We start from the raw sequence: 55,625 nt of genomic DNA, 5'->3' as shown, positions 1-55,625 counted from the left end.
CTTTCCTTTCCTTTCCTTTCCTTTCCTTTCCTTTCCTTTCCTTTCCTTCCCTTACCTTCCCTTCCCTTTCCTTTCCTTTCCTAACCTTTCCTTTCCTTTCCTTTCCTTTCCTTTCCTTTCCTTTCCTTTCCTTTACTTTACTTTACTTTACTTTACTTTACTTTACTTTACTTTACTTTACTTACCTTACCTTACCTTACCCCCAATTATTAATGATATTATTGTGTTTGCAGGTTCCTTCCGACCGGAGCATTTTCTGTGCTGTGCGAGGTGAGCGGTGATGCGCTGCTTTCTCGGGGTGGGTGCGAGCAGCTCGCTCTCTGCTGTCCCGGGAAACTTGTACGGGCCCGAAGCCAGCCGGAGTCCCGCTCTCCTGTTATTCTGAAAGTCAAGAAATGTAAGAACAACTAGCACAGACGAATTCTTAATTAACGTCATATCAATTAAACAACTCTATTCTAAAACAATACTCCTTTACACATTTACATAAATACAAACCACATTAAATAACAACCGACACGCACGTGTATCGGTGTACAATATGTACATTTTAACGCAGCGTCACGTTCATTGTACACTATAGTTTCATATAGTGCAAACTTCTAGACGTGATTTGTTATATTAGATTGCCTTGTTGGCAATAAGAAAGAGAATTAAATTTTATATACATATATCCTGGAGGTGATTTAATCATTAGTAAAAATCATTTAATAAATAATTATTGCAGAGTGCTATTATATCGTATTCATCTCGGTTTAAAAATATTGACGTCTGATAATGTTATAACAAAATAATATCATCGCTTCAAGCGTTGTTCAATTCATTTACGAGCGGAGAATTATTATTAATATGATGATCAAAACCTGTCGGTTCCGGTTCATATAGTGCAAACTTCTAGACGTGATTTGTTATAATAGATTGCCTTGTTGGCAATAAGAAAGAGAATTAAATTTTATATACATATATCCTGGAGGTGATTTAATCATTAGTAAAAATCATTTAATAAATAATTATTGCAGAGTGCTATTATATCGTATTCATCTCGGTTTAAAAATATTGACGTCTGATAATGTTATAACAAAATAATATCATCGCTTCAAGCGTTGTTCAATTCATTTACGAGCGGAGAATTATTATTAATATGATGATCAAAACCTGTCGGTTCCGGTTCCATGATATTTCATCAAAATGACAATTCAACACACCTCCAAAAAGTGATATAGCGTCATGAAAAGTGATGAAACAAAAAATACGTTTAATAGTTACCTACGTAACCTACTTAGCCTAGTTTTTGTTTCATCACTTTTCATGACTTCATATCACTTTTTGGAGGTGTGTTGAATTGTCATTTTGACGAAATACCCGGTCACTCACAGTCAAAACGATCAAGTTATTTATTATTAGATCACGCACAAGTATTTAATTAAAAATAATATAAATTACATATTTAAAAATACATCTTTAGCCATCGTACATCTTTCTTTCTTTCGAAAAGTTCAATAATAAAATTCTTATAGTTAGTTAAAAGTGTAGAGTGTATAGTCTGGCCTCAAACCATTTTTTGTCTGTCTGTTGGTACGATATCATTTTCCTTTATCGGCATTAGAGGTCAGCAGTCTGTGTAGAGCTTTTATACTTATTACATAAATTTCCTCTACCGAATAAGATGAAGGTGATATATAATTGTTAATTTCCTTCTCTCATCTCATATCTGTGAATAAATTGTGTAATGAATGAATTTAAATCTATCTATTCAAATACTGCCGCCGCAGAGTTTGGTTCGCGGATTTGCCACCAGAGACAGGGATCTACACTTTCATTCGGGGATCTACGCTTCGCTAGTGGTTCGCGTCTAGGTCGAAATACAAACTTACTGGTTTTGAACTTGGATAATATTCATGTTCAGAGTTCATGAAACAATTTATTATGATTTGTATTGTTTTTATTTTAAATATATTATTAGTTTAATGACTTTGACGTAATTGTGATATGAAATTATCATTTATTGATACTTGACTTGATTTTTTTTGTTTGTTTTAGATATTAATCAATTGTGGGGTTCTCGTAGAATTTCTCCGCTTGTGCGGCGATAATTAGCTTCTTTATCAGAGGAATTTTTGCGTCATTATGAAGCCTGATTGATCCACTAGGGTGCGCGCATTCAACGCTATTAACTTACCGCTTATTATAATATATTTCGCTTGTTTATTATTCTGGATTGACATGATATACGTTCTGTTAAAATGTATATTTATGATAATGCTATATGTGGAGGTAAAACATTGTATGTATTATATCGACTTTTGCTTTATGACAATAATGAAAATATTGGCGGCCCTAATAAGGGCCTTTTGTTTGACTCGGACGACGGTGATGATGATGATGAGTCGTTTGTTTGTTCTCGGTGTTGCTGGGTGTCGTGTCGGTCAAGTTGGTCGGTAGTCTGTCCATCTGTTGGCTCCTCACTTGGAGCTGGTGTACTTGGTGACGGCCTTGGTGCCCTCGGACACGGCGTGCTTGGCCAGCTCGCCGGGAAAGAGCAGCCTGACGGCGGTCTGGATCTCCCTGCTGGTGATCGTGGACCTCTTGTTGTAGTGGGCCAGGCGGGAGGCCTCGGCGGCGATGCGCTCGAAGATGTCGTTCACGAAGCTGTTCATGATGCTCATCGCCTTGGAGGAGATACCGGTGTCGGGGTGCACCTGCTTCAGCACTTTGTAGATGTAGATTGCGTAGCTCTCCTTCCTCCTGCGCTTAGACTTCTTCTTGTCCCCCTTGGAGATGTTCTTCTGGGCCTTGCCCGACTTCTTGGCTGCTTTTCCGCTTGTCTTGGGTGGCATCTTGCTTGCTGCTCGTCGATTTTGACTTTGAAAAAATGCCATCTTTTTGAGTAGTTTACTTTACTTTCACGACGCTGTGGCGGCGATCGACTAGGGCGGCTCTCTTTCGCCTCGAGCTAGCTAGCTAGCACCCGTGCGGCCCCGTCTGCTATAGCATCGCCCGTAGCGGGGGGGAGCCGAGAGCGGCCATTGTTAGCGAGCTCGCCGAGAACGTAAATACACCGGTCCCGTGAACGAAAAAGCCACAAGCAAAGCACAACACAACACATTCAAAAAGCAACTTTCAGACTCGCCTAACCGCTAGTCTGCTATTCCGCTATCGAAGCACAACACACCAAAACTCAAGCAACAACCAACAAACAACAAAAACACACCACAACTCAATAAAATGGAAGAGACAATGGCCGACTTGAAAAAACTAAACCCATCAAGAGAAAGTCTCATCGAATACCTAAACTCTATGCCAAATACAAGGGTTACAAAAACAACTTACTCTCAACAAGATCCCCGCTCCACCTCCAACTCGTCAATCTACCAACAAAATGCAGACGACTTCAACATCGGGGACGTAGCTTCCCTATTCCCGTCCCAGGCCTCGCCCGTCACCACCCAGGAGGACTACGAAGATGACCCAAATTTCCCGCCGCCACCCTGGATCACTCCCTACGGGAAAGCTACCAACAAAAGGAGGAAGGCAAATTCTCCTCCCCCCACCTCACCCGTCGCATCCTGTACTCATAACCGTTTTGAAGTCCTCGCGCCCCCAGCCTCAACGACAAGTGACACAATCTCGTCAGCAGGAACAAAAACAACAGAGTCGGACCCCACCGCCGCTCCGAAAACCTTTAAGCCGAAAATCCCCCCTATTATAATCCGTACCACGACCAATTGGAACGCGATGCGCCAAAAATTACAGGCAGCCGGTGTCAAAGTGACAAACTCAAAGGCAATCCCGACAGGCTATGTCCTAAACACGGAAGACTCTGACAGCTTCCGTACAGCCACCCGTCTCCTCGACGAATCTCAAGTGCCCTTTCACACCTTTCAACTATACGAGGATAAGACGACGAAAGCAGTCCTGCGCGGGATACCCCCGTCTACCTCCACGGAGGAAATACAAGAGGAGCTAGAAGAGCTCAACCTCCCTGTCATCAGCGTCACCCGCATGCGCTCAGGACCCAACAGAGTGGCGGCCCCCTTGGTTCTCGTCCAATTAAACCACGGCGAAGCCGGAAGAAAAATTTTTGAGCTGGAAACCCTCTTCCAGCTGCGAATCAAGGTGGAATATTTAAATCCGAAAACCGCCCCCTCCCAGTGCCACCGCTGCCAGCTTTTCGGGCACTCCTCGAGGGGCTGTCACCTGCCCCCCCGCTGCGTTAAGTGCCCCGAAAACCACCTCACAGCCACCTGCCCCCACAAGCGCGAGGATGGAGACGCAACATGCACGAACTGCGGCGGACCCCACCCCGCCAACTACCAGGGCTGCCCAAAGCGCCCCGCACCTTCCACCCGCTACGCTCGCCGACCTGAGGTAAACCCACAAGTCACCTTCACATCCAACCCCACAAACCCCTCCATCTCCTACGCCCAGTCCATGAACCCGCCCCCCACCCGCAACCCCTCAGGTTCTTCAAACACCCCCCCCCCAATAAACTCAGCACCCTTTTCATTCACAGATTTCATGAAAAAACTTAACATCCAAAAAATCGGCGAACTCATCGCCGACATCATACCGAAATTTCTTTCAGCCCAAACCCCCACAGATTACATTAACATACTGCTCTCTGCAGTCCCCCAGATCATTGCCCTTTTTTAAAATTAAATTATGGCTAACACCACCACCCCGCCCCACGCGCTCCGTTTGGCATTCTGGAATGCCAATGGTTTCCACAAAAACCTGCTCGAAGCTCGCCTATTCACCAACACACACAAATTAGACATACTACTCATAAACGAAACACACTTCACAGCCGCACAAGCACCAAAAATCGCCAACTTCACACTGTACAAAAATGACCGGTTACACTCACGAGGTGGTGGCACAGCCATCTACGTGAACAATAAAATCACACACCAACACAATATTACACCTACCCTCTCTACACTAGAGAGCACCTCCATTACCATCTTCACAAAATCTTCCGGGCCATTAAGAATCAACTCAATATACAACCCCCCACAAAAAGAAATTGATCCTAAAGACCTTGAGCTGCTTCTTGATGGCCCCACCCCTACTATTCTAGCCGGAGACTTCAACTCGAAGCACTCCGCCTGGAATAGTAGGCGCACCAACAAAAACGGAAGAATCCTTCACAAATTCGCCGCTTCCCATCCCGATCTAGTAGTCGCCGGCCCCGTGACTCCCACACATTTCCCGTCACGTGGCCACACCCCAGACGTACTAGATATCGCCCTCATACACAAATCATCTTGGGCGTACAGCATACAAACCATTAACGAACTCTCCTCCGACCACAACCCCGTGCTGCTAACCCTACATAAATTCACCAACCCCCCCCCCTCAAAAGCCAAACAAAAAACTGATTGGACGGCCTTTATGCAGAAAGTGGACGAAAACATCACGATAAAATCAAACATAAATAGCACAAACGAACTTGACTCTGCGGTTGACAATCTCGCCCTCACAATACGCACCGCCATTAATGACGCATCCAAACCTTTACCCGTACGCCTCCCCTACAACCCGACCGACGACTTACCAAAAGACATAGCCGACCTCATCTCCAACAAAAACTTTCTAAAACGACGCTTCACTAGAACTCCAGACCCCAGAATAAAGACTGCCATTAATAGACTACAAAAACAAATTAGACAAAGACTATCCGAAAACACAAACTTATCCTGGAACAAAAAAATACAAGAAATTAACCCAAAGGACGGCTCCCTCTGGCGCTTATCAAGACAACTAAAATCTACACCGACCCCAAACCACCCAATACACAGTGAAAACGGACTAGTATTTGACGCACTCGACAAAGCCGAATCTTTCGCAGACAGCCTTGAAAAACAGTTTAGCCCCAGTTACAAACACGCAGATCCCGACCACATCGCCGACGTCAACCGCAACGTAAACCACATTTTTGACACCCTCCCCCCTGACAACATCCACTTCACTACCCCGGCCGAGGTACGCAGCGCCATAAAAGGCCGCAAAAACAAAAAAGCCCCCGGCCCGGATGAAATCACAAACTTCGCTCTTAAAGCCCTCCCCCAAAAAGGCATCTTAGCCATAGTCAACCTTATTAATACAGCTTTCAGACTGCGCTATTTCCCCAAAAGTTGGAAACACGCGCACGTCATAGTACTCCCCAAACCGGGCAAAGATCCACTTTTCTGCGAAAACCACCGTCCAATCAGCCTCCTCTCCAACATTGGGAAAATTTATGAAAAAATCCTCCTCACTAGGCTCATCAAGCACATAAATGAAAAATCCACACTACCCGACGAACAGCACGGGTTCAGAGCCCAGCACTCAACCCTCCACCAACTACTACGGGTCACCGAGCAAGTCATCGGTGGCTTCAACTCCAATAGATCTACAGGCGCCATTTTCCTGGATATAGCCAAAGCCTTCGATAAAGTATGGATAAACGGCCTACTTCTCAAACTCCACCAAACAGACATAGATCCCCAACTGCTTGGTGTATTAAAATCATTTCTTCGGCGCCGCACTTTTCAAGTGCGATACCGTGATGCAATCTCATCCCCACGTTTCATGACAGCAGGAGTACCCCAAGGCTCCCTGCTGTCCCCCACCCTCTTCAACATTTACACTCATGATATCCCCCTCCCAGACAACCCTAACTCCAAAGTAATGCTCTACGCCGACGACTCAACCCTCATGGTCACCCACGGTTCGCCCAGGATGGTTACACATCGCCTTCAGCAAGACGTAAACAGACTCCAAGAGTGGTATGACCGCTGGCGCATAGACGTCAATCCCTCAAAGAGCGTAGCCGTCTATTTCTCCAGAAATGGACGAACTACCGCTCAGCGAGGGACCATCACGATGTACGGCCAAGTCATACCATGGCAAAAGACCGCCAAATATCTTGGAGTCACACTAGACAGGAGATTAACTTGGTCACCCCACATTAAAAACACTTTAACAAAAGCCCGGCAAACCGCCGGCGCTTTATCACCACTATTACACAAAAACTCAAAAACATCAATATCCAATAAACTCCTCATATACAAATCCCAAATCCGCCCCATCATTACCTACGCTAGCCCTATATGGGCCAGCGGAAACACAAAGCGACTCGAGCAATTCCAGAATGCCTCACTCAGACGGTACACCAAAAGCCCTTGGTTCGTACGAAACAGTATAATCAATAAAGGCTCGAACATCCCCCCACTCCGCAAACACATGGTGGATTTAGCCATACCATTTTATAAAAAATTAACTTCACACCCGAACCCTAGCATTTCGTGCCTAGGTAAACCTAGCCCCTACGAGAACCCTTCCTACCCCCACCCAGTATCCATCATCTACCCACCCTAATGCTGGCTCTAAAAAAAGAATATTCAAAGTACAACCGATACAAAAAAGATAGTATTCGATTAGTTAAATCCTAAACTAATACCGACAAAAAATTCAGTCTCAAATACAAAAAATATAGTATAAAATACAAAAAAGCATAGTATTTTAAGCCCCCAAGTTGTCAAGGCAGCCCAAGCATTAGGGCAGAAAAAAACCATCCCCCAGGTGACTTACCCTCAGGTCGCGAGAAATAGTCCTTAGATGGACTGCACCTCGCAGAATGAAACAATATGATATAGTAGCATTTTTTCAAAGTCAAAATCGACGAGCAGCAAGCAAGATGCCACCCAAGACAAGCGGAAAAGCAGCCAAGAAGTCGGGCAAGGCCCAGAAGAACATCTCCAAGGGGGACAAGAAGAAGTCTAAGCGCAGGAGGAAGGAGAGCTACGCAATCTACATCTACAAAGTGCTGAAGCAGGTGCACCCCGACACCGGTATCTCCTCCAAGGCGATGAGCATCATGAACAGCTTCGTGAACGACATCTTCGAGCGCATCGCCGCCGAGGCCTCCCGCCTGGCCCACTACAACAAGAGGTCCACGATCACCAGCAGGGAGATCCAGACCGCCGTCAGGCTGCTCCTTCCCGGCGAGCTGGCCAAGCACGCCGTGTCCGAGGGCACCAAGGCCGTCACCAAGTACACCAGCTCCAAGTGAGGAGCCAACAGATGGACAGACTACCGACCAACTTGACCGACACGACACCCAGCAACACCGAGAACAAACAAACGACTCATCATCATCATCACCGTCGTCCGAGTCAAACAAAAGGCCCTTATTAGGGCCGCCAATATTTTCATTATTGTCATAAAGCAAAAGTCGATATAATACATACAATGTTTTACCTCCACATATAGCATTATCATAAATATACATTTTAACAGAACGTATATCATGTCAATCCAGAATAATAAACAAGCGAAATATATTATAATAAGCGGTAAGTTAATAGCGTTGAATGCGCGCACCCTAGTGGATCAATCAGGCTTCATAATGACGCAAAAATTCCTCTGATAAAGAAGCTAATTATCGCCGCACAAGCGGAGAAATTCTACGAGAACCCCACAATTGATTAATATCTAAAACAAACAAAAAAAATCAAGTCAAGTATCAATAAATGATAATTTCATATCACAATTACGTCAAAGTCATTAAACTAATAATATATTTAAAATAAAAACAATACAAATCATAATAAATTGTTTCATGAACTCTGAACATGAATATTATCCAAGTTCAAAACCAGTAAGTTTGTATTTCGACCTAGACGCGAACCACTAGCGAAGCGTAGATCCCCGAATGAAAGTGTAGATCCCTGTCTCTGGTGGCAAATCCGCGAACCAAACTCTGCGGCGGCAGTATTTGAATAGATAGATTTAAATTCATTCATTACACAATTTATTCACAGATATGAGATGAGAGAAGGAAATTAACAATTATATATCACCTTCATCTTATTCGGTAGAGGAAATTTATGTAATAAGTATAAAAGCTCTACACAGACTGCTGACCTCTAATGCCGATAAAGGAAAATGATATCGTACCAACAGACAGACAAAAAATGGTTTGAGGCCAGACTATACACTCTACACTTTTAACTAACTATAAGAATTTTATTATTGAACTTTTCGAAAGAAAGAAAGATGTACGATGGCTAAAGATGTATTTTTAAATATGTAATTTATATTATTTTTAATTAAATACTTGTGCGTGATCTAATAATAAATAACTTGATCGTTTTGACTGTGAGTGACCGGGTATTTCGTCAAAATGACAATTCAACACACCTCCAAAAAGTGATATGAAGTCATGAAAAGTGATGAAACAAAAACTAGGCTAAGTAGGTTACGTAGGTAACTATTAAACGTATTTTTTGTTTCATCACTTTTCATGACGCTATATCACTTTTTGGAGGTGTGTTGAATTGTCATTTTGATGAAATATCATGGAACCGGAACCGACAGGTTTTGATCATCATATTAATAATAATTCTCCGCTCGTAAATGAATTGAACAACGCTTGAAGCGATGATATTATTTTGTTATAACATTATCAGACGTCAATATTTTTAAACCGAGATGAATACGATATAATAGCACTCTGCAATAATTATTTATTAAATGATTTTTACTAATGATTAAATCACCTCCAGGATATATGTATATAAAATTTAATTCTCTTTCTTATTGCCAACAAGGCAATCTATTATAACAAATCACGTCTAGAAGTTTGCACTATATGAACCGGAACCGACAGGTTTTGATCATCATATTAATAATAATTCTCCGCTCGTAAATGAATTGAACAACGCTTGAAGCGATGATATTATTTTGTTATAACATTATCAGACGTCAATATTTTTAAACCGAGATGAATACGATATAATAGCACTCTGCAATAATTATTTATTAAATGATTTTTTGATTAAATCACCTCCAGGATATATGTATATAAAATTTAATTCTCTTTCTTATTGCCAACAAGGCAATCTAATATAACAAATCACGTCTAGAAGTTTGCACTATATGAAACTATAGTGTACAATGAACGTGACGCTGCGTTAAAATGTACATATTGTACACCGATACACGTGCGTGTCGGTTGTTATTTAATGTGGTTTGTATTTATGTAAATGTGTAAAGGAGTATTGTTTTAGAATAGAGTTGTTTAATTGATATGACGTTAATTAAGAATTCGTCTGTGCTAGTTGTTCTTACATTTCTTGACTTTCAGAATAACAGGAGAGCGGGACTCCGGCTGGCTTCGGGCCCGTACAAGTTTCCCGGGACAGCAGAGAGCGAGCTGCTCGCACCCACCCCGAGAAAGCAGCGCATCACCGCTCACCTCGCACAGCACAGAAAATGCTCCGGTCGGAAGGAACCTGCAAACACAATAATATCATTAATAATTGGGGGTAAGGTAAGGTAAGGTAAGTAAAGTAAAGTAAAGTAAAGTAAAGTAAAGTAAAGTAAAGTAAAGTAAAGGAAAGGAAAGGAAAGGAAAGGAAAGGAAAGGAAAGGAAAGGAAAGGTTAGGAAAGGAAAGGAAAGGGAAGGGAAGGTAAGGGAAGGAAAGGAAAGGAAAGGAAAGGAAAGGAAAGGAAAGGAAAGGAAAGGAAAGGAAAGGAAAGGAAAGGAAAGGAAAGGAAAGGAAAGGAAAGGAAAGGAAAGGAAAGGAAAGGAAAGGAAAGGAAAGGAAAGGAAAGGAAAGGAAAGGAAAGGAAAGGAAAGGAAAGGAAAGGAAAGGAAAGGAAAGGAAAGGAAAGGAAAGGAAAGGAAAGGAAAGGAAAGGAAAGGAAAGGAAAGGAAAGGAAAGGAAAGGAAAGGAAAGGAAAGGAAAGGAAAGGAAAGGAAAGGAAAGGAAAGGAAAGGAAAGGAAAGGAAAGGAAAGGAAAGGAAAGGAAAGGAAAGGAAAGGAAAGGAAAGGAAAGGAAAGGAAAGGAAAGGAAAGGTAAGGTAAGGTAAGGGAAGGAAAGGAAAGGAAAGGAAAGGAAAGGAAAGGAAAGGAAAGGAAAGGAAAGGAAAGGAAAGGAAAGGAAAGGAAAGGAAAGGAAAGGAATGGGAAGGGAAGGAAAGGAATGGGAAGGGAAGGGAAGGGAAGGGAAGGGAAGGAGGAGGAGGAGGAGGAGGAGGAGGAGGGGGGGGGGGGAAGAAAGAGGTATTTAAAAAAAAATAGTACACAAAAAGGACTCCTCGCACCACACAAACAACGCTGGTAGGTTGGGTCGGATTAGCTTAGGTTAGGTCAGGAGAGGGAGTGGTGGAGTGAGAGGGGTGAGGGAGGAGGGGGGGGGTTAAAACAGGGGATTTAGAAAAAAAAATTCCACCCAAAAGGGACTCCTGGCACCACACAAACAACGCTGTTAGGTTGGGTTGGGTTGTATGTTAGGTTATAGATTAGGTTGGGTTAGTTTAGGTTGGGTTAGGTTAGTTTAGATTGGATTAGTTTAGGTTGGGTTAGGTTAGGTTGGGTTAGGTTGGATTAGGTTAGGTTGGGTTAAGTTAGGTTAGGTTGGGTTGGGTTAAGTTAGGTTGGGTTAGGTTAGGTTGGGTTAGGTTAGGTTGGGTTGGGTTAGGTTGGGTTAGGTTGGGTTGGGTTAGGTTGGGTTAGGTTGGGTTAGGTTAGGTTGGGTTAGGTTAGGTTGGGTTAGGTTGGGTTAGGTTAGGTTGGGTTAGGTTGGGTTAGGTTAGGTTAGGTTAGGTTGGGTTAGGTTAGGTTAGGTTAGGTTGGGTTAGGTTGGGTTAGGTTAGGTTAGGTTGGGTTGAGTTGGGTTAGGTTGGGTTAGGTTAGGTTGGGTTAGGTTGGGTTAAGTTAGGTTAGGTTGGGTTAAGTTAGGTTAGGTTGGGTTAGGTTGGGTTGGGTTAGGTTGGGTTAGGTTAGGTTATTCTTACTTTTCATTATTATCTAAGTCATACCAACTGTTGTCCCACCATTCTGTACATAGTCTCATTGGCTCCAGGTGGTTAGCAGCAGTTGGGACATTTACATAATTACACAAATGATACGGACGCCTTGTAATAACAATAATTCGATAATTTGTATAGCGCCCTTTTGTGAAAACAGAAAAACATGTCCAAACCTGGCCAGTCACCTCAGATAAACACACTGTAGTAGAAAAACACTGGACATTGATTTCACATTTGCTATTCTTTTAACATACATTACTGTTGAATATTGTATGGTTTATTAGAAGATTGGGGGCAAAAGTAGAATTGATATTTATTTTTAAAGGCTCGAGAGAATATAGGACTCTTTAGGACTGGTGAACTTTGATGAAATTAACTTAAAAAGCTTACAAATTCTTCTACTATACACCGCATTATGAAGTTCCACGATGTACACAACGTCTGAACATCCACGCGCCATTTTGTTTTTGTGATCGTTTTATATTCGTTTGTTTGCGATATAATATTATTATGACGACGATGATGACTATGACGGATGGGAGAAGACGATGGACGGCATGGGGACGAATGAACTACCCGATCCGGTGGATATCTACCCGAAAAGCGGGATTTATTCACGTCATGTCAAAACAAACAACTCGCATTATTGCCCGATATAAAATCAGATACGTAGATATTTCACGCACATCATATCAATTGATTAAAGTTTATCCACTGTAAAAACACTAATATCACAATGATCTCTGTCATGACAGAGGCTAGATCAAAAATATGATTTCAAACAAAACGGTAAAACAATAAACGACATTTGACGTAAGGAAAACGACTTTATGGCGCAGTGTTGCCATCGCAAATATATGTTCTTTCACCGGAGATTTTTGATTAAATAATTGCATCAAGTACTTACCGATAAACATTTATTATTTCACAACATTTTTTTTTTAATTCATCACTTTTTAATATTAATACTAGATCGGTGTGAGTCCATGCAGCGCCATGTCAGGAAAGAAACGTGCATACTTTTGGAATTAATTTGTTTACTATTTTTGTGTGAATATCGGTTACGCAAACTTTCATAGAACATACGTGAACATACTATCGAATTGTGGTTTTGCCTGCACAGAAATCTTCCTCCTGGCTTACGGAATGTGTATTACAAATATGTTATATTGAATACAAATATGAGACAGAATAATCATTATTTTTTATAAATCGTTATTTGATAATTAATATTTTTAAACGAGATTTGCCGATATTAATTAAAATTACATATTTGATAATTAATATTTTTAAACGAGATTTGCCGATATTAATTAAAATTACATTAATTAATTAATTAATTTTTAATCATTAAAAGTTATTTTGATTAATTGCCTTTTTTTATGATTATACTAACCCAAAAAGCCATGGACATAGGGGGGAGTATTCAAACAGAGGGGACTCTCTTTATTTTTACGTTTCTTTAACTTTTGTTTTTTTTTTTCTACCAATTTCTTCTTTCTATGGTTTAGACAGTTGTCAATCTTTTTGTTTGTGTTCATCTCGTAACTCTCGTGATCGCTGTTTGATAATAATGTAAATAAACTTTAATCAATCGATTTGATGCCAGTTATACGGATCTGATGTGTTGTGTGTGTTGTGTGTGTTGTGTGTGTGTGTGCGCGTGTGCGCGGGTGTGATGTTTGTTAAATAATCATTAAATAATAATCTCAGTGTTATCTTCGCGCGCGCGAAACGATATGGCGCGTGGAGGTCCGGACCTCCGCTTTCTTTTCATTTCCTCGTATCGTTTCACCTCTTTTCCTCGCCGCTTTTCACCGTCGCCTCCGCGCTCTCTCACCGGACCCCCGAACACCTGAACGGCCGCCCTCTCTGGGGTCGGTCACGCCGGGCGGCCATCATTTTTCATGAACAATGCATCGTGATTGACTTCCGTTTCCGTTTCCGTTTCCAAGTGTCAAGTTCAGTGGGTGGATCGATCAAACGTGCAACTATCTGATGATGCGTGAATAATTATCGACATATATTCCGTTGATATTTTCATTTATTCCATAATTAAATTTAAATCATAAATTTTCCAACATTTAACTTAATTAAAAGTAATAAGTTTTCTTTCGCACACCCACAGCTTCTTTCCACGTGTTTTTTTTTTCTTCTTTTTTTTCAGATTAAATGTAGTGGCAATTTAGTAAATTTAGTAAAAAGGAGAAAAAAAAAACAAAAAGTCAATTGACGATAACGTCAAATTTTATTTGTATTTGTTCTAAATGCAGCTGACAAATTTTCAAATAATTTGCAAACACATCCGATGACTTTTGATTTACTTAATTTTACAGAGTTCCTAAACATGATTTTTTTATTGACTCTAACATAATTATATTTGATTATCTTTAGATTCTTTACAGTTATTTTTATTATTATATTGGTGTTTGTTGAACAAGAGCTTAAAAACTATACTGCGGCTGTAGGCAGGCTATTATTCCTTCCGGAGGACTATATTGGGTCTTTTATATTTAAATTTATCGTTTTCGCTATATTTTGAAAGGGAATTTATTGTAGGATTAGTATGGCTGGGAAGGCCGGCATAAAACTTGGTTGCTTGGGAAACAATTAAGTCCTTTATCAACGGAATGTTGGTGTCATTATGGATAGAAGAAATTCTAATCCATTTAGGTGCGTTTAAAGCAAGTCTAATGGCTTTATTTTGAAAGAGTTGAATCTTTTGTATGAGACTTGGAGCGGCGTGCCCCCAAATGGGGCATCCGTACGTGAAATCTGGTCTTATTGTTGTTTTATAAAGAAGTAATTTATTATCCGACTTTTCTTTCCCATCATTGGATAAAGTGATGCTAGACATTTATTTGCTGCTGTTATTTTTCCAGTTATATGTCATCCGATGATGTTCTGATTAAATATCTTATATTAGTTATGGTTTTTGTTTCTTTGCCTGTCTGTAGTTTTTGTTTTTGGTTTTTTTTTTTTTTTTTTTTTTTCCCACTTTCGTTATTCATCATCATCATCAACATAATTCTTTTTTTTTTAATTAGTTTTTTTTTTAAGCACATAAACAATCGCAAACATTAATAGTTTAACCAGGTTATTATTTTCATGTCTTCGAGGGCTCGTATCTCACGCCGCGCCGCGCCGCCCCCGGCTGTCCTGTAAGAAATCAGATATAATAGCATCATCAGTAGGGCTCGTTTAATTTTTTAAAATTAATTTCGTATAACATTATTAATTTATTTCGCATTATTATCACGCCTAGGTCGGTTTGGCGTACACATAATATTATACAGGCCCGAGCACCGCGAGCCCGATGTATGCTGTGGGCCGGCACGCCGTTCTACGGCGGGGCGGCTCGGGAGCCCTGTCGGCGCTCGCGGGGCCCCCCGACGGCGGGAATGCTGCGGGACCCCCCGGCCGGAGTCCCGCCCTCGCCCACGCCGCCCTCCCGACCCGCCGACTCGAGGGTCTCCCGAGCTGCGGTCTCTTTTGTGGCACTCCGAGTCGCCGCCCTCGCGCATTTCCTCATCCGGAGCCTCACTGCGCCTAGCGCCGCTCCCGGGGAGCGCAGATTCCCCGCCCTCCGCGGGCCCACATCTCTGTCCTACGCCCGCCCGCGCCCTACCGTTAAGGAAAATTTATCCTCGCCGATAAAATCCTATTTTACTCCGAGGACCTAAGCATAAATGATACACGTTTTCATCATCACAATCGACAAGCGAGCTCTCTGCGCCGGCGGCACGGTAGGGACGCCATTCGAATTCCGAAAATTTCCTTTTTTTTGAGGATATATTCAGCATCAGCAAGCAAGCCGAACAGCACCACCAGCACCAATCTACAATGGCAGATACAGCACTAGCAGCGACGGCGGCGTCTCCCGTTCCGGCCACTCCCGCCAAGAAGGCAAAGGCATCCGCCGCGGCGGCCAAGAAGCCCAAGGCGAAGCCCTCTCACCCGAAGACGTCCGAGATGGTCAACAACGCCATCAAGGAGCTGAAGGAGCGCGGCGGCTCGTCCCTGCAGGCCATCAAGAAGTACATCACCGCCAACTACAAGGTCGACGCCGATAAGCTTGCCCCCTTCATCAAGAAGTACCTGAAGGGAGCCGTCGAGTCCGGCGCCCTGGTCCAGACCAAGGGCAAGGGAGCGTCCGGCTCCTTCAAGCTGGAGGCGAAGGCCAAGGGTTCCGCCGGTGGCGCCAAGAAACCGGCCGCCGCCGCGCCCAAGAAGCGCACCTCTGCCGTCTCCGCCGCCAAGAAGCCCAGGAAGGCGGCCGCCGCGCCCGCCAAGGCGAAGAAGGCCGTCGCCCCCGCCAAGGCGAAGAAGGCTCCCGCCGGCTCGCCGGCCAAGAAGGCCGCCGCCGCCAAGAAGCCTGCCGCGAAGCCAAAGAGCCCCACGAAGGCGAAGAAGTCGGCCAAGCCCCCGACCAAGAAGCCCAAAGCGCCCAAGCCGAAGAAGGCTGCCGCAGCTCCCAAGGGCAAGCCCGCAGCGAAGAAGGCCGCACCCAAGAAGTAGGACTTCCACATGACTTCACGTGTGTGTATAGTTATATATTGTCATTATATAATATATCTATCACCACCGCGGATATATCAGCTGGCGGAAAGCGAGCACCCGAGTCGCGGTGCCAAGTTGTTGACGATAAAAAGCCCTTTTCAGGGCTACCAATGATTTCATAAATGCATAATACAAAAATATTCGATGAGATTAGAGAGAGTATCGCAAGAGGTATAATAGTAAAATGCGTCAATTATTATTCATTCCACCGAATTTCATATTATTTATTATTATTATTATCATAACCATTCATTCGCATAACTTATATAATGGCAATAAAGCACGGGTAAGGGTTTTTCCGGAAGCGCCATAGAGAAGCGCATAATAATAGTAAGTCATAGAGTAATTATGTCATAAAGGCTTACGAATTTTTTCACAGAATGACAACATCAATGAAAAGGACGCAGCCCAAAAATGAAATTCTCACAGTCCACACAGTATGAAGGTGAATTTTTAGTAAAAAGTATGAAACTTTTAAATTTATTGTCCTTCCCTGCTGTACAATGAAATCGTGCGTTTTTGTGGGTTATTTTTTTTTTTCCTTTCCTACCAAAAGACAGAAGACCTCCGACTCGATATGTAGCCAGCTAACATTTTTTTAATCCTCATGCCAGGGGCGTGTGACGCCGTTCTGTTTACATAGAGAATATCAACTTTAAATTAAAAACTATTAAATTTTCCTGCTCCGGCGCGGTTATTTTTATGTTTTTTCCTAGATTCTTATTTGCCGTGAAGTGGGAATCGTTTAAAATTTCTGAATTTAACTCTACTTTTTATTTTTACAAATAAAACGGCGTTCCTTGCGCCTCGAAATAATTCTTACCTCGCGTGACTAATCATATTATATTATACTTTGCGGGCAGTCGGTCGGTCCGAGAATTGTGTAAGATGCATTAAACGGCTTGAACATAGTGGTGGCCCTGAGAAGGGCCGTTTTTTTTTTAAGTTTTATCACACTGCCAAGTAGTGTGTTGTCGTAAATAAACAATCGGGTGGATGTGACGGTGACGGTGATGGTGTGGTGGTCGCGCGCAGCCTAGCCGCCGAAGCCGTACAGGGTGCGACCCTGGCGCTTCAGGGCGTACACGACGTCCATGGCGGTGACGGTCTTCCTCTTGGCGTGCTCGGTGTAGGTGACAGCATCCCTGATCACGTTCTCCAGGAACACCTTCAGCACGCCGCGAGTCTCCTCGTAGATCAGGCCGGAGATACGCTTGACGCCTCCCCTGCGAGCCAGACGGCGGATGGCCGGCTTCGTGATGCCCTGGATGTTATCGCGAAGCACCTTCCTGTGACGCTTGGCTCCACCCTTTCCGAGGCCTTTTCCTCCCTTTCCGCGACCGGTCATGGTGTTTTTTGGTTTGTTTTCGGTTGAGACGAACGCGAAGGCAACCGCTCAGTAAGGCGGGTGAAGAACGATTTTTTGAGTTTCCGGATTTCCCCTTCATTATATACTCGACGATGGCCCCCCACTCGCGTAGCCTGACTGACTGCAGGGTTGCCAATTCGTGGTGAATTCCCAAAATTGCGGAGAATTCTTATGAATTGTAAATTTAATGAGAAAAGTTAAAGTGCGGAGATCCCATTAAAAGTGTTTTTTTTTTGATTTTCCGACAATATTGCCAATTATTAAAAGTACTATAATTTCGTTTTCTTTCGCAGGATATATTATATTATAAATGTACTATAAATACTTATTTTTACGAATTATATACGCATATTAATATAGGTACATAAAAAAAAAAAAAAAAAAAACAAAAAAAAAATTATACACATAATTGTGATTTTGAATTTTCCGCTGTGGGTATTTTAGAACATACGCATTGGCAACCCTGATTTACTCACTCCCCAAGACCCGGCGGGCGACCAATGGCATCGCACCGTCGTACTCTCACGGTTCTTTCCTATAAATAGGGTGACGAGATCTTTTTTGGGTCATTGTAATATTTCAAACAGAACATGGCTCGTACAAAGCAGACCGCCCGCAAGTCTACCGGAGGCAAGGCCCCCAGGAAGCAGCTGGCCACGAAGGCGGCGAGGAAGAGCGCGCCCGCCACCGGAGGAGTGAAGAAGCCCCATCGCTACAGGCCCGGCACGGTCGCCCTTCGCGAGATCCGCCGCTACCAGAAGAGCACGGAGCTGCTGATCCGCAAGCTGCCCTTCCAGCGGCTGGTGCGCGAGATCGCCCAGGACTTCAAGACCGACCTGCGCTTCCAGAGCTCAGCCGTGATGGCCCTGCAGGAGGCGAGCGAGGCCTACCTGGTCGGCCTCTTCGAGGACACCAACCTTTGCGCGATCCACGCCAAGCGCGTCACCATCATGCCCAAGGATATCCAGCTGGCGAGACGCATCCGCGGAGAGCGTGCTTAAGCCGCGAGCACGCAACCAACCGACCGACCATCTAATCAAATCAATCGGATCGAAGCGAGACAACAAACAAACAACAGCTCACCATTCCAATTTCGACCCAAAATGGCCCTTATCAGGGCCGCCAAATGTTCATCCGATTGCAAATTACTCTTTCGAAAATACGAAAACCCCACACCCACCCCATATCAATAATTTATTCATGTTTTTTTAAACTTTTTAATCACTTTCTTTGCGAAAGTGTCGGACGCGTCACCCCCATCACTATTGTATTGATTTATCATCTATAATTTATCATTGTCTGTGGTCAGAAATGTCAAATTAAGGGTAAGTGCGTATTGTGAAATATATCTAAATGAATGAATAGTCATAAAACAGTCGAAAATATCATATAATACGACTAGACTCAATAAAATCATCATCGTAAAGGAGAAACAGCTTGTAAATCAAGCTAATTTTACTCCATTTGCCATTATCCATTAATCACAAATTGATTGACACGTTGCTTTAACCTCAAATTGAATGAGATTTAAAATGTCAACTTTTCGCCAATAATAATGCATGAATAGAATATATTTTGCACATACATAGATTTAAGACCATGAAGAATATAATTATTTACATATAGTGTAGGTATATAACGACTTTTGTAATTTTAAAATAGTGAGAAAAATTGGCGGCCCTGAGAAGGGCCTTTTTTAAATAATGAATCAAGTCATCTTGATGGTATGGTGTGGTGGTCGTGGACTTGAGGGACGTTCATTTTTTTTTCTGATGTTAGTATAGTTTGTCGCTGTCAAAATTACGCCTTCTTTTCTGTCTTCTTGGGCAGGAGAACAGCCTGAATGTTGGGCAGAACACCTCCCTGAGCAATGGTCACGCCGGAGAGCAGCTTGTTGAGCTCCTCGTCGTTTCGGATGGCCAACTGCAGATGGCGGGGGATGATCCTGGTCTTCTTGTTGTCCCTGGCGGCGTTGCCGGCCAGCTCGAGAACCTCGGCGGCCAGGTACTCCATGACGGCGGCCAGGTAGACGGGGGCACCGGCGCCCACCCTCTCGGCGTAGTTGCCCTTCCTCAGCAGGCGGTGGATACGTCCGACGGGGAACTGGAGTCCGGCGCGGTTAGAGCGGGACTTTGCCTTTCCCTTCACTTTGCCTCCTTTGCCGCGACCTGACATGATAGGGGTGCTGGGTGCTTGCGAACTGCTTCGATAGCGGAATAGCAGACTAGCGGTTAGGCGAGTCTGGCTGAATTTTTGCTTGTGACTTTGACTTTGATAGAATGGCAAATAGAGTAATTAGCTTGGTTTACAAGCTCTAGCTCCTTTATAATGATGGGCATGATTTTACAAGATAAGTTATTAATTTACAAGTTTGTGGTCGTTAAATTTTGCGGGAGTTGGTTGCAATATAGTTTTAGTCCTTCCTGAGGATTTGTTTGGGCTTTTTATGTATAGTACGGACTCTTTCGTCATACCGGGCGAGTTTATTTATTGAGTTATTTTTATGATTGGGTATTCCGGCGTAAAAACGCTCAGCTTGTTTAATGAAGAATTCTCTCAGCGTGGGAATGCCGGAGTCTTTATGAATTTGTGAATTTCTCATCCAACGGGGGGCGCCGAGGGCTAATCTGATGGCTTTATTTTGGAATATTTGGAGCTTTTTTAAGTGTACGGGAGCAGCGTTTCCCCATATGGGTGCTGCGTAGGTGAGCATGGGTCTGATGATGGCTTTGTATATTAGTAATTTATTTTTCATCGCTAATTTACTGTTTTTACACATCATGGGGTAAAGGGCGTGTAGGGCTCTGGTGGCTGATTTGAGTTTGTCTTGGATATGGAGGCGCCATGTGAGTTTGGAATCTAATGTTAGGCCTAAGTATTTCATGGATTTGCGCCACGGCACATTTTCTCCGAACAAATGTAGGTTCGGCGGACGTCTTGGGATCCTTTTGGTGAATATAGTGGCTACACTTTTGGTGGGATTTACTGAGATTCTCCATTTTTTGAAATATTCTTCTAGTTTTGTAAGGTGGGCTTGTACTCGGCGGGTGCAGTTCATTGAATTTACTGAGCTTGAAACTAAGAGGGTATCGTCGGCAAATTGTGCCATTATGGTGTACCTATCATTGGGGACAGGTACGTCGCATGTGTATATTTTATAAAGGACAGGAGCGGCCCTTGAACCTTGCGGGACTCCGGCATTAATTTTCCTTTCTGTGGAGCGGTGGCCGTCTAATTTGATAGTGAAGGTGCGTTCGCTTAAGTAGCTATGTACGTATTGTATCATCGCGATCGAAAAGCCTTGTTCATACATTTTGAATAAAAGGCCTTCGTGCCAAACTTTGTCGAATGCTTTACCGATGTCGAGGGAGACGGCTGTTGAGTGAACTCGGGTGTTAAAGCCGTCCGTTATGTGTTCGACTACGCGGAGAAGTTGGTGCTGTGTTGAGTGGTTTTCCCGGAAACCATGTTGAATATCAGGGATAAGTTGTTTTTCAATAAGGGTGTCGTTGATTCTGTTGACTATAATTTTTTCCATTATTTTTCCTATCGAGGGAAGTAGGCTAATTGGTCGGTAATTTTCGGCAATTAATAGATCTTTTCCCGGTTTGGGGATTAAGATTACGTCTGCTTTTTTGAACGCTTTAGGAAATTTGCGTAGCCGGAAGGATGCATTTGTAATGGCGGTTATTGCGCAAGCGCCCTTTAGTGGGAGGCATTTAAGGATTTTGTTTGTAATGGCGTCCGGGCCCGGGGCCTTTTTGGGCACAAGTGTTTTTATTATTTTTATGACTTCTTGGGGGGTCGTGAATTTAATTGGGGGGCCTACTGGTGGACAAGTAGTGATTTCAGCTACTTTCTTGTTTACTAAGGAAATAAACGAGGGATCGTCGTATGTTGTGCAGGGGGAAAATTGTTTTTCCAGACTGTCTGCAAAGGCTTCGGCTTTATCGGCCGTCGAGTAAACAGTGCCATTGGGTCCGGTAAGTGGGGATATTTTTATTTTTGGTTTCCGGAGATTTTTTGTGAGTTTCCAAAATCCTCCTTTATCGTCTTCTAGTGAGATAATGAAGTCATGCCAACTTTGATCTCGGTATTTTTTAAGTTCGTTTTTAACTTCGTGTGTGAGTCTATTTAATTTAATTTTGTCGATGGGATGACAGGATCTTTGCCAGTCCTTTTTTGCTCGATTTTTTTGTCTTATTAATTCTTTAAGGTCGTTGGGTAGGTCGGGTCGCGGTTTATCAATCGGGACTTCGGTGGTGGCTTTTATTAGCGCTGATTTAATGTTGTTTGTGAGGTCGTCAACTGCTTTGTTGAGGCTTTCCTCGTCAGGTATGGAGGTAGGAATTGGAAGAGATTCTAGGTTGTAAGTTAGTTTGTTCCATAGTATTTTTTTGCGTGTTGTATTTCTGTTTGGCGTGGGCGGGATGGCGCTATCAGTAAGTGATAGCAGTATGGGTACATGATCCGATGAGAGTTTATTTACGGGTTGTAACAGGTGCCAGAAAGGTAAGTTTTTTGTTATTATTAAGTCGATAACGTCCGGACTGAATCGTTGAGTATATAAGGTGGGAGTTTCGGGTGCGTCTATGCTTATGTTTCTCATAGCTGAGTATTCTGCTAGGACTTTTCCCTTGGCGTTTTCGGTCCGACTGTGCCAAGTGCCGTGTTTGGCGTTGAGGTCGCCAGCTATTACTGTAGGTATGTTAGTTTTAAGGAGATTGTCAAGGTCTAAGTGAGAGAATTTTCTTTTTGGCGGGCTATAAACTGATATAAATTTGATAGGGCCGTGGTTTTTTGTGTTTACTACGACTGAAGTTGCTTCGATAATTTCCGTACAGGGGCATGGGATTAAACAGTGGTCTAATGTGTATTTGACAAGTATTGCCGTCCCACCGCCACGGGTGTGGGTGCGGTCATTACGATAAATTATATAGTTAGGTAGGCTTATAGATTGGCTGGGTTTGAGCCAGGTTTCATTGACAAGTAGGATGTCTAGATTATAATCCAGGAGGAATTGGTGAATTTCTCCCAGACTATTATTAAAACCTCCGTTAGCGTTCCAGAACGCTGCTTGGATGTTTAGTGGTTGGCGAGTTGTTCGAGACATTACAAGCCATTAGTGGGTCTGAGTGACTGTTTAGGACAATGAATGGTGATTTTATTGCATTAGTGAGGTGATTAATGCTTGGGTGTTTGATAGCATGAGGTGAGATTGTTGCATGAATGTTTGCAGCTGTTCTGTTGCTCTGGTGAGAGCGTCTAGTGCGTATTGAGGGGCGCGGGGGGGGGTGGAGTTTGGGGGAGGGGCTTGGTCGGTGGTAGCTTGGGGTTGGGGTGGAGGGGGGGTGGTTTGTAGGGACATTAGGGGAGGGGGGCGTGAATGGTTGGTTGTGTGGTGCGTAGTTGTGGGTCGGTCCTGCGGGTTTCTATTGGCCGCGTAGTGAGGGAGGGGCCAGGAGGCCCTTTCGGTGGGTCGCCATTGGTTTTGACTGCGGTGATTGTCTTGTCTGGGGGCGTAGCGGGGGATGGGACGGGAAGGGCAACCTTTGTAATTGGCCGTATGTGCCCCTTGGCAAAGAGCGCATTTGGCGGGGGTGTCCCGGGATTTGGTGCATTCATGCGTGGGATGATCACCCGCGCATTTAACGCATCTGGGACGGGCATTGCAGCAAGCCGAGCTATGACCGTGATTTTGGCATCGGAAGCATTGGCCGATGCTCAATCTGTTTCTCAGAGTCTCAACTGTTATTCTGAGGTTCATGATGGAATTTAATTCGGTAAAAATAAGTTTGGCCCTGTCGTTTTTAGTTAAATTGACTAAGATAAGTGGGAGGGCTAAGCGTTGGGGGCCGGTTTTCATCCGATGGACTGATATTACCGGGTAGTTGTGAGCTAGGAGATCGGCGATCTCCTGGCATGTTATATCCTCGGGGATGCCGCGGATTACCGCTTTCAGCGGTTTGTCCTCGGGAAGGCGGAATGAGTGGAATTCTGCATTCCTTGAAGTTAGAAGTCTGGTGGTTCGGTGGTGATCGCGAGGGTTTTTCGGGAATATGTTAATATACCTGCTTGAGTTTTTTGCATAGAAATCGACTCCTTGGTCGATTAATGCTGCTTGTAGTGAGCTCCAACCTGCTTTGTTGTGTAGCATGATTGGGGGAATGCGGGGATGAGAAACAATTATCTGAGGGGTTTGGCTCTGGTTGGTGGGGGCGGTTTGGGGGGTAGGGATTATTGAGGATTGAGAGGTGGATGGTTGGGGGGAAGGTTGGGCGCGGGGCGGCGAGGGGATGTTTGTTAGAGAGGGGGGGGAGGGTACTGTTAAGTTTTGTGGAGTTCTTTTGCAAGGTGGTGATGTGTCATAAGATGTAGAGGGGACGGTATAGGGGATGTTAATTGTTCCCGTTTGGAATGTGCATTGTGAGTCGAACGTGTTATTTCCCGTTACGTAGCTTTTTCGTTCACGGGACCGGTGTATTTACGTTCTCGGCGAGCTCGCTAACAATGGCCGCTCTCGGCTCCCCCCCGCTACGGGCGATGCTATAGCAGACGGGGCCGCACGGGTGCTAGCTAGCTAGCTCGAGGCGAAAGAGAGCCGCCCTAGTCGATCGCCGCCACAGCGTCGTGAAAGTAAAGTAAACTACTCAAAAAGATGGCATTTTTTCAAAGTCAAAATCGACGAGCAGCAAGCAAGATGCCACCCAAGACAAGCGGAAAAGCAGCCAAGAAGTCGGGCAAGGCCCAGAAGAACATCTCCAAGGGGGACAAGAAGAAGTCTAAGCGCAGGAGGAAGGAGAGCTACGCAATCTACATCTACAAAGTGCTGAAGCAGGTGCACCCCGACACCGGTATCTCCTCCAAGGCGATGAGCATCATGAACAGCTTCGTGAACGACATCTTCGAGCGCATCGCCGCCGAGGCCTCCCGCCTGGCCCACTACAACAAGAGGTCCACGATCACCAGCAGGGAGATCCAGACCGCCGTCAGGCTGCTCCTTCCCGGCGAGCTGGCCAAGCACGCCGTGTCCGAGGGCACCAAGGCCGTCACCAAGTACACCAGCTCCAAGTGAGGAGCCAACAGATGGACAGACTACCGACCAACTTGACCGACACGACACCCAGCAACACCGAGAACAAACAAACGACTCATCATCATCATCACCGTCGTCCGAGTCAAACAAAAGGCCCTTATTAGGGCCGCCAATATTTTCATTATTGTCATAAAGCAAAAGTCGATATAATACATACAATGTTTTACCTCCACATATAGCATTATCATAAATATACATTTTAACAGAACGTATATCATGTCAATCCAGAATAATAAACAAGCGAAATATATTATAATAAGCGGTAAGTTAATAGCGTTGAATGCGCGCACCCTAGTGGATCAATCAGGCTTCATAATGACGCAAAAATTCCTCTGATAAAGAAGCTAATTATCGCCGCACAAGCGGAGAAATTCTACGAGAACCCCACAATTGATTAATATCTAAAACAAACAAAAAAAATCAAGTCAAGTATCAATAAATGATAATTTCATATCACAATTACGTCAAAGTCATTAAACTAATAATATATTTAAAATAAAAACAATACAAATCATAATAAATTGTTTCATGAACTCTGAACATGAATATTATCCAAGTTCAAAACCAGTAAGTTTGTATTTCGACCTAGACGCGAACCACTAGCGAAGCGTAGATCCCCGAATGAAAGTGTAGATCCCTGTCTCTGGTGGCAAATCCGCGAACCAAACTCTGCGGCGGCAGTATTTGAATAGATAGATTTAAATTCATTGATTTAAATTCATTCATTACACAATTTATTCACAGATATGAGATGAGAGAAGGAAATTAACAATTATATATCACCTTCATCTTATTCGGTAGAGGAAATTTATGTAATAAGTATAAAAGCTCTACACAGACTGCTGACCTCTAATGCCGATAAAGGAAAATGATATCGTACCAACAGACAGACAAAAAATGGTTTGAGGCCAGACTATACACTCTACACTTTTAACTAACTATAAGAATTTTATTATTGAACTTTTCGAAAGAAAGAAAGATGTACGATGGCTAAAGATGTATTTTTAAATATGTAATTTATATTATTTTTAATTAAATACTTGTGCGTGATCTAATAATAAATAACTTGATCGTTTTGACTGTGAGTGACCGGGTATTTCGTCAAAATGACAATTCAACACACCTCCAAAAAGTGATATGAAGTCATGAAAAGTGATGAAACAAAAACTAGGCTAAGTAGGTTACGTAGGTAACTATTAAACGTATTTTTTGTTTCATCACTTTTCATGACGCTATATCACTTTTTGGAGGTGTGTTGAATTGTCATTTTGATGAAATATCATGGAACCGGAACCGACAGGTTTTGATCATCATATTAATAATAATTCTCCGCTCGTAAATGAATTGAACAACGCTTGAAGCGATGATATTATTTTGTTATAACATTATCAGACGTCAATATTTTTAAACCGAGATGAATACGATATAATAGCACTCTGCAATAATTATTTATTAAATGATTTTTACTAATGATTAAATCACCTCCAGGATATATGTATATAAAATTTAATTCTCTTTCTTATTGCCAACAAGGCAATCTATTATAACAAATCACGTCTAGAAGTTTGCACTATATGAACCGGAACCGACAGGTTTTGATCATCATATTAATAATAATTCTCCGCTCGTAAATGAATTGAACAACGCTTGAAGCGATGATATTATTTTGTTATAACATTATCAGACGTCAATATTTTTAAACCGAGATGAATACGATATAATAGCACTCTGCAATAATTATTTATTAAATGATTTTTACTAATGATTAAATCACCTCCAGGATATATGTATATAAAATTTAATTCTCTTTCTTATTGCCAACAAGGCAATCTAATATAACAAATCACGTCTAGAAGTTTGCACTATATGAAACTATAGTGTACAATGAACGTGACGCTGCGTTAAAATGTACATATTGTACACCGATACACGTGCGTGTCGGTTGTTATTTAATGTGGTTTGTATTTATGTAAATGTGTAAAGGAGTATTGTTTTAGAATAGAGTTGTTTAATTGATATGACGTTAATTAAGAATTCGTCTGTGCTAGTTGTTCTTACATTTCTTGACTTTCAGAATAACAGGAGAGCGGGACTCCGGCTGGCTTCGGGCCCGTACAAGTTTCCCGGGACAGCAGAGAGCGAGCTGCTCGCACCCACCCCGAGAAAGCAGCGCATCACCGCTCACCTCGCACAGCACAGAAAATGCTCCGGTCGGAAGGAACCTGCAAACACAATAATATCATTAATAATTGGGGGTAAGGTAAGGTAAGGTAAGTAAAGTAAAGTAAAGTAAAGTAAAGTAAAGTAAAGTAAAGTAAAGTAAAGGAAAGGAAAGGAAAGGAAAGGAAAGGAAAGGAAAGGAAAGGAAAGGTTAGGAAAGGAAAGGAAAGGGAAGGGAAGGTAAGGGAAGGAAAGGAAAGGAAAGGAAAGGAAAGGAAAGGAAAGGAAAGGAAAGGAAAGGAAAGGAAAGGAAAGGAAAGGAAAGGAAAGGAAAGGAAAGGAAAGGAAAGGAAAGGAAAGGAAAGGAAAGGAAAGGAAAGGAAAGGAAAGGAAAGGAAAGGAAAGGAAAGGAAAGGAAAGGAAAGGAAAGGAAAGGAAAGGAAAGGAAAGGAAAGGAAAGGAAAGGAAAGGAAAGGAAAGGAAAGGAAAGGAAAGGAAAGGAAAGGAAAGGAAAGGAAAGGAAAGGAAAGGAAAGGAAAGGAAAGGAAAGGAAAGGAAAGGAAAGGAAAGGAAAGGAAAGGAAAGGAAAGGAAAGGAAAGGAAAGGAAAGGAAAGGAAAGGAAAGGAAAGGAAAGGAAAGGAAAGGAAAGGAAAGGAAAGGAAAGGAAAGGAAAGGAAAGGAAAGGAAAGGAAAGGAAAGGAAAGGAAAGGTAAGGTAAGGTAAGGGAAGGAAAGGAAAGGAAAGGAAAGGAAAGGAAAGGAAAGGAAAGGAAAGGAAAGGAAAGGAAAGGAAAGGAAAGGAAAGGAAAGGAAAGGAATGGGAAGGGAAGGAAAGGAATGGGAAGGGAAGGGAAGGGAAGGGAAGGGAAGGAGGAGGAGGAGGAGGAGGAGGAGGAGGGGGGGGGGGGAAGAAAGAGGTATTTAAAAAAAAATAGTACACAAAAAGGACTCCTCGCACCACACAAACAACGCTGGTAGGTTGGGTCGGATTAGCTTAGGTTAGGTCAGGAGAGGGAGTGGTGGAGTGAGAGGGGTGAGGGAGGAGGGGGGGGGTTAAAACAGGGGATTTAGAAAAAAAAATTCCACCCAAAAGGGACTCCTGGCACCACACAAACAACGCTGTTAGGTTGGGTTGGGTTGTATGTTAGGTTATAGATTAGGTTGGGTTAGTTTAGGTTGGGTTAGGTTAGTTTAGATTGGATTAGTTTAGGTTGGGTTAGGTTAGGTTGGGTTAGGTTGGATTAGGTTAGGTTGGGTTAAGTTAGGTTAGGTTGGGTTGGGTTAAGTTAGGTTGGGTTAGGTTAGGTTGGGTTAGGTTAGGTTGGGTTGGGTTAGGTTGGGTTAGGTTGGGTTGGGTTAGGTTGGGTTAGGTTGGGTTAGGTTAGGTTGGGTTAGGTTAGGTTGGGTTAGGTTGGGTTAGGTTAGGTTGGGTTAGGTTGGGTTAGGTTAGGTTAGGTTAGGTTGGGTTAGGTTAGGTTAGGTTAGGTTGGGTTAGGTTGGGTTAGGTTAGGTTAGGTTGGGTTGAGTTGGGTTAGGTTGGGTTAGGTTAGGTTGGGTTAGGTTGGGTTAAGTTAGGTTAGGTTGGGTTAAGTTAGGTTAGGTTGGGTTAGGTTGGGTTGGGTTAGGTTGGGTTAGGTTAGGTTATTCTTACTTTTCATTATTATCTAAGTCATACCAACTGTTGTCCCACCATTCTGTACATAGTCTCATTGGCTCCAGGTGGTTAGCAGCAGTTGGGACATTTACATAATTACACAAATGATACGGACGCCTTGTAATAACAATAATTCGATAATTTGTATAGCGCCCTTTTGTGAAAACAGAAAAACATGTCCAAACCTGGCCAGTCACCTCAGATAAACACACTGTAGTAGAAAAACACTGGACATTGATTTCACATTTGCTATTCTTTTAACATACATTACTGTTGAATATTGTATGGTTTATTAGAAGATTGGGGGCAAAAGTAGAATTGATATTTATTTTTAAAGGCTCGAGAGAATATAGGACTCTTTAGGACTGGTGAACTTTGATGAAATTAACTTAAAAAGCTTACAAATTCTTCTACTATACACCGCATTATGAAGTTCCACGATGTACACAACGTCTGAACATCCACGCGCCATTTTGTTTTTGTGATCGTTTTATATTCGTTTGTTTGCGATATAATATTATTATGACGACGATGATGACTATGACGGATGGGAGAAGACGATGGACGGCATGGGGACGAATGAACTACCCGATCCGGTGGATATCTACCCGAAAAGCGGGATTTATTCACGTCATGTCAAAACAAACAACTCGCATTATTGCCCGATATAAAATCAGATACGTAGATATTTCACGCACATCATATCAATTGATTAAAGTTTATCCACTGTAAAAACACTAATATCACAATGATCTCTGTCATGACAGAGGCTAGATCAAAAATATGATTTCAAACAAAACGGTAAAACAATAAACGACATTTGACGTAAGGAAAACGACTTTATGGCGCAGTGTTGCCATCGCAAATATATGTTCTTTCACCGGAGATTTTTGATTAAATAATTGCATCAAGTACTTACCGATAAACATTTATTATTTCACAACATTTTTTTTTTAATTCATCACTTTTTAATATTAATACTAGATCGGTGTGAGTCCATGCAGCGCCATGTCAGGAAAGAAACGTGCATACTTTTGGAATTAATTTGTTTACTATTTTTGTGTGAATATCGGTTACGCAAACTTTCATAGAACATACGTGAACATACTATCGAATTGTGGTTTTGCCTGCACAGAAATCTTCCTCCTGGCTTACGGAATGTGTATTACAAATATGTTATATTGAATACAAATATGAGACAGAATAATCATTATTTTTTATAAATCGTTATTTGATAATTAATATTTTTAAACGAGATTTGCCGATATTAATTAAAATTACATATTTGATAATTAATATTTTTAAACGAGATTTGCCGATATTAATTAAAATTACATTAATTAATTAATTAATTTTTAATCATTAAAAGTTATTTTGATTAATTGCCTTTTTTTATGATTATACTAACCCAAAAAGCCATGGACATAGGGGGGAGTATTCAAACAGAGGGGACTCTCTTTATTTTTACGTTTCTTTAACTTTTGTTTTTTTTTTTCTACCAATTTCTTCTTTCTATGGTTTAGACAGTTGTCAATCTTTTTGTTTGTGTTCATCTCGTAACTCTCGTGATCGCTGTTTGATAATAATGTAAATAAACTTTAATCAATCGATTTGATGCCAGTTATACGGATCTGATGTGTTGTGTGTGTTGTGTGTGTTGTGTGTGTGTGTGCGCGTGTGCGCGGGTGTGATGTTTGTTAAATAATCATTAAATAATAATCTCAGTGTTATCTTCGCGCGCGCGAAACGATATGGCGCGTGGAGGTCCGGACCTCCGCTTTCTTTTCATTTCCTCGTATCGTTTCACCTCTTTTCCTCGCCGCTTTTCACCGTCGCCTCCGCGCTCTCTCACCGGACCCCCGAACACCTGAACGGCCGCCCTCTCTGGGGTCGGTCACGCCGGGCGGCCATCATTTTTCATGAACAATGCATCGTGATTGACTTCCGTTTCCGTTTCCGTTTCCAAGTGTCAAGTTCAGTGGGTGGATCGATCAAACGTGCAACTATCTGATGATGCGTGAATAATTATCGACATATATTCCGTTGATATTTTCATTTATTCCATAATTAAATTTAAATCATAAATTTTCCAACATTTAACTTAATTAAAAGTAATAAGTTTTCTTTCGCACACCCACAGCTTCTTTCCACGTGTTTTTTTTTTCTTCTTTTTTTTCAGATTAAATGTAGTGGCAATTTAGTAAATTTAGTAAAAAGGAGAAAAAAAAAACAAAAAGTCAATTGACGATAACGTCAAATTTTATTTGTATTTGTTCTAAATGCAGCTGACAAATTTTCAAATAATTTGCAAACACATCCGATGACTTTTGATTTACTTAATTTTACAGAGTTCCTAAACATGATTTTTTTATTGACTCTAACATAATTATATTTGATTATCTTTAGATTCTTTACAGTTATTTTTATTATTATATTGGTGTTTGTTGAACAAGAGCTTAAAAACTATACTGCGGCTGTAGGCAGGCTATTATTCCTTCCGGAGGACTATATTGGGTCTTTTATATTTAAATTTATCGTTTTCGCTATATTTTGAAAGGGAATTTATTGTAGGATTAGTATGGCTGGGAAGGCCGGCATAAAACTTGGTTGCTTGGGAAACAATTAAGTCCTTTATCAACGGAATGTTGGTGTCATTATGGATAGAAGAAATTCTAATCCATTTAGGTGCGTTTAAAGCAAGTCTAATGGCTTTATTTTGAAAGAGTTGAATCTTTTGTATGAGACTTGGAGCGGCGTGCCCCCAAATGGGGCATCCGTACGTGAAATCTGGTCTTATTGTTGTTTTATAAAGAAGTAATTTATTATCCGACTTTTCTTTCCCATCATTGGATAAAGTGATGCTAGACATTTATTTGCTGCTGTTATTTTTCCAGTTATATGTCATCCGATGATGTTCTGATTAAATATCTTATATTAGTTATGGTTTTTGTTTCTTTGCCTGTCTGTAGTTTTTGTTTTTGGTTTTTTTTTTTTTTTTTTTTTTTCCCACTTTCGTTATTCATCATCATCATCAACATAATTCTTTTTTTTTTAATTAGTTTTTTTTTTAAGCACATAAACAATCGCAAACATTAATAGTTTAACCAGGTTATTATTTTCATGTCTTCGAGGGCTCGTATCTCACGCCGCGCCGCGCCGCCCCCGGCTGTCCTGTAAGAAATCAGATATAATAGCATCATCAGTAGGGCTCGTTTAATTTTTTAAAATTAATTTCGTATAACATTATTAATTTATTTCGCATTATTATCACGCCTAGGTCGGTTTGGCGTACACATAATATTATACAGGCCCGAGCACCGCGAGCCCGATGTATGCTGTGGGCCGGCACGCCGTTCTACGGCGGGGCGGCTCGGGAGCCCTGTCGGCGCTCGCGGGGCCCCCCGACGGCGGGAATGCTGCGGGACCCCCCGGCCGGAGTCCCGCCCTCGCCCACGCCGCCCTCCCGACCCGCCGACTCGAGGGTCTCCCGAGCTGCGGTCTCTTTTGTGGCACTCCGAGTCGCCGCCCTCGCGCATTTCCTCATCCGGAGCCTCACTGCGCCTAGCGCCGCTCCCGGGGAGCGCAGATTCCCCGCCCTCCGCGGGCCCACATCTCTGTCCTACGCCCGCCCGCGCCCTACCGTTAAGGAAAATTTATCCTCGCCGATAAAATCCTATTTTACTCCGAGGACCTAAGCATAAATGATACACGTTTTCATCATCACAATCGACAAGCGAGCTCTCTGCGCCGGCGGCACGGTAGGGACGCCATTCGAATTCCGAAAATTTCCTTTTTTTTGAGGATATATTCAGCATCAGCAAGCAAGCCGAACAGCACCACCAGCACCAATCTACAATGGCAGATACAGCACTAGCAGCGACGGCGGCGTCTCCCGTTCCGGCCACTCCCGCCAAGAAGGCAAAGGCATCCGCCGCGGCGGCCAAGAAGCCCAAGGCGAAGCCCTCTCACCCGAAGACGTCCGAGATGGTCAACAACGCCATCAAGGAGCTGAAGGAGCGCGGCGGCTCGTCCCTGCAGGCCATCAAGAAGTACATCACCGCCAACTACAAGGTCGACGCCGATAAGCTTGCCCCCTTCATCAAGAAGTACCTGAAGGGAGCCGTCGAGTCCGGCGCCCTGGTCCAGACCAAGGGCAAGGGAGCGTCCGGCTCCTTCAAGCTGGAGGCGAAGGCCAAGGGTTCCGCCGGTGGCGCCAAGAAACCGGCCGCCGCCGCGCCCAAGAAGCGCACCTCTGCCGTCTCCGCCGCCAAGAAGCCCAGGAAGGCGGCCGCCGCGCCCGCCAAGGCGAAGAAGGCCGTCGCCCCCGCCAAGGCGAAGAAGGCTCCCGCCGGCTCGCCGGCCAAGAAGGCCGCCGCCGCCAAGAAGCCTGCCGCGAAGCCAAAGAGCCCCACGAAGGCGAAGAAGTCGGCCAAGCCCCCGACCAAGAAGCCCAAAGCGCCCAAGCCGAAGAAGGCTGCCGCAGCTCCCAAGGGCAAGCCCGCAGCGAAGAAGGCCGCACCCAAGAAGTAGGACTTCCACATGACTTCACGTGTGTGTATAGTTATATATTGTCATTATATAATATATCTATCACCACCGCGGATATATCAGCTGGCGGAAAGCGAGCACCCGAGTCGCGGTGCCAAGTTGTTGACGATAAAAAGCCCTTTTCAGGGCTACCAATGATTTCATAAATGCATAATACAAAAATATTCGATGAGATTAGAGAGAGTATCGCAAGAGGTATAATAGTAAAATGCGTCAATTATTATTCATTCCACCGAATTTCATATTATTTATTATTATTATTATCATAACCATTCATTCGCATAACTTATATAATGGCAATAAAGCACGGGTAAGGGTTTTTCCGGAAGCGCCATAGAGAAGCGCATAATAATAGTAAGTCATAGAGTAATTATGTCATAAAGGCTTACGAATTTTTTCACAGAATGACAACATCAATGAAAAGGACGCAGCCCAAAAATGAAATTCTCACAGTCCACACAGTATGAAGGTGAATTTTTAGTAAAAAGTATGAAACTTTTAAATTTATTGTCCTTCCCTGCTGTACAATGAAATCGTGCGTTTTTGTGGGTTATTTTTTTTTTTCCTTTCCTACCAAAAGACAGAAGACCTCCGACTCGATATGTAGCCAGCTAACATTTTTTTAATCCTCATGCCAGGGGCGTGTGACGCCGTTCTGTTTACATAGAGAATATCAACTTTAAATTAAAAACTATTAAATTTTCCTGCTCCGGCGCGGTTATTTTTATGTTTTTTCCTAGATTCTTATTTGCCGTGAAGTGGGAATCGTTTAAAATTTCTGAATTTAACTCTACTTTTTATTTTTACAAATAAAACGGCGTTCCTTGCGCCTCGAAATAATTCTTACCTCGCGTGACTAATCATATTATATTATACTTTGCGGGCAGTCGGTCGGTCCGAGAATTGTGTAAGATGCATTAAACGGCTTGAACATAGTGGTGGCCCTGAGAAGGGCCGTTTTTTTTTTAAGTTTTATCACACTGCCAAGTAGTGTGTTGTCGTAAATAAACAATCGGGTGGATGTGACGGTGACGGTGATGGTGTGGTGGTCGCGCGCAGCCTAGCCGCCGAAGCCGTACAGGGTGCGACCCTGGCGCTTCAGGGCGTACACGACGTCCATGGCGGTGACGGTCTTCCTCTTGGCGTGCTCGGTGTAGGTGACAGCATCCCTGATCACGTTCTCCAGGAACACCTTCAGCACGCCGCGAGTCTCCTCGTAGATCAGGCCGGAGATACGCTTGACGCCTCCCCTGCGAGCCAGACGGCGGATGGCCGGCTTCGTGATGCCCTGGATGTTATCGCGAAGCACCTTCCTGTGACGCTTGGCTCCACCCTTTCCGAGGCCTTTTCCTCCCTTTCCGCGACCGGTCATGGTGTTTTTTGGTTTGTTTTCGGTTGAGACGAACGCGAAGGCAACCGCTCAGTAAGGCGGGTGAAGAACGATTTTTTGAGTTTCCGGATTTCCCCTTCATTATATACTCGACGATGGCCCCCCACTCGCGTAGCCTGACTGACTGCAGGGTTGCCAATTCGTGGTGAATTCCCAAAATTGCGGAGAATTCTTATGAATTGTAAATTTAATGAGAAAAGTTAAAGTGCGGAGATCCCATTAAAAGTGTTTTTTTTTTGATTTTCCGACAATATTGCCAATTATTAAAAGTACTATAATTTCGTTTTCTTTCGCAGGATATATTATATTATAAATGTACTATAAATACTTATTTTTACGAATTATATACGCATATTAATATAGGTACATAAAAAAAAAAAAAAAAAAAACAAAAAAAAAATTATACACATAATTGTGATTTTGAATTTTCCGCTGTGGGTATTTTAGAACATACGCATTGGCAACCCTGATTTACTCACTCCCCAAGACCCGGCGGGCGACCAATGGCATCGCACCGTCGTACTCTCACGGTTCTTTCCTATAAATAGGGTGACGAGATCTTTTTTGGGTCATTGTAATATTTCAAACAGAACATGGCTCGTACAAAGCAGACCGCCCGCAAGTCTACCGGAGGCAAGGCCCCCAGGAAGCAGCTGGCCACGAAGGCGGCGAGGAAGAGCGCGCCCGCCACCGGAGGAGTGAAGAAGCCCCATCGCTACAGGCCCGGCACGGTCGCCCTTCGCGAGATCCGCCGCTACCAGAAGAGCACGGAGCTGCTGATCCGCAAGCTGCCCTTCCAGCGGCTGGTGCGCGAGATCGCCCAGGACTTCAAGACCGACCTGCGCTTCCAGAGCTCAGCCGTGATGGCCCTGCAGGAGGCGAGCGAGGCCTACCTGGTCGGCCTCTTCGAGGACACCAACCTTTGCGCGATCCACGCCAAGCGCGTCACCATCATGCCCAAGGATATCCAGCTGGCGAGACGCATCCGCGGAGAGCGTGCTTAAGCCGCGAGCACGCAACCAACCGACCGACCATCTAATCAAATCAATCGGATCGAAGCGAGACAACAAACAAACAACAGCTCACCATTCCAATTTCGACCCAAAATGGCCCTTATCAGGGCCGCCAAATGTTCATCCGATTGCAAATTACTCTTTCGAAAATACGAAAACCCCACACCCACCCCATATCAATAATTTATTCATGTTTTTTTAAACTTTTTAATCACTTTCTTTGCGAAAGTGTCGGACGCGTCACCCCCATCACTATTGTATTGATTTATCATCTATAATTTATCATTGTCTGTGGTCAGAAATGTCAAATTAAGGGTAAGTGCGTATTGTGAAATATATCTAAATGAATGAATAGTCATAAAACAGTCGAAAATATCATATAATACGACTAGACTCAATAAAATCATCATCGTAAAGGAGAAACAGCTTGTAAATCAAGCTAATTTTACTCCATTTGCCATTATCCATTAATCACAAATTGATTGACACGTTGCTTTAACCTCAAATTGAATGAGATTTAAAATGTCAACTTTTCGCCAATAATAATGCATGAATAGAATATATTTTGCACATACATAGATTTAAGACCATGAAGAATATAATTATTTACATATAGTGTAGGTATATAACGACTTTTGTAATTTTAAAATAGTGAGAAAAATTGGCGGCCCTGAGAAGGGCCTTTTTTAAATAATGAATCAAGTCATCTTGATGGTATGGTGTGGTGGTCGTGGACTTGAGGGACGTTCATTTTTTTTTCTGATGTTAGTATAGTTTGTCGCTGTCAAAATTACGCCTTCTTTTCTGTCTTCTTGGGCAGGAGAACAGCCTGAATGTTGGGCAGAACACCTCCCTGAGCAATGGTCACGCCGGAGAGCAGCTTGTTGAGCTCCTCGTCGTTTCGGATGGCCAACTGCAGATGGCGGGGGATGATCCTGGTCTTCTTGTTGTCCCTGGCGGCGTTGCCGGCCAGCTCGAGAACCTCGGCGGCCAGGTACTCCATGACGGCGGCCAGGTAGACGGGGGCACCGGCGCCCACCCTCTCGGCGTAGTTGCCCTTCCTCAGCAGGCGGTGGATACGTCCGACGGGGAACTGGAGTCCGGCGCGGTTAGAGCGGGACTTTGCCTTTCCCTTCACTTTGCCTCCTTTGCCGCGACCTGACATGATAGGGGTGCTGGGTGCTTGCGAACTGCTTCGATAGCGGAATAGCAGACTAGCGGTTAGGCGAGTCTGGCTGAATTTTTGCTTGTGGCTTTTTCGTTCACGGGACCGGTGTATTTACGTTCTCGGCGAGCTCGCTAACAATGGCCGCTCTCGGCTCCCCCCCGCTACGGGCGATGCTATAGCAGACGGGGCCGCACGGGTGCTAGCTAGCTAGCTCGAGGCGAAAGAGAGCCGCCCTAGTCGATCGCCGCCACAGCGTCGTGAAAGTAAAGTAAACTACTCAAAAAGATGGCATTTTTTCAAAGTCAAAATCGACGAGCAGCAAGCAAGATGCCACCCAAGACAAGCGGAAAAGCAGCCAAGAAGTCGGGCAAGGCCCAGAAGAACATCTCCAAGGGGGACAAGAAGAAGTCTAAGCGCAGGAGGAAGGAGAGCTACGCAATCTACATCTACAAAGTGCTGAAGCAGGTGCACCCCGACACCGGTATCTCCTCCAAGGCGATGAGCATCATGAACAGCTTCGTGAACGACATCTTCGAGCGCATCGCCGCCGAGGCCTCCCGCCTGGCCCACTACAACAAGAGGTCCACGATCACCAGCAGGGAGATCCAGACCGCCGTCAGGCTGCTCCTTCCCGGCGAGCTGGCCAAGCACGCCGTGTCCGAGGGCACCAAGGCCGTCACCAAGTACACCAGCTCCAAGTGAGGAGCCAACAGATGGACAGACTACCGACCAACTTGACCGACACGACACCCAGCAACACCGAGAACAAACAAACGACTCATCATCATCATCACCGTCGTCCGAGTCAAACAAAAGGCCCTTATTAGGGCCGCCAATATTTTCATTATTGTCATAAAGCAAAAGTCGATATAATACATACAATGTTTTACCTCCACATATAGCATTATCATAAATATACATTTTAACAGAACGTATATCATGTCAATCCAGAATAATAAACAAGCGAAATATATTATAATAAGCGGTAAGTTAATAGCGTTGAATGCGCGCACCCTAGTGGATCAATCAGGCTTCATAATGACGCAAAAATTCCTCTGATAAAGAAGCTAATTATCGCCGCACAAGCGGAGAAATTCTACGAGAACCCCACTGTACGGGACGGCACTGTAGTCGCCGGCCGCACAGACGATATAGCGGGAGTGGCCGGCTGGCCGCTTCGACGCCTTGGAAGGGAAGGTCGGGAAAAGGTAGGGAGAATGTTGAAAAAATGGAAAAAATGGGGAAAAATATGGGGAAAATGCAAAAATGGGGAAAAATGTGGTAAAAAATGGGGAAAAATTACGAAAGGGAAAAGTGGGGAAAATGTGGGGAAAAATGGGGAAAAATATAGGGAAAAGGGAGAAATGGGGAAAATGTGGGAGAAAGGTATAAGGCAGGGGGGAGGAAGGTAGGGGGGAACCTGCGCCCTGACTAGGGACGCTTCGACTATTGTGACAGTTTCTTCTTGATGAACACCAGGGAGCCGGGAGGAAGAAGAAGGCCAGGTTGCAGTGAAGGTCCAGGGCAGAAGAGGCTTGAAGAAGGCAGTCAAGGCAGTCCAGGAGAGATGTTGATGGTCCGATCGTTGCTGGCTCTCTGCTAAATTGCACAAGTTGTCCGCCTTTTAAAGGACCAACGGGCCTAGCTCTCCCTTTGTTAGCGACAAATTCCGAGAATTATTTTGGGTTCCCGGAATTTGTCACAGGAGAGAGCGCCGTTGTTGCGTAACTTGGAAGGGGACGATTTTGACTAGGTCCTGACTGTTCCTCAAACCACTTTGCCCGTGTCATTTTTATTCAATTATATTTTGTGAGTTTGCACATATTACAGAGAGAAAATATTTTTTATAAGGCAGCTTTGCACAATATTTAATTTGTGCAAATTTACATATTAAAGAGAGAAAACATATATTTAAAAGGGGAAGATTTGCACAATATTCAATTTTGTGCAAACGGCAAGTTTTGTAAAGGAAACTGCGTTTGCACAATTTCAAAATTTCATGCAAATCTTCCATGTTTTGTACAGATGAGAGGTATTTAATTTATAAGAGGGTGTTGGGGGGTCAAGCCTTTGTTTTTTGTCTATAATGATGACTGCTTGACCCCGTGGTTTTATTTATTAATCAGCAGATAAGATTTATAGTTTTACACAAGTGCAGATAAGATTACAGATTTTTATAGAGAGAATTTTGTTGCCTAAATTCGAATATGCGCAGAGGTGAGTTTGTAAAGGAACTGCCTCTGCGTAAATTCAGATTTGTTAAAATTAATTTTAAGTCGGTGGAGGTACGTCCGGTACAATTCTCCCCCCGGTGCAGTCACGGCTGCGCCTAGCGGTCCGGACGTGTAGGTCGGCGGCGTCCTCGACGTCCGGTTCCCCTGGGCCGCTGGGGGTTGTGGCTCCCATGCGGCATCCGTGGTCCGGGTGCTGTAGAGGGCGGCGCTGGTGCTGGTGCCGGTGCGGGCGCTGGTGCTGGTGCGGGGAGGATGAGGGCGAGTTTGACAGCAGGGCGGGTGTACGTTCCTGTGGCTGTTTGGACCCGGGCCGTCCTCACTTGGCCGTCGGCAGCTGGGATGGCTTCGATTTGGGGTGAGGGGCTCTTCGTCCCGCGGGCTGACAGAGACATGAGTCAGTGGCCGATTGTTGACCACAAACTCAGCCTCTGCCAATGCTGTGCGCAGGGTTTCCTCCCTTGGCGCCCTCTCCGTTAAGGTGGCGCTCAGGGCTCGTTTTACCGAGCGCACCAACCTTTCCCAGGCTCCCCCCATGTGGGGACTGGGGGGTTTTTTGCTGGCGATGAACGTGGTTTTTAGGGTTCCCTGCACTTTCTCCACGAAGCAAGCGATGGCACAGCAAGCTTGCTCCGAGTAGTCGCAGAAGAGGTGCAGGGTCACGCTGCTAGTCCTCTGTCGGAGCGACCGTCGTGGGATGGAGACGCTGCTTTCCTGGAGCAGGCTCATCCAGTCCCTCCAGCGTTCAGCGTGCTCCGAGGTGTCGCAGAAGAGGTGCAGGGTCACGCTGCTTGTCCTCTGTCGGAGCGACCGTCGTGGGATGGAGACGCTGCTTTCTTGGAGCAGGCTCATCCAGTCCCTCCAGCGTTCAGCGTGCTCCGAGGTGTCGCAGAAGAGGTGCAGGGTCACGCTGCTTGTCCTCTGTCGGAGCGACCGTCGTGGGATGGAGACGCTGCTTTCCTGGAGCAGGCTCATCCAGTCCCTCCAGCGTTCGGTGTGCTCCCGTGGATCTTCAGAGAAGGGAGGCAGGTCCTTGGCCATTGATTGTCTGGCAATAAGGGGCACCGTTCGTAGATCGTCATTGATTGGTGGACGGGGGCTGTCCTGGGCCCTTGAAGCTCTGATGGCTTTTGTCAGGGCGGAGGTTGGCTGAGGCATGGGACTGCCATCATGCTGAACCCAGGCTCTGGTATGTTGGGCCGTATCATCCGCCGTAGGTTGGGGCGGGAATATCGGCATGGAGCTGGTACTGGCTGTGGGCTGGCCATCTGGCCGTGCCGGCACGCCATACTCCTTTTCGTGCAGTGGTACGGGCGGCACATGTCCAGATGGTCCAGATGGTCCAGGCTGTCTCCATGTCATGTCCCACTGCTCCAGCAGTCCGGCAGGTGATCTCTGCATCGGCGCTGGGTACCCCGGGTGGGGCAGAGGTACGGGCAGCACAGGGCCATGAGGTCCAGGCTGCATCAGTACTGGGCATCCCTGAATGGTCCAGGGTGCTGGTTGCGCAGGGCCTGCTGGCTCTTGCTGCGTATGTGATGCGTACCTCTGGTCCACCAGAGGTACAGGTCCAGCTGGCACTTCGCGTACGGCTTGCCTCTGTTCGATCAGAGGGGCGGGCGGTACGGGGCCAGAGGGTCCAGGCTGAATCAGGTTTGGGCATCCCTGAATGGCCCAGGGTGCTGGTTGCGCAGGGCCTGTTGGCTCTTGCTGCGCATGTGATGCGTACCTCTGGTCCACCAGAGGTACAGGTCCAGCTCGTACGGCTTGCCTCTGTTCTATCAGAGGGGCGGGCGGTACGGGGCCAGAGGGTCCAGGCTGCATTAGGTTTGGGCATCCTGCATTGGGCCAGGGTGAAAAGGGCCACCAGGGTAGGCGGCAGGATGCGCACCCGGGGCCGCACCAATGTAGGCGGCAGGATGAGCACCAGGGGGCGCGCCAGGGTGCTCGCCAGGGCTCGCACCAGGATGCGCAGCAGCAGGCGCAGCAGGGGGTCCGCCAGGGCGCTCAGCAGGGTAGGCGGCGGGATGCGCACCAGGGGGCGCGCCAGGGTGCTCGCCAGGGCAGGCGCCAGGATGCGCAGCAGCGGGCGCAGCAGGGGGCCCACCAGGTTGCACGGCAGGGTAGACAATAGGATGCGCTGCAGCGGGCGCAGCAGGGGGCCCGCCCCCAGGGCAGGCGCCAGGATGCGCAGCAGCGGGCGCAGCAGGGGGCCCGCCAGGGTGCACGGCAGGGTAGGCGGCGGGATGAGCACCAGGGGGCGTGCCAGGGAGCTCGCCAGGGCAGGCACCAGGATGTGCAGCAGCGGGCGCAGCAGGGGGTCCGCCAGGGCGCTCAGCAGGGTAGGCAGCGGGATGCGCACCAGGGGGCGCGCCGGGGTGCTCGCTAGGGCAGGCGCCAGGATGCGCAGCAGCGGGCGCAGCAGGGGGCCCGCAAGGGTAGGCGGCAGGGTGCGCACCAGGGGCCGCACCAGGGTAGGCGGCAGGGTGCGCACCAGGGGCTGCGCCAGGGTGCTCGCCAGGGCAGGCGCCAGGATGTGCAGCAGCGGGCGCAGCAGGGGGCCCGCTAGGGTAGGCGGCAGGGTGCGCACCAGGGGCCGCACCAGGGTAGGCGGCAGGGTGCGCACCAGGGGCTGCGCCAGGGTGCTCGCCAGGGCAGGCGCCAGGATGCGCAGCAGCGGGCGCAGCAGGGGGCCCGCTAGGGTAGGCGGCAGGGTGCGCACCAGGGGGCGCACCAGGGTAGGCGGCAGGAGGGGCGCCAGGGGCCGCACCAGGGTAGGCGGCAGGAGGGGCGCCAGGGGCCGCACCAGGGTAGGCGGCAGGAGGGGCGCCAGGGGCCGCACCAGGGTAGGCAGCAGCGGGCGCAGCAGGGGGCCCGCCAGGATGCACGGCGGGGTAGGCGGCGGGATGCACACCAGGGGGCGCGCCAGGGTGCTCGCCAGGGTAGGCGCCAGGATGCGCAGCAGCGGGCGCAGCAGGGAGCCCGACAGGGTAGGCGGCAGGATGCGCACCAGGGGGCGCGCCAGGGTGCTCGCCAGGGTAGGCGCCAGGATGCGCAGCAGCGGGCGCAGCAGGGGGCCCACCAGGGTGCACGGCAGGGTAGGCAATAGGATGCGCTGCAGCGGGCGCAGCAGGGGGCCCGCCCCCAGGGCAGGCGCCAGGATGCGCAGCAGCGGGCGCAGCAGGGGGCCCACCAGGGTGCACAGCAGGGTAGGCAATAGGATGCGCTGCAGCGGGCGCAGCAGGGGGCCCGCCCCCAGGGCAGGCGCCAGGATGCGCAGCAGCGGGCGCAGCAGGGGGCCCGCCAGGGTGCACGGCGGGGTAGGTGGCGAAATGCACACCAGGGGGCGCGCCAGGGTGCTCGCCAGGGCAGGCGCCAGGATGCGCAGCAGCGGGCGCAGCAGGGGGCCCGCCAGGGTAGGCGGCAGGGTGCGCACCAGGGGCCGCACCAGGGTAGGCGGCAGGATGCGCACCAGGGGCCGCACCAGGGAAGGCGGCAGGGTGCGCACCAGGGGCCGCACCAGGGTAGGCGGCAGGGTGCGCACCAGGGGCCGCACCAGGGTAGGCGGCAGGGTGCGCACCAGGGGCTGCACCAGGGTAGGCGGCAGGATGCGCACCAGGGTAGGCGGCGGGATGCGCACCAGGGGCCGCACCAGGGTAGGCGGCAGGATGCGCACCAGGGGCCGCACAAGGGTAGGCGGCAGGATGCGCACCAGGGGCCGCACCAGGGTAGGCGGCAGGATGCGCACCAGGGGCCGCACAAGGGTAGGCGGCAGGATGCGCACCAGGGGCCGCACCAGGGTAGGCGGCAGGATGCGCACCAGGGGCCGCACCATGGTAGGCGCCCAGGTGGGTGCCAGGGGGGTCCGCCCCTGGCAGGTACTGCGTCGCGGTGGGCAGGGCTGCGAGCAGCACAGCAACCGCACCAGGGTAGGCGCCCAGGTGGGTGCCAGGGGGGTCCGCCCCTGGCAGGTACTGCGTCGCGGTGGGAAGGGCTGCGAGCAGCACAGCGAGCTGCCTGCTCATTGTCCGGTTCGCCTTCCGGAGCTGCCTGACCGTGTCCTCTGTGGTGGTTGAGTCCTCCTCTGCATCGGAGGACGGTGCGCTGTCAGGGCCGGCAAAGTGAGTGTCGGCAGGGCTGGCAGCGCGTGGGGCGGCAGGTCCGGCAGGGTCAGGGCCGGCAGGGCCGGCAGGGTGAGGGCCTGTCACCAGCTCCACGTCGGGTTGTGAATCTGGGGTGGAGGCTGAAGCTTCGCGGCCACTCCACAGGGACGGCATCTTGGGACGTCACTGGAAGGCGTGAAGGAGTGAAGGCGTGAAGAGGCGATCGCGGCTCGAAGGACCATGTACGGGACGGCACTGTAGTCGCCGGCCGCACAGACGATATAGCGGGAGTGGCCGGCTGGCCGCTTCGACGCCTTGGAAGGGAAGGTCGGGAAAAGGTAGGGAGAATGTTGAAAAAATGGAAAAAATGGGGAAAAATATGGGGAAAATGCAAAAATGGGGAAAAATGTGGTAAAAAATGGGGAAAAATTACGAAAGGGAAAAGTGGGGAAAATGTGGGGAAAAATGGGGAAAAATATAGGGAAAAGGGAGAAATGGGGAAAATGTGGGAGAAAGGTATAAGGCAGGGGGGAGGAAGGTAGGGGGGAACCTGCGCCCTGACTAGGGACGCTTCGACTATTGTGACAGTTTCTTCTTGATGAACACCAGGGAGCCGGGAGGAAGAAGAAGGCCAGGTTGCAGTGAAGGTCCAGGGCAGAAGAGGCTTGAAGAAGGCAGTCAAGGCAGTCCAGGAGAGATGTTGATGGTCCGATCGTTGCTGGCTCTCTGCTAAATTGCACAAGTTGTCCGCCTTTTAAAGGACCAACGGGCCTAGCTCTCCCTTTGTTAGCGACAAATTCCGAGAATTATTTTGGGTTCCCGGAATTTGTCACAGGAGAGAGCGCCGTTGTTGCGTAACTTGGAAGGGGACGATTTTGACTAGGTCCTGACTGTTCCTCAAACCACTTTGCCCGTGTCATTTTTATTCAATTATATTTTGTGAGTTTGCACATATTACAGAGAGAAAATATTTTTTATAAGGCAGCTTTGCACAATATTTAATTTGTGCAAATTTACATATTAAAGAGAGAAAACATATATTTAAAAGGGGAAGATTTGCACAATATTCAATTTTGTGCAAACGGCAAGTTTTGTAAAGGAAACTGCGTTTGCACAATTTCAAAATTTCATGCAAATCTTCCATGTTTTGTACAGATGAGAGGTATTTAATTTATAAGAGGGTGTTGGGGGGTCAAGCCTTTGTTTTTTGTCTATAATGATGACTGCTTGACCCCGTGGTTTTATTTATTAATCAGCAGATAAGATTTATAGTTTTACACAAGTGCAGATAAGATTACAGATTTTTATAGAGAGAATTTTGTTGCCTAAATTCGAATATGCGCAGAGGTGAGTTTGTAAAGGAACTGCCTCTGCGTAAATTCAGATTTGTTAAAATTAATTTTAAGTCGGTGGAGGTACGTCCGGTACACCCACAATTGATTAATATCTAAAACAAACAAAAAAAATCAAGTCAAGTATCAATAAATGATAATTTCATATCACAATTACGTCAAAGTCATTAAACTAATAATATATTTAAAATAAAAACAATACAAATCATAATAAATTGTTTCATGAACTCTGAACATGAATATTATCCAAGTTCAAAACCAGTAAGTTTGTATTTCGACCTAGACGCGAACCACTAGCGAAGCGTAGATCCCCGAATGAAAGTGTAGATCCCTGTCTCTGGTGGCAAATCCGCGAACCAAACTCTGCGGCGGCAGTATTTGAATAGATAGATTTAAATTCATTCATTACACAATTTATTCACAGATATGAGATGAGAGAAGGAAATTAACAATTATATATCACCTTCATCTTATTCGGTAGAGGAAATTTATGTAATAAGTATAAAAGCTCTACACAGACTGCTGACCTCTAATGCCGATAAAGGAAAATGATATCGTACCAACAGACAGACAAAAAATGGTTTGAGGCCAGACTATACACTCTACACTTTTAACTAACTATAAGAATTTTATTATTGAACTTTTCGAAAGAAAGAAAGATGTACGATGGCTAAAGATGTATTTTTAAATATGTAATTTATATTATTTTTAATTAAATACTTGTGCGTGATCTAATAATAAATAACTTGATCGTTTTGACTGTGAGTGACCGGGTATTTCGTCAAAATGACAATTCAACACACCTCCAAAAAGTGATATGAAGTCATGAAAAGTGATGAAACAAAAACTAGGCTAAGTAGGTTACGTAGGTAACTATTAAACGTATTTTTTGTTTCATCACTTTTCATGACGCTATATCACTTTTTGGAGGTGTGTTGAATTGTCATTTTGATGAAATATCATGGAACCGGAACCGACAGGTTTTGATCATCATATTAATAATAATTCTCCGCTCGTAAATGAATTGAACAACGCTTGAAGCGATGATATTATTTTGTTATAACATTATCAGACGTCAATATTTTTAAACCGAGATGAATACGATATAATAGCACTCTGCAATAATTATTTATTAAATGATTTTTACTAATGATTAAATCACCTCCAGGATATATGTATATAAAATTTAATTCTCTTTCTTATTGCCAACAAGGCAATCTATTATAACAAATCACGTCTAGAAGTTTGCACTATATGAACCGGAACCGACAGGTTTTGATCATCATATTAATAATAATTCTCCGCTCGTAAATGAATTGAACAACGCTTGAAGCGATGATATTATTTTGTTATAACATTATCAGACGTCAATATTTTTAAACCGAGATGAATACGATATAATAGCACTCTGCAATAATTATTTATTAAATGATTTTTACTAATGATTAAATCACCTCCAGGATATATGTATATAAAATTTAATTCTCTTTCTTATTGCCAACAAGGCAATCTAATATAACAAATCACGTCTAGAAGTTTGCACTATATGAAACTATAGTGTACAATGAACGTGACGCTGCGTTAAAATGTACATATTGTACACCGATACACGTGCGTGTCGGTTGTTATTTAATGTGGTTTGTATTTATGTAAATGTGTAAAGGAGTATTGTTTTAGAATAGAGTTGTTTAATTGATATGACGTTAATTAAGAATTCGTCTGTGCTAGTTGTTCTTACATTTCTTGACTTTCAGAATAACAGGAGAGCGGGACTCCGGCTGGCTTCGGGCCCGTACAAGTTTCCCGGGACAGCAGAGAGCGAGCTGCTCGCACCCACCCCGAGAAAGCAGCGCATCACCGCTCACCTCGCACAGCACAGAAAATGCTCCGGTCGGAAGGAACCTGCAAACACAATAATATCATTAATAATTGGGGGTAAGGTAAGGTAAGGTAAGTAAAGTAAAGTAAAGTAAAGTAAAGTAAAGTAAAGTAAAGTAAAGTAAAGGAAAGGAAAGGAAAGGAAAGGAAAGGAAAGGAAAGGAAAGGAAAGGTTAGGAAAGGAAAGGAAAGGGAAGGGAAGGTAAGGGAAGGAAAGGAAAGGAAAGGAAAGGAAAGGAAAGGAAAGGAAAGGAAAGGAAAGGAAAGGAAAGGAAAGGAAAGGAAAGGAAAGGAAAGGAAAGGAAAGGAAAGGAAAGGAAAGGAAAGGAAAGGAAAGGAAAGGAAAGGAAAGGAAAGGAAAGGAAAGGAAAGGAAAGGAAAGGAAAGGAAAGGAAAGGAAAGGAAAGGAAAGGAAAGGAAAGGAAAGGAAAGGAAAGGAAAGGAAAGGAAAGGAAAGGAAAGGAAAGGAAAGGAAAGGAAAGGAAAGGAAAGGAAAGGAAAGGAAAGGAAAGGAAAGGAAAGGAAAGGAAAGGAAAGGAAAGGAAAGGAAAGGAAAGGAAAGGAAAGGAAAGGAAAGGAAAGGAAAGGAAAGGAAAGGAAAGGAAAGGAAAGGAAAGGAAAGGAAAGGAAAGGAAAGGAAAGGAAAGGAAAGGAAAGGAAAGGTAAGGTAAGGTAAGGGAAGGAAAGGAAAGGAAAGGAAAGGAAAGGAAAGGAAAGGAAAGGAAAGGAAAGGAAAGGAAAGGAAAGGAAAGGAAAGGAAAGGAAAGGAATGGGAAGGGAAGGAAAGGAATGGGAAGGGAAGGGAAGGGAAGGGAAGGGAAGGAGGAGGAGGAGGAGGAGGAGGAGGAGGGGGGGGGGGGAAGAAAGAGGTATTTAAAAAAAAATAGTACACAAAAAGGACTCCTCGCACCACACAAACAACGCTGGTAGGTTGGGTCGGATTAGCTTAGGTTAGGTCAGGAGAGGGAGTGGTGGAGTGAGAGGGGTGAGGGAGGAGGGGGGGGGTTAAAACAGGGGATTTAGAAAAAAAAATTCCACCCAAAAGGGACTCCTGGCACCACACAAACAACGCTGTTAGGTTGGGTTGGGTTGTATGTTAGGTTATAGATTAGGTTGGGTTAGTTTAGGTTGGGTTAGGTTAGTTTAGATTGGATTAGTTTAGGTTGGGTTAGGTTAGGTTGGGTTAGGTTGGATTAGGTTAGGTTGGGTTAAGTTAGGTTAGGTTGGGTTGGGTTAAGTTAGGTTGGGTTAGGTTAGGTTGGGTTAGGTTAGGTTGGGTTGGGTTAGGTTGGGTTAGGTTGGGTTGGGTTAGGTTGGGTTAGGTTGGGTTAGGTTAGGTTGGGTTAGGTTAGGTTGGGTTAGGTTGGGTTAGGTTAGGTTGGGTTAGGTTGGGTTAGGTTAGGTTAGGTTAGGTTGGGTTAGGTTAGGTTAGGTTAGGTTGGGTTAGGTTGGGTTAGGTTAGGTTAGGTTGGGTTGAGTTGGGTTAGGTTGGGTTAGGTTAGGTTGGGTTAGGTTGGGTTAAGTTAGGTTAGGTTGGGTTAAGTTAGGTTAGGTTGGGTTAGGTTGGGTTGGGTTAGGTTGGGTTAGGTTAGGTTATTCTTACTTTTCATTATTATCTAAGTCATACCAACTGTTGTCCCACCATTCTGTACATAGTCTCATTGGCTCCAGGTGGTTAGCAGCAGTTGGGACATTTACATAATTACACAAATGATACGGACGCCTTGTAATAACAATAATTCGATAATTTGTATAGCGCCCTTTTGTGAAAACAGAAAAACATGTCCAAACCTGGCCAGTCACCTCAGATAAACACACTGTAGTAGAAAAACACTGGACATTGATTTCACATTTGCTATTCTTTTAACATACATTACTGTTGAATATTGTATGGTTTATTAGAAGATTGGGGGCAAAAGTAGAATTGATATTTATTTTTAAAGGCTCGAGAGAATATAGGACTCTTTAGGACTGGTGAACTTTGATGAAATTAACTTAAAAAGCTTACAAATTCTTCTACTATACACCGCATTATGAAGTTCCACGATGTACACAACGTCTGAACATCCACGCGCCATTTTGTTTTTGTGATCGTTTTATATTCGTTTGTTTGCGATATAATATTATTATGACGACGATGATGACTATGACGGATGGGAGAAGACGATGGACGGCATGGGGACGAATGAACTACCCGATCCGGTGGATATCTACCCGAAAAGCGGGATTTATTCACGTCATGTCAAAACAAACAACTCGCATTATTGCCCGATATAAAATCAGATACGTAGATATTTCACGCACATCATATCAATTGATTAAAGTTTATCCACTGTAAAAACACTAATATCACAATGATCTCTGTCATGACAGAGGCTAGATCAAAAATATGATTTCAAACAAAACGGTAAAACAATAAACGACATTTGACGTAAGGAAAACGACTTTATGGCGCAGTGTTGCCATCGCAAATATATGTTCTTTCACCGGAGATTTTTGATTAAATAATTGCATCAAGTACTTACCGATAAACATTTATTATTTCACAACATTTTTTTTTTAATTCATCACTTTTTAATATTAATACTAGATCGGTGTGAGTCCATGCAGCGCCATGTCAGGAAAGAAACGTGCATACTTTTGGAATTAATTTGTTTACTATTTTTGTGTGAATATCGGTTACGCAAACTTTCATAGAACATACGTGAACATACTATCGAATTGTGGTTTTGCCTGCACAGAAATCTTCCTCCTGGCTTACGGAATGTGTATTACAAATATGTTATATTGAATACAAATATGAGACAGAATAATCATTATTTTTTATAAATCGTTATTTGATAATTAATATTTTTAAACGAGATTTGCCGATATTAATTAAAATTACATATTTGATAATTAATATTTTTAAACGAGATTTGCCGATATTAATTAAAATTACATTAATTAATTAATTAATTTTTAATCATTAAAAGTTATTTTGATTAATTGCCTTTTTTTATGATTATACTAACCCAAAAAGCCATGGACATAGGGGGGAGTATTCAAACAGAGGGGACTCTCTTTATTTTTACGTTTCTTTAACTTTTGTTTTTTTTTTTCTACCAATTTCTTCTTTCTATGGTTTAGACAGTTGTCAATCTTTTTGTTTGTGTTCATCTCGTAACTCTCGTGATCGCTGTTTGATAATAATGTAAATAAACTTTAATCAATCGATTTGATGCCAGTTATACGGATCTGATGTGTTGTGTGTGTTGTGTGTGTTGTGTGTGTGTGTGCGCGTGTGCGCGGGTGTGATGTTTGTTAAATAATCATTAAATAATAATCTCAGTGTTATCTTCGCGCGCGCGAAACGATATGGCGCGTGGAGGTCCGGACCTCCGCTTTCTTTTCATTTCCTCGTATCGTTTCACCTCTTTTCCTCGCCGCTTTTCACCGTCGCCTCCGCGCTCTCTCACCGGACCCCCGAACACCTGAACGGCCGCCCTCTCTGGGGTCGGTCACGCCGGGCGGCCATCATTTTTCATGAACAATGCATCGTGATTGACTTCCGTTTCCGTTTCCGTTTCCAAGTGTCAAGTTCAGTGGGTGGATCGATCAAACGTGCAACTATCTGATGATGCGTGAATAATTATCGACATATATTCCGTTGATATTTTCATTTATTCCATAATTAAATTTAAATCATAAATTTTCCAACATTTAACTTAATTAAAAGTAATAAGTTTTCTTTCGCACACCCACAGCTTCTTTCCACGTGTTTTTTTTTTCTTCTTTTTTTTCAGATTAAATGTAGTGGCAATTTAGTAAATTTAGTAAAAAGGAGAAAAAAAAAACAAAAAGTCAATTGACGATAACGTCAAATTTTATTTGTATTTGTTCTAAATGCAGCTGACAAATTTTCAAATAATTTGCAAACACATCCGATGACTTTTGATTTACTTAATTTTACAGAGTTCCTAAACATGATTTTTTTATTGACTCTAACATAATTATATTTGATTATCTTTAGATTCTTTACAGTTATTTTTATTATTATATTGGTGTTTGTTGAACAAGAGCTTAAAAACTATACTGCGGCTGTAGGCAGGCTATTATTCCTTCCGGAGGACTATATTGGGTCTTTTATATTTAAATTTATCGTTTTCGCTATATTTTGAAAGGGAATTTATTGTAGGATTAGTATGGCTGGGAAGGCCGGCATAAAACTTGGTTGCTTGGGAAACAATTAAGTCCTTTATCAACGGAATGTTGGTGTCATTATGGATAGAAGAAATTCTAATCCATTTAGGTGCGTTTAAAGCAAGTCTAATGGCTTTATTTTGAAAGAGTTGAATCTTTTGTATGAGACTTGGAGCGGCGTGCCCCCAAATGGGGCATCCGTACGTGAAATCTGGTCTTATTGTTGTTTTATAAAGAAGTAATTTATTATCCGACTTTTCTTTCCCATCATTGGATAAAGTGATGCTAGACATTTATTTGCTGCTGTTATTTTTCCAGTTATATGTCATCCGATGATGTTCTGATTAAATATCTTATATTAGTTATGGTTTTTGTTTCTTTGCCTGTCTGTAGTTTTTGTTTTTGGTTTTTTTTTTTTTTTTTTTTTTTCCCACTTTCGTTATTCATCATCATCATCAACATAATTCTTTTTTTTTTAATTAGTTTTTTTTTTAAGCACATAAACAATCGCAAACATTAATAGTTTAACCAGGTTATTATTTTCATGTCTTCGAGGGCTCGTATCTCACGCCGCGCCGCGCCGCCCCCGGCTGTCCTGTAAGAAATCAGATATAATAGCATCATCAGTAGGGCTCGTTTAATTTTTTAAAATTAATTTCGTATAACATTATTAATTTATTTCGCATTATTATCACGCCTAGGTCGGTTTGGCGTACACATAATATTATACAGGCCCGAGCACCGCGAGCCCGATGTATGCTGTGGGCCGGCACGCCGTTCTACGGCGGGGCGGCTCGGGAGCCCTGTCGGCGCTCGCGGGGCCCCCCGACGGCGGGAATGCTGCGGGACCCCCCGGCCGGAGTCCCGCCCTCGCCCACGCCGCCCTCCCGACCCGCCGACTCGAGGGTCTCCCGAGCTGCGGTCTCTTTTGTGGCACTCCGAGTCGCCGCCCTCGCGCATTTCCTCATCCGGAGCCTCACTGCGCCTAGCGCCGCTCCCGGGGAGCGCAGATTCCCCGCCCTCCGCGGGCCCACATCTCTGTCCTACGCCCGCCCGCGCCCTACCGTTAAGGAAAATTTATCCTCGCCGATAAAATCCTATTTTACTCCGAGGACCTAAGCATAAATGATACACGTTTTCATCATCACAATCGACAAGCGAGCTCTCTGCGCCGGCGGCACGGTAGGGACGCCATTCGAATTCCGAAAATTTCCTTTTTTTTGAGGATATATTCAGCATCAGCAAGCAAGCCGAACAGCACCACCAGCACCAATCTACAATGGCAGATACAGCACTAGCAGCGACGGCGGCGTCTCCCGTTCCGGCCACTCCCGCCAAGAAGGCAAAGGCATCCGCCGCGGCGGCCAAGAAGCCCAAGGCGAAGCCCTCTCACCCGAAGACGTCCGAGATGGTCAACAACGCCATCAAGGAGCTGAAGGAGCGCGGCGGCTCGTCCCTGCAGGCCATCAAGAAGTACATCACCGCCAACTACAAGGTCGACGCCGATAAGCTTGCCCCCTTCATCAAGAAGTACCTGAAGGGAGCCGTCGAGTCCGGCGCCCTGGTCCAGACCAAGGGCAAGGGAGCGTCCGGCTCCTTCAAGCTGGAGGCGAAGGCCAAGGGTTCCGCCGGTGGCGCCAAGAAACCGGCCGCCGCCGCGCCCAAGAAGCGCACCTCTGCCGTCTCCGCCGCCAAGAAGCCCAGGAAGGCGGCCGCCGCGCCCGCCAAGGCGAAGAAGGCCGTCGCCCCCGCCAAGGCGAAGAAGGCTCCCGCCGGCTCGCCGGCCAAGAAGGCCGCCGCCGCCAAGAAGCCTGCCGCGAAGCCAAAGAGCCCCACGAAGGCGAAGAAGTCGGCCAAGCCCCCGACCAAGAAGCCCAAAGCGCCCAAGCCGAAGAAGGCTGCCGCAGCTCCCAAGGGCAAGCCCGCAGCGAAGAAGGCCGCACCCAAGAAGTAGGACTTCCACATGACTTCACGTGTGTGTATAGTTATATATTGTCATTATATAATATATCTATCACCACCGCGGATATATCAGCTGGCGGAAAGCGAGCACCCGAGTCGCGGTGCCAAGTTGTTGACGATAAAAAGCCCTTTTCAGGGCTACCAATGATTTCATAAATGCATAATACAAAAATATTCGATGAGATTAGAGAGAGTATCGCAAGAGGTATAATAGTAAAATGCGTCAATTATTATTCATTCCACCGAATTTCATATTATTTATTATTATTATTATCATAACCATTCATTCGCATAACTTATATAATGGCAATAAAGCACGGGTAAGGGTTTTTCCGGAAGCGCCATAGAGAAGCGCATAATAATAGTAAGTCATAGAGTAATTATGTCATAAAGGCTTACGAATTTTTTCACAGAATGACAACATCAATGAAAAGGACGCAGCCCAAAAATGAAATTCTCACAGTCCACACAGTATGAAGGTGAATTTTTAGTAAAAAGTATGAAACTTTTAAATTTATTGTCCTTCCCTGCTGTACAATGAAATCGTGCGTTTTTGTGGGTTATTTTTTTTTTTCCTTTCCTACCAAAAGACAGAAGACCTCCGACTCGATATGTAGCCAGCTAACATTTTTTTAATCCTCATGCCAGGGGCGTGTGACGCCGTTCTGTTTACATAGAGAATATCAACTTTAAATTAAAAACTATTAAATTTTCCTGCTCCGGCGCGGTTATTTTTATGTTTTTTCCTAGATTCTTATTTGCCGTGAAGTGGGAATCGTTTAAAATTTCTGAATTTAACTCTACTTTTTATTTTTACAAATAAAACGGCGTTCCTTGCGCCTCGAAATAATTCTTACCTCGCGTGACTAATCATATTATATTATACTTTGCGGGCAGTCGGTCGGTCCGAGAATTGTGTAAGATGCATTAAACGGCTTGAACATAGTGGTGGCCCTGAGAAGGGCCGTTTTTTTTTTAAGTTTTATCACACTGCCAAGTAGTGTGTTGTCGTAAATAAACAATCGGGTGGATGTGACGGTGACGGTGATGGTGTGGTGGTCGCGCGCAGCCTAGCCGCCGAAGCCGTACAGGGTGCGACCCTGGCGCTTCAGGGCGTACACGACGTCCATGGCGGTGACGGTCTTCCTCTTGGCGTGCTCGGTGTAGGTGACAGCATCCCTGATCACGTTCTCCAGGAACACCTTCAGCACGCCGCGAGTCTCCTCGTAGATCAGGCCGGAGATACGCTTGACGCCTCCCCTGCGAGCCAGACGGCGGATGGCCGGCTTCGTGATGCCCTGGATGTTATCGCGAAGCACCTTCCTGTGACGCTTGGCTCCACCCTTTCCGAGGCCTTTTCCTCCCTTTCCGCGACCGGTCATGGTGTTTTTTGGTTTGTTTTCGGTTGAGACGAACGCGAAGGCAACCGCTCAGTAAGGCGGGTGAAGAACGATTTTTTGAGTTTCCGGATTTCCCCTTCATTATATACTCGACGATGGCCCCCCACTCGCGTAGCCTGACTGACTGCAGGGTTGCCAATTCGTGGTGAATTCCCAAAATTGCGGAGAATTCTTATGAATTGTAAATTTAATGAGAAAAGTTAAAGTGCGGAGATCCCATTAAAAGTGTTTTTTTTTTGATTTTCCGACAATATTGCCAATTATTAAAAGTACTATAATTTCGTTTTCTTTCGCAGGATATATTATATTATAAATGTACTATAAATACTTATTTTTACGAATTATATACGCATATTAATATAGGTACATAAAAAAAAAAAAAAAAAAAACAAAAAAAAAATTATACACATAATTGTGATTTTGAATTTTCCGCTGTGGGTATTTTAGAACATACGCATTGGCAACCCTGATTTACTCACTCCCCAAGACCCGGCGGGCGACCAATGGCATCGCACCGTCGTACTCTCACGGTTCTTTCCTATAAATAGGGTGACGAGATCTTTTTTGGGTCATTGTAATATTTCAAACAGAACATGGCTCGTACAAAGCAGACCGCCCGCAAGTCTACCGGAGGCAAGGCCCCCAGGAAGCAGCTGGCCACGAAGGCGGCGAGGAAGAGCGCGCCCGCCACCGGAGGAGTGAAGAAGCCCCATCGCTACAGGCCCGGCACGGTCGCCCTTCGCGAGATCCGCCGCTACCAGAAGAGCACGGAGCTGCTGATCCGCAAGCTGCCCTTCCAGCGGCTGGTGCGCGAGATCGCCCAGGACTTCAAGACCGACCTGCGCTTCCAGAGCTCAGCCGTGATGGCCCTGCAGGAGGCGAGCGAGGCCTACCTGGTCGGCCTCTTCGAGGACACCAACCTTTGCGCGATCCACGCCAAGCGCGTCACCATCATGCCCAAGGATATCCAGCTGGCGAGACGCATCCGCGGAGAGCGTGCTTAAGCCGCGAGCACGCAACCAACCGACCGACCATCTAATCAAATCAATCGGATCGAAGCGAGACAACAAACAAACAACAGCTCACCATTCCAATTTCGACCCAAAATGGCCCTTATCAGGGCCGCCAAATGTTCATCCGATTGCAAATTACTCTTTCGAAAATACGAAAACCCCACACCCACCCCATATCAATAATTTATTCATGTTTTTTTAAACTTTTTAATCACTTTCTTTGCGAAAGTGTCGGACGCGTCACCCCCATCACTATTGTATTGATTTATCATCTATAATTTATCATTGTCTGTGGTCAGAAATGTCAAATTAAGGGTAAGTGCGTATTGTGAAATATATCTAAATGAATGAATAGTCATAAAACAGTCGAAAATATCATATAATACGACTAGACTCAATAAAATCATCATCGTAAAGGAGAAACAGCTTGTAAATCAAGCTAATTTTACTCCATTTGCCATTATCCATTAATCACAAATTGATTGACACGTTGCTTTAACCTCAAATTGAATGAGATTTAAAATGTCAACTTTTCGCCAATAATAATGCATGAATAGAATATATTTTGCACATACATAGATTTAAGACCATGAAGAATATAATTATTTACATATAGTGTAGGTATATAACGACTTTTGTAATTTTAAAATAGTGAGAAAAATTGGCGGCCCTGAGAAGGGCCTTTTTTAAATAATGAATCAAGTCATCTTGATGGTATGGTGTGGTGGTCGTGGACTTGAGG

The 55,625-nt window shown here is 45.0% G+C and overlaps 15 protein-coding genes across 15 annotated transcripts; 9 read left to right on the top strand and 6 right to left on the bottom strand.

The window, feature by feature from the left end:
• Positions 1-1,701: 1,701 nt before the first annotated feature.
• Positions 1,702-2,911, bottom strand: LOC149408611 (histone H2B-like). The gene has a single exon (XM_089650566.1). It carries the CDS (start codon positions 2,877-2,879, stop codon positions 2,463-2,465), a length of 417 nt encoding a protein of 138 aa, XP_089506692.1. The 5' UTR covers positions 2,880-2,911; the 3' UTR covers positions 1,702-2,462.
• A 4,754-nt stretch (positions 2,912-7,665) lies between these two features.
• LOC149408610 (histone H2B) lies at positions 7,666-8,129 on the top strand. Its single transcript, XM_089650564.1, has one exon. The coding sequence runs from the start codon at positions 7,682-7,684 to the stop codon at positions 8,054-8,056; it is 375 nt and encodes a 124-aa protein (XP_089506690.1). The 5' UTR covers positions 7,666-7,681; the 3' UTR covers positions 8,057-8,129.
• A 7,453-nt stretch (positions 8,130-15,582) lies between these two features.
• On the top strand, positions 15,583-16,453 carry LOC149408609 (uncharacterized). The gene has a single exon (XM_089650552.1). The coding sequence runs from the start codon at positions 15,648-15,650 to the stop codon at positions 16,320-16,322; it is 675 nt and encodes a 224-aa protein (XP_089506678.1). The 5' UTR covers positions 15,583-15,647; the 3' UTR covers positions 16,323-16,453.
• Positions 16,454-17,274: 821 nt separating this feature from the next.
• LOC149408608 (histone H4) lies at positions 17,275-17,738 on the bottom strand. The gene has a single exon (XM_089650562.1). The coding sequence runs from the start codon at positions 17,710-17,712 to the stop codon at positions 17,401-17,403; it is 312 nt and encodes a 103-aa protein (XP_089506688.1). The 5' UTR covers positions 17,713-17,738; the 3' UTR covers positions 17,275-17,400.
• Positions 17,739-18,309: 571 nt separating this feature from the next.
• Positions 18,310-18,837, top strand: LOC149408607 (histone H3). The gene has a single exon (XM_089650560.1). The coding sequence runs from the start codon at positions 18,324-18,326 to the stop codon at positions 18,732-18,734; it is 411 nt and encodes a 136-aa protein (XP_089506686.1). The 5' UTR covers positions 18,310-18,323; the 3' UTR covers positions 18,735-18,837.
• Positions 18,838-19,138: 301 nt separating this feature from the next.
• LOC149408606 (histone H2A) lies at positions 19,139-19,982 on the bottom strand. Its single transcript, XM_089650561.1, has one exon. The coding sequence runs from the start codon at positions 19,906-19,908 to the stop codon at positions 19,534-19,536; it is 375 nt and encodes a 124-aa protein (XP_089506687.1). The 5' UTR covers positions 19,909-19,982; the 3' UTR covers positions 19,139-19,533.
• A 4,430-nt stretch (positions 19,983-24,412) lies between these two features.
• Positions 24,413-24,881, top strand: LOC149408605 (histone H2B). The gene has a single exon (XM_089650565.1). The coding sequence runs from the start codon at positions 24,434-24,436 to the stop codon at positions 24,806-24,808; it is 375 nt and encodes a 124-aa protein (XP_089506691.1). The 5' UTR covers positions 24,413-24,433; the 3' UTR covers positions 24,809-24,881.
• Positions 24,882-32,433: 7,552 nt separating this feature from the next.
• LOC149408604 (uncharacterized) lies at positions 32,434-33,304 on the top strand. Its single transcript, XM_089650554.1, has one exon. It carries the CDS (start codon positions 32,499-32,501, stop codon positions 33,171-33,173), a length of 675 nt encoding a protein of 224 aa, XP_089506680.1. The 5' UTR covers positions 32,434-32,498; the 3' UTR covers positions 33,174-33,304.
• An 823-nt stretch (positions 33,305-34,127) lies between these two features.
• Positions 34,128-34,634, bottom strand: LOC149408603 (histone H4). Its single transcript, XM_089650559.1, has one exon. The coding sequence runs from the start codon at positions 34,561-34,563 to the stop codon at positions 34,252-34,254; it is 312 nt and encodes a 103-aa protein (XP_089506685.1). The 5' UTR covers positions 34,564-34,634; the 3' UTR covers positions 34,128-34,251.
• Positions 34,635-35,160: 526 nt separating this feature from the next.
• LOC149408602 (histone H3) lies at positions 35,161-35,688 on the top strand. The gene has a single exon (XM_089650556.1). It carries the CDS (start codon positions 35,175-35,177, stop codon positions 35,583-35,585), a length of 411 nt encoding a protein of 136 aa, XP_089506682.1. The 5' UTR covers positions 35,161-35,174; the 3' UTR covers positions 35,586-35,688.
• A 301-nt stretch (positions 35,689-35,989) lies between these two features.
• LOC149408601 (histone H2A) lies at positions 35,990-36,863 on the bottom strand. The gene has a single exon (XM_089650558.1). It carries the CDS (start codon positions 36,757-36,759, stop codon positions 36,385-36,387), a length of 375 nt encoding a protein of 124 aa, XP_089506684.1. The 5' UTR covers positions 36,760-36,863; the 3' UTR covers positions 35,990-36,384.
• A 162-nt stretch (positions 36,864-37,025) lies between these two features.
• On the top strand, positions 37,026-37,537 carry LOC149408600 (histone H2B-like). Its single transcript, XM_089650555.1, has one exon. The coding sequence runs from the start codon at positions 37,048-37,050 to the stop codon at positions 37,462-37,464; it is 417 nt and encodes a 138-aa protein (XP_089506681.1). The 5' UTR covers positions 37,026-37,047; the 3' UTR covers positions 37,465-37,537.
• Positions 37,538-51,722: 14,185 nt separating this feature from the next.
• LOC149408599 (uncharacterized) lies at positions 51,723-52,593 on the top strand. Its single transcript, XM_089650553.1, has one exon. The coding sequence runs from the start codon at positions 51,788-51,790 to the stop codon at positions 52,460-52,462; it is 675 nt and encodes a 224-aa protein (XP_089506679.1). The 5' UTR covers positions 51,723-51,787; the 3' UTR covers positions 52,463-52,593.
• Positions 52,594-53,416: 823 nt separating this feature from the next.
• On the bottom strand, positions 53,417-53,923 carry LOC149408598 (histone H4). Its single transcript, XM_089650568.1, has one exon. The coding sequence runs from the start codon at positions 53,850-53,852 to the stop codon at positions 53,541-53,543; it is 312 nt and encodes a 103-aa protein (XP_089506694.1). The 5' UTR covers positions 53,853-53,923; the 3' UTR covers positions 53,417-53,540.
• Positions 53,924-54,449: 526 nt separating this feature from the next.
• LOC149408597 (histone H3) lies at positions 54,450-54,977 on the top strand. The gene has a single exon (XM_089650563.1). It carries the CDS (start codon positions 54,464-54,466, stop codon positions 54,872-54,874), a length of 411 nt encoding a protein of 136 aa, XP_089506689.1. The 5' UTR covers positions 54,450-54,463; the 3' UTR covers positions 54,875-54,977.
• The last annotated feature ends 648 nt before the right edge of the window (positions 54,978-55,625 follow it).

Source organism: Hesperophylax consimilis, unplaced genomic scaffold (assembly GCF_061612785.1).
Source record: "Hesperophylax consimilis isolate HC1 unplaced genomic scaffold, BYU_Hcon_1.0 scaffold_166, whole genome shotgun sequence".
In the NCBI taxonomy this organism is placed as follows: domain Eukaryota; kingdom Metazoa; phylum Arthropoda; class Insecta; order Trichoptera; family Limnephilidae; genus Hesperophylax; species Hesperophylax consimilis.
The sequence above is the reverse complement of the archived record's forward strand: the minus strand, read 5'-3'. Positions and strand labels throughout refer to the sequence as shown.

Excerpts from the sequence above, each read along its gene's own strand:
- LOC149408601 (XM_089650558.1), bottom strand. The coding sequence starts at position 36,759 with ATGTCAGGTCGCGGCAAAGGAGGCAAAGTGAAGGGAAAGGCAAAGTCC.
- LOC149408609 (XM_089650552.1), top strand. The coding sequence starts at position 15,648 with ATGGCAGATACAGCACTAGCAGCGACGGCGGCGTCTCCCGTTCCGGCC.
- LOC149408598 (XM_089650568.1), bottom strand. The coding sequence starts at position 53,852 with ATGACCGGTCGCGGAAAGGGAGGAAAAGGCCTCGGAAAGGGTGGAGCC.
- LOC149408602 (XM_089650556.1), top strand. The coding sequence starts at position 35,175 with ATGGCTCGTACAAAGCAGACCGCCCGCAAGTCTACCGGAGGCAAGGCC.
- LOC149408607 (XM_089650560.1), top strand. The coding sequence starts at position 18,324 with ATGGCTCGTACAAAGCAGACCGCCCGCAAGTCTACCGGAGGCAAGGCC.
- LOC149408597 (XM_089650563.1), top strand. The coding sequence starts at position 54,464 with ATGGCTCGTACAAAGCAGACCGCCCGCAAGTCTACCGGAGGCAAGGCC.
- LOC149408606 (XM_089650561.1), bottom strand. The coding sequence starts at position 19,908 with ATGTCAGGTCGCGGCAAAGGAGGCAAAGTGAAGGGAAAGGCAAAGTCC.
- LOC149408604 (XM_089650554.1), top strand. The coding sequence starts at position 32,499 with ATGGCAGATACAGCACTAGCAGCGACGGCGGCGTCTCCCGTTCCGGCC.
- LOC149408603 (XM_089650559.1), bottom strand. The coding sequence starts at position 34,563 with ATGACCGGTCGCGGAAAGGGAGGAAAAGGCCTCGGAAAGGGTGGAGCC.
- LOC149408605 (XM_089650565.1), top strand. The coding sequence starts at position 24,434 with ATGCCACCCAAGACAAGCGGAAAAGCAGCCAAGAAGTCGGGCAAGGCC.
- LOC149408611 (XM_089650566.1), bottom strand. The coding sequence starts at position 2,879 with ATGGCATTTTTTCAAAGTCAAAATCGACGAGCAGCAAGCAAGATGCCA.
- LOC149408600 (XM_089650555.1), top strand. The coding sequence starts at position 37,048 with ATGGCATTTTTTCAAAGTCAAAATCGACGAGCAGCAAGCAAGATGCCA.
- LOC149408608 (XM_089650562.1), bottom strand. The coding sequence starts at position 17,712 with ATGACCGGTCGCGGAAAGGGAGGAAAAGGCCTCGGAAAGGGTGGAGCC.
- LOC149408610 (XM_089650564.1), top strand. The coding sequence starts at position 7,682 with ATGCCACCCAAGACAAGCGGAAAAGCAGCCAAGAAGTCGGGCAAGGCC.
- LOC149408599 (XM_089650553.1), top strand. The coding sequence starts at position 51,788 with ATGGCAGATACAGCACTAGCAGCGACGGCGGCGTCTCCCGTTCCGGCC.